The sequence below is a fragment of the Mercenaria mercenaria genome, chromosome 17 (genome assembly GCF_021730395.1).
Source record: "Mercenaria mercenaria strain notata chromosome 17, MADL_Memer_1, whole genome shotgun sequence".
In the NCBI taxonomy this organism is placed as follows: Eukaryota; Metazoa; Mollusca; class Bivalvia; order Venerida; family Veneridae; genus Mercenaria; species Mercenaria mercenaria.
Window position 1 is genome coordinate 1,926,746 of NC_069377.1, and position 72,089 is coordinate 1,998,834.

The following is a 72,089-nucleotide window of genomic DNA, read 5'->3' on the forward strand; positions in this document are numbered from 1 at the left end:
AAGGGGGCAAAATAACCCCTACAAAAGGAAGGGGTTTTTTAATCCAAATCCAGGCGCATAGCCCTAAGGAGTAATTTTTGCCCTTTCAGCCCCAAGCAGGCCTGGGAAATCAGCATCAAAAAATTGGGGGGGTTAACCCAAAGGGGTAGACTGTTTTAAAAACCCGTGGTTTTACAGAATTAAAAAACTTTTAAATGTGACCTACTGTTCCATCCCAAAAAAAGTTTTTACAGAAACTGGAAAAGGGATGCCTTTATATCAAATCAAATAAGGGCCAAGGGGCCCCTGGTTTCCGGGTTTGGAATATTTTAATGAAAAATAAGTGAAATCACTTTGGGTTCTCAGACGTACGGGTCCTTTTTAAAATTTATAAGGGGATGTTAAGGCAGTATCTCTGCCTTTTTTCCCTTTTTCCCCCCTAAACACACCATCACCGTCTTTTTCCCTATGCAGCAGCAACTCCACTTTTGAACAAATTTTAAAACAAATTATTAAAAACCCCGCTTTCAAAATTTAAGCAATCAAAATCCCTTTTTAAAAAGGGGCCAAAAGCCCCCCTTTTTTCCCCCCTTTCTAGGGGGGGAAAGGGACCTATAAAAAATAGTTTCCTTCAAGGGTCAGTTTCTAGGTCTCATGGCCCCCCACTGGCTGGAAACCATGGACAGCCAACGGGAGAACACAAATGGGCAAAAAATGGGGCAAATTTGGGTTGACGCGCCCTTTATGGGTTTCCCCCTTTTACATCCGAGAGGGGCATCCTTGATAAAAAATTTTAAATTTCTGGTGCTACCTGGGTCCATTGGGGCCGCATCCTAAAAATTTTCGCAGCCCAGCAAAATGAGGAACTCCATTTCCCTAAATTTAAAAAAAACATGGGTAAAAAAAAGGATCAGAATCATGAAATGTTTCAAAGGTGCTAGTCGCAGTCCCCAAAGGAAAATTTAAACCCAAACAAAATCATTTGGAAAAAATGGGGGGCCCCCCCAAACCCCCAAAAAAAATTAATTAATTATAAACAAAACATGAAGTTTCCTTTTGAATGCGCTGAACTCTTTTTTTTTTCTTTAAATTTTTTTTTTTAAATAAGGAAAAAATATAAAAAAAACCTTTAAATTGTTTTTTTATCTATGTTTTGTTTTTATTTCAATTTAAAAACCTGAAATTTTATTATTATAAAATTTTTAAAGCCTCAAGAAAACTAGATCCTAATATCTGAATTTAAAAAAACTGATAGACATTTTTTTAACATTTCGATAACATTTGATAGAACTGAAAGGGCTTTGTCAATTTTTCTTGAAATCAAGTTCCATTTTAAAAAAAAATTTTTTTAGTAGTCACATTTCATTTTTAATTTTTGTTTACTTTTTTTTTTATGTTAGACTGATAATTCATGATTTCTTTAATTTTTCAAGAATTTTTGAATTTAACCGCGGAAACTTCACTTCCGGTTTTTTCTGTAATTTCTAAATTTTTTAGCCCCAATTTTTTTACAGTATTTACATAAAAACTGAAAATAACAAATTTTTTCAAGGTTTTTTAAATTGGTTTTTTTCCATAAATTTTGTCCCTTTTTTAAAGTATACTGTAACAAATGCATAGGTTTTTTTTTAGATCGATTTTTGCTCAAAAATTTTGGGGGCGCCATATTTTGAAAAGTCTTTCGGGTCACTTATTCGGGAAAAAAAATATGTCCTTTTGCCCTCACCTGAAAAAAATAAACCGTTCTACCAACCTTAAATTGCAAGGTTTTAAAATTTCCTTTTATTCCCAAAACATCCATTTTTTTTAATATAGATAACTTTCAAATGGGGGCCCTTTTGGATTTTTTTCACTAAAGATTTTCAACTGCCCGGGTGTCTTTTTTAAAATGGGGGCATTCTGATAGATTTGCCCCCAGAGCTGGCTGTAACGGTCATATCTTTGGGCGGAAATTTTTAGACCGCGTTTTTTCATTGGTGTTAAAACCCTTTTTTTTGGCCCCCAAATTTTCTCTATAAATATAATTTTGGGCACTGGAAAAACCTTAACCTTCACGCCTACTAAAAAAATATATTTAAACTAGATACTCTTTTTTAAAATGCTAAAGCGACAATTAAACCCTAAGTGGTAATAACATCCCGATTATAGAAAAAAAAAAAAATTTTTAAAAACTGTTTACATCAAAATTAACTTATTATTTTGATCTATTTCTAAGGCTATGAAACATTTTTAAAATTATTTAAAAAATTCTAACAATCTATTTGCTCATTTTCAACCATGAACTTAAAACGTGTTGACTTTTTAATTTTTTTTTCCCCCCTGCCATTTTTGACTTTGCACCTACGGGGGGTTACAATCAAGAGGCAATTTTCAAGTGCGTGAAAAAATCATAAAATGCAGTCTAGAGCCATCGGGGCCTTTGGGGTTTCCCCTTCCCTTTTTTTTTTTTTCCCCCCTTTTGTTTCGCCCATTTAATTTTTCAAACCATCCCCCCCCACTTTTGACCCCTTTTCCCCCCCCAACCAATGGTAATATGAAAAAGTATTTAACAGTTTCTAATCATGCTTTTACAGAAATTAAAGGGATGCACCAGGGTCCCATGGACACACCTCCATCTTTTTAAAGGGGTGAAAGGCCCGTTAAGAATTCCCCAAGAAGGGTTTATTTTAAAAAGGGATGTCAAATTGTCAAAGCAACTAAAAAATACATTTAATTTTCTGCGTAAGGTTTCCCTAGGGAAAAAAAGAACCTTTCTAAATAAAACTTATAGGGAAAACTTTGGTCCAAAATGATGCCTCGTATTGTTTTTTGCGGTCGAAAAACCCCAAAATCGTTTAACCCACAAAAAAGTTTTTTTTGGGGCCCCTAACTCCAAACATAACCCGGGCCTACAACGTTTAAAATTTAAAGAAAGCTTGACCCCGGTGGTATTTTCCCATTTTTTTGAGAATCAGGTAGGTCAGTCAAAGTAAGGGCACAGTAACCCTTGGTAATAACAGTTTGGGTTTCAGATTAATAAAAGAGTGCAAAATCTACCAAACCTTCAAACTTTAGAACTATTCCCAGCCTTTTAAATCCCGTCGGCAGTTTCTGACCCAAACGCTTTTTTGGTTTTAAGGCCAAAAGGGCCTAGACATTTTCAAATTGGGGTTTTTTTCCTTTAACTTGAAAACTTTTTCCCCCTATTGGGGCCAAAATTTTATAATGATTTCTAAGGTATTTTTTGAAAAGGGGCTTCTCTGTAAGGTTGCATTTCATAATGGCATATACTTCTTCTTGGCATTTTACCTTTGCAAAACCTGATGGAAAACCCCTATTGTGGATCAAAACGGTCCTCGAATTTTTAATTTTATTCATTAAGATAGCATATTCCCCAAAATTTTTAAAGGACTTGTTTTTTTTTTAACATGCGGCCCTTTAAGGGTTACGTATTTTAAAAATCTAATGGGAAGATATTCATTAAGAAAAGCAGACGTTTTTTTCAGTCACAGACAAAAATTTAATTTGAAAATAAGAGCCCGTAACAGATATTCTTTTCAAAAGTTGTTTCGTGGTTAAATGTATTGCGTTTAAAAAATCATTTTTATTATTCGAAGTTTTTCAGTTGTTTTTTAGAAACACAAAATTTCCCCCGTAAAAAACTTTCTTTTCCTTTAAAAAAAAAAAAAATGTAAAAAAAGCTAGAAACAGGGCCCAAACGAAAAAAATTTTTACTAGTCCTTTTTTATTTAGAGGTCGGGGCCCGCGGCTTAAGGGAATTTTTTTACACATTATTTGGGTTTTTCCCGTATGGGACAAAAAGCGATGATATACCCGTAAAAGAAAAAATTTTAAAGTTCTTATCCGTAAAAGGGCTGCATGGGAAATTCTTAATATAAACCCTTTTCACGCTAAAATTTTTTTTAAAAAAGGGGCTGGTTTCCAAAATTCTCATTTGGGTAGAAAAAAAAACATTTTTCCCAAAGGGGATGTTCACTGAAAAATTTATTGAAATGAATAACGAAAAAGTACAGCCATTATCAGCCTGCACGTCCGTGCAAGGGTGATTTTTGGACTGCCCTGGTCGCAAATTAAAAAACACTCGCAAACCCCAGGGCTAAGGGTTAATAAATTCCCCTTTTTTTCTCCTGTAAAAGGAACAAACCCAAATTTTTTTGTAAATTTTTTTCGTTTTAGTCTTGGGCTTTTTTAAAGTGAATTAAAGGGGTTTTTAAAAAATGATTTAACAACTTTTAAGGGAAACAGTCTCCAAAAAAACATTTTGACCTAAAATAAAAAATGTACAAAAAATTTTTCACTGTAACTCCTTCGTCGACAGACTTAGGGAAATTTTTGAATAGAAAGAATTGAACAGATTTTGATATACCTTTTTCTAAAATGCCAAAAGAAAAATTTGGGAAAACCCCCGGGGACCCCCCAAAAGACCTTTTAAAAGAAAATTTAAAAAATGTTGTATGTGCATTTAATAAATAAAATCTTTTTTAAAAGGCAAACACTTTATTTTTTTTTTTAAAAAATGGAACCCTGCATTCAGGTTTAATTTTTTTTCTGACAGAGCACTCCGCTTTTGTCTTGAAAACGAATGACCCCGTCTGAATGGGCCCCCAATTGTGACTATTATTTTTTTTCTTCCTTCCAAAAAAACATATAAATTGTTCCAAATTATTTCTATTTCGGAAACCCTTTCATTCCGTTTTTTTTTGTTTTAACGCTTTTTCAAAAGGGGTTAATATGACATGTAGTGTTTTGAAATGGGAAAAGTGTGCGATGGTTTAAATTTTCCATGAAAAAAGGTTTAAACCAAAAAGGTAAAGGGGTTTTTTTATTTTCTTTACTTTTGTTCCCCCGTTTTTTTTCATTTACTTATGTTTCATAAAAATAAAATTTAAACGTTTTCATGTTCATCAAGATTTAAACCCCAATTACATGGTGCGGGAAAATGACCCCACATTTTAAAAAAAAGTAGCAAATTGGTTCCCTTATGGTTAGGGGAAGGTTTTGTCCCTATTTTGCATGGCCCCAACTTAGTTTAAATTTATTAAAGCGTCCAATTTTTAGGAAATGAAAAAAAGAAAAAAAAAAAACCTTTTTTTTTGTTTTATGCCAAATTAAAAATTTTTAATCGTAAACACCATAATTTTAAAATTTTCCCCTTGTTTGGGTGGGGCCCCCCCGTGAATCTGCATTTTTGTGTTCACTTTGGTGAAATATATTTTTGATTTTTACACTAAAAAAAAAACCAAAAATGGTTTTTGGGACGTTTTTTCTTATGTTTTCGCCCCAAATATAGGGTTTGTATTCGGAAAACCGGGGTTTTTCGTTCAAGTAATTAATTTAACAATTTGGGGTTCCAAAAGCTGTCCCCCTTGTGAATAATTACTTGGGTAAAAAACACCACTCAAAAAATGGAAAAGGACACAATACTTTTTTACTATTTTTTTTTTAACATTCACAACATAGGGGAAGTGTAAGGGGATTAAAAATTTCCGAACCCTTTGACAGTAACGTTTTTTTTTTAAAATAAACAATTTTGGGGCCACATTTAAAAAACCCGTCAGTTTTGACCCCCCTTTTTGTCATTAATTTTTGGGTCAAAAACGGAAATTTTTGATCTGTGTTATCTGGTTACTGGTTTTTCGAAAAAAAAATAAATTTTTGGGAAAAAAGCATTCAAGTAATCCCGGGTTTAAGACAAACAAAAAATTTGGAAAAAGGTTTTTAAAGGCATTGAAACCCACGAATTTCAACAATGAAAAAAAAAAAGAGATTTTTATACACAGGAAATTATTTCTTTTTTTCATGAGAAAGGAAAATTTTAAATGTAGTTGGGTTTACAGATGTATGTTAGAAAAAAGAAAATTAGGGCCCACAGGGGACTGGAATTTAAAAAGCCTAATTAAAAAAGATTTATATGTAAGTACGAAATTCCCCGTGGAGGGCCCCCAAGCGGCCCCTGTTTTATTCCCGTTCTAGGACCTTTTTTCTTGAAATTTTTCATTTTTCAGATAGTTTAAAAAAAAAACATAGGTAATAAGTTCATTTTATGGCCAAACTTCCCAAATTTTAAAAAAAAAATTACCCTTGAAAAAAAATTTTAAAAACACATTTTACAGCTATTAATTACTGAAAAATTTTTTTTTTTTGTTCAGTTACTTTTGGTACAAATTTAACTTGATTGATTTTTTATAACAATCAACATCATGTATGGAAATTCGAGAGTCTATCATTTATATGTTTCGACCCTTTTTAATTTAAATGATTTTATTAAAAACCCCATACAAAAAACAACGATGAAATGAAAATACATTGGGAGCGTTTTCCCTTTTTTTTGATTTTTATTCCAAAAGTTTTTTAAAAAATTTTTTAAGAGTTTTTTCTGGGTTTTTTTATTCGTTTTTTATTGCTTTAAAAGGGGAGACGCAGCCCCACCGGTAAAATTTTTCCCAATTGAAAAAATTAACATGATTTTTTTTAATTTTCTTACAAAAGACAAAAAATCCCCCTCTTTTAAAAGGAAATTTTCTTTTTATCCCGTCAATAAAATGTAAAAGAGAAAAGTAAAAAAAAAGCATTTTTTTATAAACTACTTGGGGTGGAAAAACAATATAAAATAAAAATTTTCAAAACAAAATAAAATTTAAAAAAAAAATCATTAAAAATCTGATTTACAACTTTTTTCCCGGTTTTACCAACCCACCAAACATATTGATTTTAAATTTTTCGGTTTTTTTTTTTTATTTTTTATGTATTTATTTTTTTTCCCCCAAAATTTTTGATTTTTTTTTCTAAATCAGGTACGTTCGGAAAAATTTTAATTATTGGAATTTTTTAAAAAAAATTTCCCTTTACAACTCCAATTTGAGTTTTTTATTTTTTTTCATTTTCGTCAAAACCCCTTTGGAAAAAGGCAAAATAATTTCACCCCCATTTTGGCATTAATACCCAAACCCAAGCTTTTAAACAAAGTCTGGGCTATGAATTAAAGGAATACAATTAAAGAAAATTAAAGCGACGGTTGAAAGGAAAAGGGAAAACTGTGACCCCCAACCTTTGAACCCTTTTCTCTTTTTTGTATTTTTAAAAACCCGAGAAAAAAACCCCTGGAAGGGTTTTTCCCTTTTACTTCCTGCTACAATGCTGGACTGAATACTTATAAACGTCGTATGACTACATAATGTTTAAACCCCTTTAAACAACTTTTTATCGTTTTTTGCACATGATAACAGTTTTTGAAATCCCTGAAAAAAACAGTATATATTCAGTCCTAAAGAATCATTTAGATACCTATCTTTTCAGAGGTTTTTAAAAAATTTTTAAACGGAGTTTTCGGGACGAAACAAAAAAACCTTTTCCGTCTTTTCTGGACATTAAAAAGCCCCAAGTTCCAAACCTTGTTTCGACGGGGAAAAATTTAGTTGAGGGAACTTTTTACCGGGAAACATTTTCCTCCTGAATTCATTTTTCCTCAAAACCGTTTAATCAGGATATGTTTGTTTTGAGTTTTCAGTTTTTGTCCCAAAATTTCAAATTTTTTCATCAGTAATTCGACAAAAATATAAAAAAAATATCTCTGGCGAAGGGGTGGGGGTTTCGTTTTAAATTTCTCAGTGACAACAATCCCATTTATGGTTTTTGGCCCACAAACCATTTCCCAAATTAAAGATTTATGCAAAAATGCTTAACCCCCACCCTTAAAACGCTAGAGGGGGTTTTTCATGCCATGGTTTCCCTCGTAACCCCTTTACAAATTCTTACACTTCACCGTGAAACCTTTTTGGGGGTTTTCCCCATTACCGCTATTAAATACAAAGGGCCCAAAATTTATATCTGGATTGAGAATTAAAGACCCCTGAGATGGGAAAATTTATTCCCACATATAATTTTCCAGCGTATCTAACCCTTCAATGTCAAAGTATACAAGATGAACGGCCCCCTTTTACCCTCTTCAGAAAGAGCAAGGTAAAAAACCTTCGGAGGGCCCTAAAAATGTGGATTTGGCGCAATTTTGCATATGGATATCCCTTGGGTTTTAAAACATCCCAAAAGGGGGGCCCTTTTTAAAGTGTTACGAATGGAAATGGAATTGTATTTGATATATGGTATTATAAGGTTGTTTGTTCAAGGTTGTAATTAGTTTGTGAGTCTCGATAAAGAGTTCATTACTTGTGACAACTAGACTAGAAAACCTACACGATGCGTTTATACCAGTTGCAACATCTGAATGATTGTACAATTTCATACAAATTAGTAAGGTTCTAAGAATGTACCACGGTAGTATTTCCAGGTAGGTTGACATCATTTCCTGAGAGATTTTTATCAACTTTTAAAAATTAGATAATCTAATGACGGCTGATAGTTACAATTTTGTGTATCTCTACTCGTAGTGAGTTAACTTGAAAAGCGGAATCACAATAGCTGTAATCCTGTTTTAACTGTTTGTTTGTTCTTTGCTGGATACATAAAATCATTGTAATTAATATTTGTGGCGACGTTATATAATAACTTTTCTAATTGTGAAAAAGTGTCAAGTGTTACTTGACCGATCGTTTCCCTGTGTCACTTTGACCTGAATCAACGTTGATACGGATGATTTAAATATACTTAACCTGGAGTCATTTATCCTAAAATATCAAAAAGTTTGGGTTTTTGATTTCAGTGAACACATGTATTCGATATAATTCGTTTGTTTGTATTCGAAACAAAAACAACATCGTGCTACATGATAATCTTTTTATGTTAATTGAGATACCAAGTATCTTGGCAATACCATTTTTTCGATGTCTAAATAATATTTTTTCACGAACTGTCTTCCTTTTTTCAAGACGGAGGACTTACCTGTTTGGACTGTAAAGATATGTCCCACCTGTATCTATGTGATACCGTAACAACATGTTCCAATGGACAGGTATGTATACTGGCAGATGTATAATGCGCGATGAATAAGTTTACAAGGTAAACTACAAGGGCCTTTTTTGAATATATGGTATTTATGGCGTGTTTCACTGTAAGGTATGCATTGCAGTGTGCAGCAGGGTGCAATGGTTCACTTGGTTTATACGTTCTTCATGGGCATATATATCTATATCAAACTTCGTAGAAATTCCAATGTCGGAAAGCATGTCGGTCATCTTGGTATATACTTTATTCATTATTTAGGCAGGCACTTGTCCTCTTCAAAGAGATAAACATATTTCTGAATCCTAAAAGTAAAGTATATATTGAAGAATGCAACAGAGAGGTATTTTATAACGTATTTCATACATTTTTTCGCAGTTGTGTTAAAGAATTATATTGAAGAACGCAAAAGATTTTTGGAACACAAACGTCCTCTTTCATATCAACCTTCACAGGTAGAATAATGTTTAAAGAACGCAAGAGTTCTCCCAATATACGTTTATCATTTTAATTTACGTATCGGCAGGAATTTTATCTGTTTATATGATCTTGATATCGAAGACTTCATGTAGAGTCATTTGACATGCCACCATTCCTATGGTCTGAAAACATTAATTGGATAAACTTACATTTAATTATCTTTTCTTGTAGGTCTGTTATGTGGAAACGTACAAAACCAATGGCGATCAAGTGAAATACAACAGTGGATGTGTGGACTCTCACGTATTTATGACTCGTATAATTCTAACTGCTGACAAAATCTTAATTGGAAATATTAGCATATACATTTCACAGAAACACTAAGGATAACATAAACCATAAATTGAAGTAATTCTAATCAGTAAAGTTAAATATCATTAATATGCATATTTTCGGTAATTAACTATTTTTTTAGTATAACTGAATATGCAAAAGTTTTCGAAAATTGATACAGTTTCAGTCTTGAATCTTCAAAGTAAGACTAATAGTGATAAATAGTGAGCGTTTCTGTAGACACTGAGCAAAATAGATTCATTTTCCTATGACGAAGAACCGTTAACAAATTTTCTTATTACGCACTGTAAAAGAATATTAGACATATGAGCTGAAATAGAAACAGGTGACAGGATGTATTCTGATTAAATGTGTGCAAACACCTTTCTTACATTTGTTTCAAATCTAAGTACTAAGTACATATGTATGTAGTTATTATATATTTTTGGGGTTGTATACAGCAATGTGACAGTTGGAAACAACAAAAAAGTAAAAGATCCGCCGAGTGTGTAAAATGCTGCTCGTCACAACTATGTAATGCCAATGGGTGCGGAAGTCAGGGTAGGTAGAGGCTTGTATTCATAAACTATATTTTCTCGAAACAGTATTACGATAGGAGTTTTGTTTGAAAACAATGGAAATGATCGAAGCTTTCGAGTGTCATGGGGGATTTTTTACCTTGCTGTCGTGTGTATACAGTAAATGACAAGCTGAGAACCCGCTATTGCCTCAGTCACAAAACCGTACTATGTCCGTACGGTTTAAAAAATCGTACCAGTCCACAAATTTCAGAATCCTTACGGTCTGTGCACAACCGTAGAGTCTGGTACAGCGCCTACGGGCCTCGTACGATCTTTAGACGATGCAGTCGTAGTATATTCGTACAGACATCGCAGACAATTCGTGCGGAGGTCGCGAGGAGCCCGGTCGCACCTCGTACGGAACACGTACGTTTGTACAGCGCTCGCATGGCACACACACGTTCTCCACACGGTGCCCTTATTGTCCTACGAACATCGTACGTTGACCGTGCAAGTCTATTGCGATAGTCGTGCGATTATCGGCAAGCCTCTTAGTTTTCTAAATCTGCACGGACATTGTGCGATACCCGCATGAGCTCTTTCGGGGCCCGTACGGGTCTCGTACGGGGCTCTTGTGAGCTGCTCCCGACTTCGAAAATCTCTACGAGCTCGTAAAGAACTCGGGAGCTCGATGGAAGTTTCCACCGAGTTTCCGAGTCCTGTACGACTTCAAAAGAAAACGTACGACGCTCGAACGAGTCAACGATGTCCGTACGGACGCCGTACGAGTTTGCCAAAATTCGACTGATAACCTACTCGTTCGGAGCTCGTAGAGTTTTTGTGACATCGCAATTTGACATAAAAGACTTTTTTTGAAAATGAAAGTTGTTTGCTTTCGGTGGTATGGCACGGTATAGTTCTGTACTATGTGTTTCAGCATGGATTACAGACACAAGTCATTGAAAGTTAGATTGACATCCAATCAGCTTACATCATTGAAAAATATAGGAAAGACACTAGCAGCAGAAAATTATTTAAATCATAAGCGATTACTTGTTTTTCAGTTTGGTCCTGGAGTCTATGCATGGTTCGTTATATGTGTCATTTTTCCAGTTTTTCAGTTTTTTTAAATGAATGTGGACAATGCATTGTCACAGATGTTTAAGGATTGGTTATGTTTGTCGCGAAAGGCGATTTTTGTTTGTTTATTACGATTAAAGACATTCATGGGAGCAGTCCTTTTATGTTCTGTTTATTGACACTGATGGGAGCAGGCATCTCCCATTGGAGCATACAATGATATGTTTGTTATATAAACTCATTATTTCATGCTTTTCTTGCTTTTTGTCAAATATTCGTGCATTTTTGGCGCCAAATAGTCTACTATTTAAGTCTTGCTATAACACAAATTGTCAGTTCTTATTCTGGATTAATTTAGTTTATTCAACGATAAATGTGTTCTGATGGAAAATGAATAAAAAATGGAATCTTAGTTTATTGTGTTTTATAAAACTATCTCGATGTGGTTGAGACTTAAAACTAAAAGTTTGATGGGAAATTTATTATAAAAGCACTAAGTCTCTGCTACATTGATTTGGCGCCGGAATCCGGGAAGGAAACATGGAAAAACGTGAGTAAAACCTTTAAATAAACGATCTTTGGTGAAAGTGAAAAACAAAGTCATTTCGGTGTCAACTACATTCATAACATACGCTGGTAAATGAAATATAATTGTATCGAAATTTTCGTTTAGTGGTAAAAGAGTTCATACTATGTCGGGAGTTAAATATATGAAAAGTGTACGAACTAAGTTTTCAAATAAGTTGTTGAATGAAATTCAAAATAGCTTACGTTTACTGGATAGTGATATGAGTGACATATTACCAGAGGAATCCGTACAACTTCGGCATCGTGTAATGGAAACTAAACTCAACATTAATTCTTATAATGAGAAGCTATCTAGACAGTCTGAGAAATTAGCTCAGACTATCGAAGATCCTGAAGATGAATTTATATCAATTATGATAGAAGAAGATTCTAGTCTATTGGATAAAGCTTGTTCCGTGTATCATAAGCTTCAGCTTTTTGAGGACAGATTAAAACAACTTGAAGAAACGCAAAATACAGCAGTAAAGGAGGAGCACGTTTCGCCATTAACTTTGGTCACAGAGGAAAGAGAAAAATGTTTGCAGCCCAGATGGATTTACTGAAGGAGTTAGTCCAGAATAACTCAAAAAAGAAACAGTGAAATTGCCTAAGATTGACATACCGTCTTTCAATGGCAATAAGTTATATTGGATTGAATTCTGGGATTCTTTTGAGAGTGCCGTGCATAATAATGACCGACTTTCAGAAGTTGACAAATTCAACTATTTGAAAAGTAAACTTACTGGAGAAGCAAAGCATGCAATAACTGGCCTTTCATTGTCCAAGAAGAATTATGAAATTGCTATACAGACATTGCATAAAAGATTTGGCGATCGACAGGAGACAATAGACCTGCACTATAAGGCACTAATAGATATATTTCCAGTTAGAAATTCTGTGGAGTGTTTGCGACAGTTCATGGATAAAACAGAAAAACATCTTCGTTGTCTAGAAGTTCTCAATCAAGATACAAATCAAGAAGTTTTTGTTTCAGTGCTCAGAAGAAAGCTACCAAATGACGTACTCCTTCAAATGGAAATTATGAAGGGAGTAGTTAAAAAATGGTCTGTAATTACATTTCGTGAACTACTTCGACAATACATTGTAGCAAAAGAAAAGGCCGAAATTACAGATAAAGCAAAATCAAAGTTTGAGAACAGAAATTCAGTTCGTCCGAATTCAAATCCAAGATACAGCATGAAAGGGTTCTCAAAGCCTTCAATACATAGTGCCTCATCAAGTTCATTGATTACAAGTGAAATGCAAGAAAAAACAAAAGTTATGTCTGCGAAGTGTAGATATTGTGACAGAAATCATTGGAGTGACGAGTGCACGAAGTACCCAACAATTGAAGATAGAAAGAAACGTATCAAAGGCAGTTGTTACAGGTGTTTAAAGGAAGGACATATCTCCAGTCAGTGCAAATCATCAAAAACGTGTGTCTATTGTAGTCAAGTAGACGTGCACCATAGAAGTTTATGTGAAAAGAAATTTAAAGAAAAGAAAAATAAAGAAGGTGCAAATTTTTCTGGAGAACCTGAAATTAAAGAAAAGAAAAATAAAGAGGGTGCAAATTTTTCTGGAGAACCTGAAATTCTATCGGAAAAGAGTGATACCGGAAACGTGCAGGAAGAAATAGGACTTCTTTCTTGCAATGAGTCTGTAATGATGCAAACAGCCAAATGCATCGTTAAGAATCCTGATGAAGACAAAAGTGAGGAAATTAGACTGATTCTTGCCTCAGGCTCGCACAGAACATATATCACGAGGGATTTGGCCCGTCGTCTCAGACTAAAAGAAGAAGAAGAGCAGGAAATCCAATTGGTAACCTTTGGAAGCGAAAAAGAAAAATCAATAAAAACAAGATCAACAAGATTGAAAGTGAAACTCAAGAATGGAAAGTACATAACTTTGGTTGCAAATATAGTACCAAATATCACTGGAACAATTACCCGCAGACAAGTAAAACTAGATTCCACGTATGTTTTGGCCGACAAACCAGTGCAAGTTATGCTGTATGCAACGTGCCCTGATGATACTACTGGTAACACATTCATGACCACAGTACCATCAATAACACAGTTTACAAGTTCCTATCACTTTACGGTGTTTTCATCCTCCGTACAATTTACTCATTATCTAATTATTACTTCAAGGACAGAGTATATATCTGGACTGAGAATCAACGGCCATGAGTTGAGAAACTTATTCCAAACATATAATGTTTCACACGCGAATTTAACATTCACTGTCAATGTATACAATATGACAGTCGGTGTGTACCATCTACAGCACGTGCAAGGTAAACCTTTCGGAGCCATACAGTATGGGTTTAGTAGCCGACACAGCTATGCGTATGGATATTTCTTAGGCATGAACACTTTCAAAGGTAAGTTCTTAAACTTATTAAGATTAGGTATGGAATTTTGTTCGGTACGGTATAGTAAGGTTATTCAGAATTATTGTAATTGTTTTGTTTGTCCCGGTAAAGAGTTCGTTACTCGAGACAACAGCACTAGAAAATCTGCATGATGATGTTTATACTGGTTGCCATCTTTGAATGATTGTAAAACTTCATACCGATGAGAACAGGTTATAAGATATGTCGAAGTTATAAGGTTCTAAGAATGTAGTATTTCGAAATAAAGTGCGCAACGTTTTCTCGGTAAAACAAAGCTTCACAATGAGCGAGATTATATAGAAAAAGAGAATTACTTTTACATTTGTGAAACAATGCAAAAGTATTTATCAACTTTTAAAATAAAATAATCTTATGACGGCTGATATTTAACATTTAGTGTCACCGGGGTTGACCTCTCGACTCTGCGTACTGAGTTAACATGAAAAGTGAAATTACAATATCTGTCAATTCTATTTGAACTGTCTTTTGTTCTTTGACCTCTGCATATATCCAACATGGCTGCAGTGTACAAACTGTACACTATGATCTATGTAAAATCATTATAGTTAATATTTTGTGGTACTTTTATATAATAACGCTTCCTTAGATGTTTAGTCATATTTGACACATCGTTATTACCTTGAATCAACGTGTCTGAAAAGTAATTAGAACTGTTCAAGGGGTAGTTATTTGACCCTTTATATCAGTGGAAATCTAGCTGCAAATAAAGAGTCTGAAATGTATGGATCAAACATTTTATGCATTTGACGAACGGAACCCAGAGCTGTCATTTTTCAACTTTGTGTGATTAGTGATTTGTAGGAAGTTCCATACAGAGAAGCCAATGACCGAAATTCTCAGTCATACTGCTTCTTCTCTTACTCTTAGAATTAAAAATGTCGGACGTTCAGATTCATACATTGTTATCATACAGAGCATATTTTGGTTTTAAAACAGAATATATCATTAATTAATCATAGTTCAAATAATCGAATAAGAGACAAAAATATCTGTCAAATACACACAATTAGGTTGATTTCTGGTATACATATCCAATAGCTCTTTTATGTCTGACACTTGGTTCACTGGAAGATATTTCTACGTACGCTTTCAACAACAAGAAAAAACATGTGAATGAATAAGGCTATTTTATAACAATAAATGACAGAATCTTTATGTGACTACATAACATAGTGCTACTTACACAATGCAACAAGCATTTCAAAAATTGCTAAGCTAAGCTAAACTTTTAATAAAATCCAATGTTAGGGCGGAAAATCTGTCACCTATTGCGCAGGCAATAACCCAAACACTTTATATGATTGGTATTAAGACTTATCAAAGATCCCTAATAATAAAAGAATTCGTGTTTATAACAATACTGAAAATGGTCTTGCAGCGAACGAATCACTTACCTCTGAATTTTCCAATTACAGGCTGCGGAATGCTTAACGCCCCCCGTAATGGTAAATTGTCAACTGTTAATCAAACTACATACCTGTCAACAGCGATGTTCAGCTGCAATACTGGGTTTGAAATGCTTGGATCGAACATTTCTGTTTGCCAGGCAAATGGTTTATGGAGCAACCAGCCTCCCACTTGCGCAATGAGAGGTATGTAGAGAATTAAGTAACTAATTACTAATAAGATCATGCGGAATAATATTTAGTGTTCTGATTTATAAACAGTGTTATACAATTGTCAATATACAGAACATGGATTATTTTCATTCACTGATTACAGATTCAAAAATGGCAGAACGAATAACAAATATTTCAGTTTCAATTATTTTGGCCGATATTTACAATAATTGACGTGAAGCGAACCACTATTCTACGACTGTTAAGTACTTACAGTAGTCGGTCAGAAAAAGAGATCGTTTTATGATTTATGAAAACCTTTAAACGTACGTCTGTATCTTTTTCATATTTATTCTTTCTTGTGTAATAATGCAGTTGACTTTTCAGATTGTGGAAGTTTGCTGGATCCCGCAAATGGTCAGGTGGACATTTCAAATGGTACTTTGGTCGGAAGTCAAGCTGTATATAGCTGCATGTCTGGATATGCTCTTCATGGAGAACAGACGAGAAAGTGTCAAGTACATGGGGCATGGAATGGTTTGCAGCCAATCTGTCAGCCGTTAGGTAAGGGTATAAAATGATAACACTTGGGGTCGGGACGACTGAACATGTAATTCTGTTGGACGGTGTGCATAAATAATGAAATCTTTAAAGGCGATCATATATGCTGTATCTCCAGTCTGACCAGTTAGCTAATTCAGCAAAAAATTTGGCACCAAAGATGTTCTAGAATTGACCGTTGAGTTCTTCAGTGAGTTAATATCCTCGTTGATATTGATGATCTAAATAAATTAAACATTTATCCTAAAGTATCAAAAATTAAATATATTCAAGGAACATAATTATGTATTAGATATAATTTATTAGTTTGTAAAATATAGCATCAATTGCGATACCATGTATCTTGGGAATATCTTTTTTCACGAACCGTCTTCCTTTTTCAAGGTGGAGGACTTACCTGTTTAGGCTGTAAAGATATGTCCCATCTGTATCTATGTGATACCGTAACAGCATGTTCAAACGGACAGGTATGTATAACAAGGACCTATATGGACTTTATGGTGTGTTTTACTGTGTGACAAGCATTGCAGTGTGCAATGGTTCACTTGGTTTATACGTTCTTCATGAGCATGTATATCTAGATCACAACTTCGTAGAAATCCTTATTTCTGGGGCGAGGTGGTCATCTTGGTATATACTTTATTCATAATCTAAGTAGACACTTTTCATCTTTAAGGAGAGAAACGTATTTCTGAAATCTTAAAGTAAAATATGTATCAAATAATACAACAAAGAGATATTTAATAAAGTTTTTGATGTAATTTGTCGCGTTGTGTTGCATAAAGAATTATATTGGAACACAAAAGTCCTCTTTTATATTATTCTTCACAGGTAGAATAAGGTTTACAAAACGCATCAGTTCTCTCAATATACCTTTATCATTTCAATTTACATATTTATTATTATCGGCAGGAATTTTATCTGTTTATATGATCTTGATATCGAAGAGGTTTGTATGTCTTCATGCAGAGTCACTTGACATGCAACATTTCATATGGTTTTAAAACATTAAGTGGATAAACTTGCCCCTAATTATGTTTTTCTTGTAGGTATGTTATGTGGAAACGTACAAAACCAATGGTGGTCAAGTGAAATACAACAGTGGATGTGTGGACTCTCACGTATTTATGAATCTCATCATTCTAATTGCTGACAAAATTTTAATTGCAAATATTAGCATGTACATTTTACAGAAACGCTGACACAAACCTGAAATTGTACAAATACAAATACATGGCATTTATATAGCGCAAAAATTATAAAATATTCTATTGCGCTTTACAATTACATAACACACATTTAAAATATATACATACAAAATATGAACAGGATTCTAGAACTTAGATTTAGAGATTTGGACATGTATAAGTACTATTTTACACCTCTTCTGATATTTTGTATTTTAACAAGACTACACTCATTGTTCATGAAACTGCCTAAATAAATGTGTTTTCAGTTCTGATCTAAATCTGGCTTCAGACTGAATGTTTTTCAGATAGCTAGGTAGGTCGTTCCACCATTTGGGACTGACGACTGCCATAGATCTGTCTGCTAATTTTGTTCGCCGTCTAGGGGTGTTAAAGTTAGTGTCACTTTGTGAGCGAAGTCTGTATCGTTGTCGAGTAGGAACAAACATTTCCCTCAGATATACTGGAGCTGTACCATTGATGACAAGGAAGACTATTACTAAGACTTTGAACATGACTCTAGCCTTAACTGGAAGCCAGTGTAGTTCTTTCAGAAGTTCGGCACTTGGTTGTTCATAGGAAGCATTTTTGACTACTCTAGCGGCATGATTTTGGACTCGTTGTAGTTTATTGATTTGGTAGACTGGAATTTCTGTAAATAAACTGTTGCAGAAGTCAATGTGAGAACGAACCAATCCATGCAATAATGATTCAGTTGACTTTGTGTGAGATGTTTCGTATATAGCCTAAGGTTTCGTAACTGCACTGAGCTATTGACATTTTTTCTGAATGTGATGGTCAAGTTGAGTGTATTGGTCATAGTTACACCCAGGTGCGGACATGACTGACGCATTTTACGTCACACCCACCAACGTTTACACTTGTGATGTTCAATTTCGCTAACTGTTGTCTGGTTCCATACATAATTATTTCAGTTTTAGACTGATTCATTTTCAGCTTGAAGGTTGTCATCCATTTTATGATTTCATTGAGACAACTGTCGAGTTTTTGAAAAACATTTGTCTCATTTTGAGAATTTCCCGCTTGAATTTTTAACGCAATCTTGTGGTCGTCCGCGTATCCATAGAGATCAGCTGGATATTTCTGCACCACTCGGTTGAGAGCTGATGTATACAGGGTAAAGATCACAGGTCCGGCACAAGAACCCTGCGGGACACCAAACCTCAGTGGCTCCGTGTCAGATGCTGCCTGTTCGACTAAAACTTTCATAGTTCTGTTCGTGAGATAAGATTATATCCATTTCAAGGGAGTGCTATGTATACCAAATTTATCTTGAAGGATTTGAATCAGTATCGGGATATCGATGGTATCGAACGCTGCACTCAAGGATTGTTATTTGATTTTCATCTATGGTTTCCAAAAGATCATTATACATTTTGACCATTGCTGTTTCAACCCCATGATATTTTCTATAGGCACTTTGGTAAGCTGGGAGGAGATTGTTAGCTTCAATATGCTTATTGATTTGGTTTTAATGCAGCCTTTTCAAGAATTTTGAAGAGGAATGTTAAATTGACACTGGGCGATAGTTTTGCAGTTCAAGTGGGAGACCTTTCTTCTTCAACAAAGGTTTTATCACAGCACTTTTCCATTCCTCAGGGAACACACCAGATAGCAGTGATCAATTTACAATCTCTGTCACAACGGGAGCAAGTTGTGAAAAATGCTCCTTTAATTTCTTAGTTGGTAGCACATCAAGTTCACAAGTTGTAGATTTTGATGCATATACAAGTTTCAAAATATCGTTTTCGGAAAGTGGTTTGAACGTAGTAAATGTATTCATAATCACAGGTGGATTTGAGTAGGAAGAATTACCATTGCTGGGTGTTTCAGTTGATATGTTGTCAAGATCGTTTCTCAACTTGATTACTTTATCAGCAAAGTAGTATCGTAGAAAGTCATTTGCCAAAGATACTGCACTTGTGTGTAATGGGAGCGGATTGTCCTTCGACCTTTCCAGTAAATCGGATGTTACAGCATATAGCTTTTTGATGTTTCCTTCTGCTTCTCCAATCTTGCTCTGGTAGTACTCATCCTTGGCTCTAGAAAGTTCTGGAGTCGTATTCATAAAGCATCTTAAGTATAGGTTTTGACTTAAGTTTAAGATTTTACTTAAGTTTGTGGTGATTTCAACTTAAGTCTAAGTAAAAACTTAAGTTCTAGTCATAAAACAGCTAAAACTTAAGATACGTAAGAATTTACTTAAGTCAGAAAATAAAATAGCGTGTTGAGTACGATTAAAGTGTTGTTTTCAGATAAAAGTACTTTAAACATAATTGTGCATGTTCTATCTGTCTGAAATTAATGTTATTTTTTTAATGTTTTCGACCACAATAAAAAACAAGAATTACTTATTCAGTTGTTTTATGAATAACAAATATACTTAAGTAAAATAAATTTCTAACCTAAGTAATACTTAAGTAAATAATCAATTTCTTATACTTATACTTAAGATGCTTTATGAATACGGCCCCTGCACTATATATATTTCTTACACCACTATATACTTTCTTTGACAGGTCAGATTTGTCATTCATAAAGATTTTCTCTATTGATCGTTTGTACTGTTTCAGCTGTTTAGGTATCCTGAGTACCAAGGAACTGTCGGTCTACAGAGAATAGTTCTTTCCTTTAGATGGGCATGTTTCTGAACAACGTCTGACGTGATTCTAGTGAACTCAGACACAAGATCATTGACATTGGACGAGTTCACTACAATGTTATTTAATTGACTGAATTCTGCTTGTAATATGTCACTGGACACAGATTTCCAGTTGCGAGATTTGATTTCTTTCCTGATCAAGGGAGGCCGACACTGTTTAATGTTACAGCTAACAAAGCAGTGGTCGGAGATGTAATAGTCTGGCAAAGATTCTGAGACATTCACACGTTTGTCTTCTAGCTTTGTGATCATCAGGGCAAGAATATGACCGCCAGAATGAGTAGGAGCATTGACATGTTGAACCAGTCCAAAAGATCTCAAACACTGCTGAAATTGTTTTGTGTAGCAGTCTGACTTATTATCAGTGTGGATGTTTAAGTCACCTAACAGCACCAGAGACTCATATCGTGTCGTTATTTGTTAAAAAAACTCAGTGAATTCTGTCATAAACATAGCCTGAGTTACTGGGTGTCTCTCCGAATATGGCAAAGGTGTAGAGGATGAATGATTGACAACATACTTTCCATTCAGCATATCCAAAGGACTGAAAGGTTTTTTGCTGGGCATCTGGACACTTTGAGATTGTTTCTGTATAATAGGGCAAGTCCTCCACCTTTACGGTCAGGTCTCGGGACATCATCAAAGCAGTAACTATCCTGAGACAATTCCCCTCTGAAAACGTCATCACCATCCGGCTGTAGCCAAGTTTCAGTGATCACACAGAGGTCTATACCCTCCTCTAATATGTGCTGGAGAAGGTCAGCAGACTTTCCTCGCACAGACCTTGTGTTCACAGTTGAAAGTTTCAGTTGTTTCATTCTTTGAGCATTCAATACAAATGAATGATCTAGTTTAATTTAGATCAAATTTGAACGTTCCTGTTGTTTCTTTCTGTGTGCATTTGATATAAATGTATGATCTAGTTTAATTTGGGTCGAATTTGTCAAGTGAATATTAGCTTTAGATTTTATCCTCGGGCGACCAGCTCGTTTACTTCTGTATTTCAAAAGATTATACTTTTTCAATATAAATAATGTTTCTTTATTCGGTATTGTATACCTCCTAGGCACATTTCTATAATCCAGTAATTGGTTTCTACTGTATTGTCTACCTGTACACGGATTAGCCATAATTTCGAGTGAGATGTTGTTCACCAAAACTGAATAAAATTATTGAAACGTTACTCCAATATTTATCAAATTCAAGTAGTTTTTATCAGTAAGGTTAAATATCATTAATATGCATTTTTTTGGTATTTCACAATTTCTTAGTATAACTGAATATGCAAAAGTTTTGAAAATTAAAACAGTTTCAGTTTTGAATATTTAAAGTAAAACTAATAGTGATAAATAGTGAGCGTTCCAATGTACACTGAGCAAAAGGGATTCATTTTCCTATGGCAAAGAATCATTAACGATTTTTCTTATTACGCATTGTGAAAGAATATTGGACATGTGAGCTGAAATAGAATCAAGTTACAGGATAAATTCTGATGAAATGTGTGCAAACACCTTTTTTAAACGTAGTTCTTACATTTGTTTCAAATCTGAATACATATGTATGTAGTAATTATATATGTTTGGGTCTATATACAGCAATGTGCCGGTTGGAAACAACAAAGAAGTAAAAGATCTGCCGAGTGTGTACACTGCTGTTCGTCGCAACTGTGTAATGCCAATGGGTGTGGAAGTCAGGGTAGGTAGAGTCTTGTCTTCATTAACTTTATTTCCGGCCTGTCTTGACGTCCGTATAACGATAGGATTTTTGCTTGGAAACAACGGAAAAGACCGAAGCTTTATAGTGCCATGGAGGACTTTTTCACTCACCTTGCTGTGGTGTGTTTATAGCAAATTTAAAGTCAAGAACCTGGATATAAATCGCAATTTGACTTAAGAAACTTTATATAAATAAAAGTTGTTTGCTTTCGATTTTATGTTTCGACATGGAGTACAATTACAAGCCATTCCAATTTAATGCCACTTACTAATTATATGTATCTAAAGGCACATGCGTAACAGTGCATGGAAGCTACAAGATTGGGTTAGCGTGTTTTAGGAAATTAAGACAGAGTTCGAATTTCAACCATTAAGCACTTTCGTGGATAAATGATAGACAATATTAGTTTTCATGACTTGTTGAAACAAATGAACACAGAAATTATGGGAAACAATAAAATTCATTGAAACATAAATATATTTAGATTTGCATAAACGATTTCGCAGTAATAAGCAGTATTGTACGTTTGCAATTCATTTCAGGGCTACCCTCTCCAGATTTACGCGGACCTCTGTGTTATGACTGTTCTTACGTTTCCAACATGGAGGAGTGTAAAACAGTGAAACTGTGCGCCCAAGATGAGGTTAGACACATAGATGATTCGCACTGTTCGCATTAACTTAACTTTCTTTCTGTTTTATTTACATTTGTTTTGTTGTATCATGCACATTAATTCATTTTTACTGTTATTTCTATCAGGGAACCTTACTCCTTCTTCCATTTTATGAACAACTTAGTGCTCTAACTTCAGACAAGTTGTCTATATGTTTTACTTTTCTGATATCTTGGAGATTTCTTTCATTAAGGTTTCTTATCTAATTTGTTGAAAATAGGTTAACTGTAAGTGTTCAACATGTTTGTGTCCGTTTTTTATTGCATGTTACGTATGCTGTCTTACCGATCCCCACCCGCCACTTTCATGCCCCCATCCTATCCCAGTCCTTTTTGAACCCCACTGTATCACCCTCTCCCTCTCTCTCTCCCTCTCTCTCTCTCTCTCTCTCTCTCTCTCTGTGCGTTGATGTCTGTGCGCGGGCGTTCTCTCTCTCTCTCTCTCTCCTTTACCTTTACCTTTTATTTTGAAAAATAACGAAGTAAACATTCAATTTCATTGTAATTTTATGCATCGTAAAATGATTTATTTTTACAAATAATAATGGAATGGTTAACATAATATTCATATTCACAACTGCAGATAAAACGCTTTCTGATGAGAGTTGTTGTACAATGACGTTATATACATACTCATTTTAGATGGCTAGTACAATTGTATATTTAACTTTAAAGGTGTGTAGCATTGAGAAGTATGACTGGGGTGGTGTGTATGATCATTACACAGCGAAATGCCACAGCATGCAGGTATGGTATCCAAAGTAATTTGTAAAAGATCTACGTATGTAAAAAAAGTCAAAATGTAGATAATTAAATTAGGCTTATTTTTATGTTTATCACAAAACAGTACACCCATACATTTACTGTGGTAACCAGCCAGTCGCGAAAATGTCTGCTCTGTTTCTGTATTCAGTATTATGAGCATACTTTATCGAAGAAAGTAAATAGCTCTGTAAAGTATATTTTATATTTAAAAGTGTATTCCCCACAAGAGGTCATTCAACCAGTATGTCTCATCAGCACGGACATCACGCTCAATGCCTGTGTGTCAAAACTGCTGCAGCTCCGACCTTTGCAATACCAAATGCAACATGACGTCACAGGGAGTTGCTATTGTTGGTACGTCCATTTTACCTATTACATACAACTACTTTTAGGGATAACTGTAACACGTGATAACTGTAAGTGTGATTTGAGCTAACATCTTGTAGGACTTAATCTACACACTCATATAACCAGTATATGGTGATTCTTTTTTTTGTTTGAAGGAAAATTTCCTTTCTTATTCTGAAACTATTTTAAGTTCAGTATACACTAAAACTGCTTATTTGTTACTGTCCATGTAAGTAATCAGAAATAAATTTGTAACATAAGACAACACCAGCCCCCACCCCCACCACACTTCTTTCGTAAGTTAAAAAATGCAATGTATTTGTTGACCAAACGTTTTACGCAATAAAATGTTTCAGGGATAAAATGATACCTTTGAGACAGTTTTGTAAAGAACTAAATGCAACTGAAACAAATGAAATATTATAAAAAATGACGATGAAAAATACCTTTAATAATTGTAATCTTCTCAACTGAATCACTTTGGAAACACATAAATCATTCAGTTGAGATTTACTCTATATATCTTCACATCAGCACAAAAAAAATAGCATGTGTATGTGTGTGTTCGGCTTTAACGTATTTTACAATAATATTTCAGTCATATAAACGACGGTGTCTACTTGTAGCAGTGAGCACAATGCCCAACTTTATAGTGCTGCCTCACTGGAATATCACGCCGTAGACACGTGGCATGATACCCTACTCAGTCACATAATACTGACCCCGGGCTAACCAGTCCTAGCACTATCCTCTTAATGCTGAACGCCAAGCGAGGAAGCTACTAGTACCACTTTTTACGTATTTGGTATGACGCGGCCGAGGATCGAACCCATGACCTCCCGCACTGGAAGCGGGGGCTCTACCACCAGGCTACCGAGCGTAAACTGCATTTCTAAAAAAACACTTTATTATCCAAGGAAAAGGTAGTACACAGTTCCAAAGCTGATATTGTAAATAAAAGATGTTTTCATTATTTGAGAAAATAGATATTGACTATTGATACTTTTACATTTTCTTATTACAGGCTGAATGTAGCATCTGGCTCCTGAACAGTCGTTTTTTGTTTTGTTGTTGTTGTTTTTTTTTTTTGGTGATGGTTAAACAATAAATTCCAGTACAACTAAACGTGTTTTTTGTTTTTTTACATTCCCTCTTAGTGGTATATATTCGGCTTTACCATGTGCGTCGGGTTTTGCTGATACATTGTATTCCAAAACGATGCAGCTGGTTAATAATCAACATTCATGAATAATATTTTAATCATTCTGAGCCTACAATTCACCTTTTACTGAAAATGAAACAGCTACAGCTGTCATATTTATGAGGTTTTAATCATTTGAAATATCAACACAATATTACTATGCGCCAAAGGACCTTCTTGCGGATTCTATTTGTCGGGTGCAGTTATGGAAACAATAGCTCTATAGTATCCCAATCTGATTAAAAAAAACAACAGTAAAATTTATAGTCTACTCTAATAGATGAGCCTTTCAATGAGTTAGTTGTAGATCAAATCAACACCACAGTTCTTCCTATATTATTTTACTTCTCATTTATGGGGCTTATTAAACGTAAAAACACATCTGCTTCTTAAACGTATAAGCTGTCTTTTACCGGGTGAAAGTCAAATGTACTACATGTATTTCTTAAGTCGGTATGCCTTATCTCTTTCGGGTGCTAATCGTTAACCAAAGTGGTCAATTTAGGGAAAGTGAGGAATGTCAATAGATGCAAAATATACTTAACGATTCATTGTTGTAAAAACTCTGTGAGCTAATGTTTTAACCTTAATGTTTTGAATTGAAGTATAGCTGGATTAAAGAGATATCTTAATTTTGTTTTATTATATTAGTGTTATAATATTCTCTGCTATCATTACAATAATTACAGTTCAAAAATTATATCTTAGACCTTTTTAATATTTAATATCCGCACTTGAGATTATTAAAACCAGGACAGTAGATTTTGCATGTTTATGTAGTTTTGATTCATAATTTGAAATTCGTCCTAAATAGACTTTGTATGTTTGCGAATTCGTGACTTGTATGTTTGCTGTGTTTATATACATAATCTAGTTTAGTCGCAACTTACGCAAATTAGTCGTGAACTTTTTTTAAATCATAAAGTGAACCGTCGTGAACAGTACCAAAGTTATAATCAAATCACCGCCTATAGTTAAACCTTCGTGACCACAACAAATCTAAAATTCTAAAATATGACTAGCAATCATGCTTAATACATCACAATGATATCATGTCGACATATCACGTGGAACTGGTATTTAGCGCAACGTATGCATCTAGAAATAGCCGTTTAAATCAATAGCATTCTTAAGATGCAATTCCATATGGTACAACTGTCTTGTCTATTTTACACACATACTGAGTTGGCTGTATGTTTTAAAGTATAATTCGCGATCATTTTCACCCAAATTGAACTCTTCTGCATAACGTATTACCACTTCCGGTCCGGGGGTGAATAAACAAAGGAGCATGGAGACCTCCCGTTTGGCCCCTAAAAAGGCATAAAAACAGTTTCCCATATTTGATTAATTTTCAAAAAAAGACTATTAGATTCAAAAATAACATGCAATATCGTGTTTGAACACATTATATGCGCCCTCGTAAAAATTTAGTTCAAGTAAAAACCTCCCTTTATGTGTAAAATGTTTTTAAACACGGTTTGCTATGAATTATTTTTTAATTTTAAAGTACGTTAAAAGGTTTTTGTTCCTCAGTTTACCTAATAGAGATTAAGTGTGATTACCCTGAGGGTTTTTAATAAAACTGAAAAGTCGAATGAAGAATTGGTTTTAAAAATCAAATTTATTTTTTTCTCGTTTTAAATTCAACGATCAAGTTTTTCCCCTTCCAGTTTTCTCAAGAAAACAGTAAAATGTTGTCTGAAATGATATAATATATGGGGAGAAAAGCAATTTCCATTCCCTTAAAATTTGAGTACGAAAGCCCAAAAGGTTGAAAATTTTAATTTTTTAAAACATAAAATGAGCGTCCAAATAAAATGGATTGAAAACATTCCTTCTACTAAAAAAACCAAGACCCAAAAAATTTGAAAAATTTGAGGTAAAATTATAAAAAAGAAGGATATCCAAAACACGAAAATTTTATTTCAAACTAAAAATTTTGAAAGCCCAATAAAACAGTAATTTTGAGCTTTTAATATTTGCGCTTATAATGTTGGAACGAGATTCTGTTAAGGTATAGTTAAGTAGGTTTAAATTGGGGATTGTTTTTTTAAAAACAATGAAAAAAACAGGCAAATGTTTTTTTTCAGGGTTTCCCCAGGATATATTTTAAATAGTTTTTAAATTGCCCTATTTAAAATTAATAAAATTTTTACTTTTTATGAAAAAAGTCTGTGAAAATAAAATTTAAAAAGATATTTTTTTTTTTGAAAATTTAAAAAAAGTGTTTTTAGATAAATGGAGAGTTTTTTTACAGACGTTCTTTTTTGAGAAAATAAATAAAAAAGGAAATTTTTGATGGAAAATGTGTCGAATTTTTCCAGCACGTTGCAATTGAGCAGTTAACATTATATGACAAGGGATTAATTTTAAACTTTGTTTACTAAAATATGGGCTTTTTAAGGGGGATAGGGTTTTGGGCTTTTTTAAATTTTTTATAAAGATATTTTTCTTACATGATAAGGGCTTTTAAATTTTTTCATTTTATCATTTTATTATGGGGCAATTTTTTGTTTTTTTATTTCAACGTTTTCACAAGTTCTTAGATTCTTCTGGTTGTAGTTTTGAAACGGATTTCCCGTGGGAAAAATGTTCCCGAAGGTAAAGGGTTTTCTTTTTTCTTTTTTCTCCGTTTTTTTCATTAATCTATATCCAATTTTTCTTTAAATTTAATGTTCCCCAGAAATCCAATTTTATGGAACGGAACATAATTAGTCTATTGGTCATATTTTTAAGACTCAATTGTCAAAATTTTTCGCTGTTCGAGATTAATAAGAAATGAAAAATAAAATTTTTGTTTGTATAAGTTACTAAAATAACAAAAAAATAGATTTACTAAACCTTTTAAAGTTTTGATTTGTTATTCGACAATGTCAAATAGGCAATAAGGTATGTCTATAAAAAAAAATTGGCAGGCAAATTTTTCCCCAAATAAGAAAGAAAACTGTTCAAGCGACGATAAACAGGATTTTGATTTTTGTTATAGGGGATTGCATTTTTTAAAAAGCTTTTTGAATAAAAGACAATATAAACCGGATAATGAACAAAACAAAGATGTTTAAAAGCAAGCAGAAAAATTATGATAGAAAATTTTTTTTAGCCCTTGAATTTTTATGTACGGGGGAGAGTTTTTTAAAAAACTAATAGCTTCCCATCAGTTTTATGTAATATATGTAATATTGTAAAAAAACAATAAAATTATGTAAATAAAATATTTTTTAAACCAAACGCTTTAAAAGGTATTGACCCCCAAAAATGTAGGGAAAAAAACAAAACAGTTTTTTAGATATAAGTTTATTTTTCCGGTTTTTAAAACTTAGAAACGACAGTTTAAATAGTAGGGAAAACCCACAAAAGGGTTAGTTGCTTTATATTTTTCATTCAAATTGAAAAGGCGTTTGAAAAACAGGGTGCATTTTTACAGTAAAAACCTGTCTAAAAAGGGCCCACCTGTTCTTAAGACCAAATAATTTTTTCCCCATTTTTAACATTTACGGGAAATTTTTCGCCGGGGAAAATTACCCCCAAAATAAAGGCATTTTGGGTGCTTTTCAAAGGGGTGGTTTTAAAGACGGTTTTTGACGGTATACAGCTTTGCAAATTCCTCCGCGGGAGGCGGGAAACCCTTTTTATATTAAAACAATTAACACCATGAATAGAAATTTAAGAGTTATCATTCTTATGTTTCGGCAGATATTAATATAAATGTTCGTATTCTGAAACACAAAAAAGGAAGCTAAAAGTGAATTTGAAGGTTTTTGTTTAAATATAATTTTCTTTTTACTTTTTTCAGAGACTTCTGCTGATGTTTCTTATTTTTTGAGAGCTTCGTATGTACGGTCGCACCCGAAAAGGGAAAAATCAAAATTTAAAAAGATTTAATTTGAAAGACCCATTTTTTAAATTTTCATTTCCCTTTAATATTCACACAAAAAAGTAACAAATTTATGAGGGGAAAAATTTTTAAAAAATTTAAGCAGTATTTTTTTTTTTAAAACAATCATAGAAAGGGGAAAAAACTTAAAGGAAAAAGTAAAAATCACAAAATAGACGGACATATTAAAAAAAGCATTAAAATTTCTTTTTTATTCCCACACTCATTTTTTCCTTTTCAATTTTGTATCGTAATTACCCTGCTAGGGAAAGGGGGTCAGAGGGTTTAATTATTTTTTTAAAAATTTTTTAAATGTTGTTTTAATTTTTTTATTCAGGTACGTTTGGGAAGAATTTTTACATTGGAATTTTGAAAACGTTTTTAACTCCGATCCTCAGTTTTCTTTCTCATTGGGAAAAATTTACCTTGAACAGCAGCTATTTTATTCCCCACTTTTTGGGGTATTAATACTAACCCGAACCCCTTCAATCAAATTTCTAGAAATAAAGTAAAAGGCGACAAAATTTCGAAATTTAAAACACGCGGTTGAAAGGAAGGGTTTATACATGTGACAACGACGTCGTGTAACACTTGTTGAAATTTAAAATCCCCATACGGTACCTGGGAGGGGTTTCCCTTTGCATTTCCCGCTCCCAATTTTGGGTCGACTAGTTTTACTTTTAAAAGCGTCGTACACTTTTTTGATCATTTTGTTTAAAGGGCAATTTTTTTACCTTTTTGCCCAGAAAACCAATAGTTTGGAAAAAAATGTTAACAACTTTATTTATTCAGTCTCTATAAATATTTAGAACAATCTTTTTTTTTTTTTAAGACTTTTTGATGTTTTGAGGGGAGTTGCGAAACGAAACAAACCTTCCCCGTTTTTTTGGGGAAATTTTGAAGCTGCAAGGCCCCAAAAATAACATGTTCTATTGGGGAAAACTTTTTAATAGACCCAACTTCCCCCGTTTAAACTTTTCGCTCATGAAAAATTGCCCCCCAAAAAAACCCCCAAAATTCGGTTTTTTTTTCGAGTGTTGTTCCGTTAAAAATTGAAAAATTTTTAAAACCCGAAATTTAGAAAAGTAGAAAGAAATATTTTGTCGGAGGCTGGGGTTTTTCATGAACTAATCAGGGAAAAACGATCCCCGTAAGGTTTGGGCCAAAAAAACCAGTCCCAATTTTTGCGTTTGCAGTTTTATGGGTTACAATAATGATTATTTTGGGCACTTTTCATGTTTTTGTACCATAAATAAAAACAGTTTGAAATTTCCCTATAACTTTAGGGGGTTTTTTCACCCTCCGAAAATTTACTCTTTATTTAATTTTTATTTTCAAGGACAGGTTAAAAATTTTGGGAAATGAGAAATAAACCCGGCCATGTTTTTAAAAAAATTTTCCCCCAAAACCTTCGGGGTCTCACAGGGCGAATTTAAACCCCCATGCAATGATCCTTATGGCATTGGGGGTTTTCCCATCACAACAGTGAAAGGAAACCCTTTTTTGGGGGGTTTACAGTACGGTTTTTCTCGCGAAAGGGTTAGGAAATTTTGGTTTGGGCATAAAACACTTTCGGGAAGTCAGTTACGTAAATAAGAGTAGAAAATGGAAAGTAGTTTGAAAATTTTAAATTTACCCCGGGGAGTAGGGGAAAGGGGGGGGTTTAAAAATTTCAGGGATTAGTAAGAAAAAATTCATACAAAAATTTCTAGCATTAAAATAACCACGTTTTTTGGGGAAATAGTTTTAATTGGCATTTTTTGGGAGTAATTTGATATTTGGAAAGTCTATTTTTTTTGCATTTTAAAGGCTATTGGCCCGATTTTTGTAGTATTTGACTACATAAAAATTTTTAAAAGTCCATTTAAACCTTTTTTCATGACTTTTTAAAAAAATCAACTTTATAAAAACCCGTAAAGATTTTTTAAAAAGTCCCCTTTTTATTTTAATTTTGAAGTCCAATGCTTCCGAAGGTCTTTTCAATAGCCTAATATGCGCAAACTTACCCCCTTTTAAATTTAAATTTTGTTCCACTGCGGCGAAACAAATCATTCCCTGAACATTTTCAAATTTAGATTGCGGAATGCTAAATCCCCCCCGTAATGGGTAAATAAAAAATGTCAAATGAAATGGAATTTACATCCCTGTAAATTGCAATTTTCAGTTGTTTTTTATAGGGTTTGAACTGTTTGGATTTTAAGGGTTTGTATGGGCACCCCACCCTCCCCCCTGTGAAAATAAGTATGTAGGGAATTTAAAGGGAATTTTATAATCCCTGTAAGAGAAATTTTTCCAATTACGATGCGGAATGCACATCCCCCCCGAAAGGGTAAAGTGTCAACTGTTAATGGAAATAAAAAACCTGTAAAAGCGATTTTCCCGCTGAAATATCGGGTTTGAATTTGGATGAACTTTTTCCTTTTTCCCAGGCGACGGGTTAGGGAGCAGCCAGCCTCCCATTGTGAAATTGATAGGTTTTGTAGGAAAATTAAGTTTTTAATTTGCGGTTATTTTTAGGATTTTAAATAATAATTTTTAAGGTGAAAGATTTTTGATTTAAAAAAAAGTAATTTAAAATTTTTTCCAATATACAAAAACATAAATTTAAATTTTCATTCAAAAGTTTAAAAAAAGGCAGAAAGAAAAAACTTATTTTTCCCATTTTAAATTTTTTTGGGCCCGATTTTTAAAATTTTTTTGACGTGAAGCAAACCCCAATTTTTTTAAAGGCTGAAATTTACTTACAGTAATCGGTCAAAAAAAGGGAGACTTTTTTTGATTTAAAAAAAACCTTTCAACGCCTGTTTTTTTTTCATTTTTATTCTTTCTTGTTTTAATAAGGGCATTTAAATTTTTCAAAATTGTGGAAGTTTGCTGGATCCCGCAAATGGTAAGGTGGATTTTTCAAAGGGTACTTTGGTGGATCAAACTGTATATAGGGTGCATGTTGGATATGCCCCCTTTAAAGGAGAACAGACGGAAAATGTCAAAATACATGGGGGTTTGGGAAAGGGGTTTTCAGCCCCATCTGTCAGCCGTTAGGTAAGGGTTTTAAAAAGAAACACTGGGGGTCGGGACGGGTTTAAATGAACTGTTTGGGGGGGGTGCCCTAAATAAGGAAAAACTTTAAAAAAAGATCTTATGCGTATCTCCAGGCTGACCAATTTGCTAATTTAGCAAAAATCGAAAACCAAAATGTTCTAGAATTTACCGTTGAGTTCTTCGTGAGTTTAAAATTCCCCGTTATATTGTGATCTAAAAAATTTAAAAAAAAATTCCCCAAAAGTATAAAAATTTAAATTTTATTCAAAGGAAAAAAAATTATGTATTTGTTTTTAATTTTGTAGTTTTTAAAAAATAGCATCAAGCCCCCCTTCCCTTTTTATTTGGGAATTTTTTTCCCCGAACCGCCTTCCTTTTTTAAGGTGGGGACTTACCTTTTTTAGGCTGTAAAAATATGTCCCATCTGGATTATGGATAACCCTTAACAAACTGTTCAAACGGGCCGGATGGGTTTTAAAAAGGCCATATGGTTTATGGGGTTTTTTGTTTGGGAAAACATTGGGGTGTGCAAGGGGTTATTGGGTTTTTTCTTTTTCATGGCCTGGTACTTAAAAATCACAACTTCGTTGAAAAACCTTATTTCCCCCGGGCGGGGTTTGGGAAATTTTGGATATACTTTTTTCATTTTCCAAGTAGGGCACTTTTAAACTTAAGGGAGGAAAGTTTTTTTGAAACTTAAAGTAAAAAAATGTATCAAAAAATTCAACAAAAAGATATTAATAAAGTTTTTTATGTAATTTGTGGGGTTGTGTTTTCCCTAAAGAATTGAATTATATTTGGGAAAACAAAAAAACCCCTTTTTTATTATTCTTCCCGGGTAGAATAAGGTTTTTCAAAAACCCCGCAGTTCTCTCAAATTTTCCTTTTTTTCATTTCAATTTAAAATATTTTTATTACGGCAGGAATTTTATTGTTTATATGATCTTGTATGGGAAAAGGTTTTTTGTCTTCATGCAGTCACTTGACATGCAACCCTTTCATATGGTTTTAAAAAATTAAAGGGGGAAAACTTTCCCCCAAAATTTTGGGGTTTTTTTGTAGGGATGTTATGTGGAAAAGTATAAAAGCCAAAGGTGGTCAAATGAAAAAAAACCCCGTGGATGGTGGGGCTCTCCCCCGTAAATTTTTGGGGTTATCGTTTTTTAATTTTGGGCAAAATTTTAATTGGAAAAAATTAGAAGTACATTTTACAGAAACGCTGACACAAAAACCCGAAATTGTTCAAATTCAAAAACAAATAAATGGCATTTTATAGCGAAAAAAATTTTAAAAAAAATTCATTTTCGCTTTACAATTTTAAAAACACACATTTTTAAAAATTTTTTGGTATTTTTTTATTTTTAAAAAGACTACCTCATTGTTCATGAAAAAGCCTAAAAAAATGTGTTTTTATTTTGAAACTAAAAACCCGGTCAGACTGAAGGGTTTTTTAGGGAGGGAGATCGTTCCACCATTTGGGGCCGACGCCCGCCAAGATCTGTTGCAATTTTGTTCGCCCTTAGGGAGTTAAAGTTAGGTCATTTGGGCGAAGTCTGTTTCGTTGTCGGTTGGGACAAAAAATTTCCCCAGATATTTGGAGCTGTACCCTTGAGGGAAAAAGGGAAAATTTTACTAAGACTTTGAACATGACTCTGCCCTTTTTGGACGCCCGTTATTTTTTCAAAAAGTTCCCGGCAGTTGTTCATAGGGGGCCCTTCTTTTACTATCTAGCGGCATGATTCTGGAATCGCGTAGTTTATTGATTTTTTTAAGGTTTGGGAATTTTTGTAAAAAAATGTTTCAGAATCAATGTGAGAATTTAAAAAAAACCCGGAAATAAAGTTCAGTTTTAATTTTTTGGGGAGATGGGTTTCCCTTTTGCCCTAAGGTTTGTCAAGCACAGAGCTTCGGGCCCTTTTTTTTGAATTTTGATGGGCAAAGTTGAGTTTTATTTGGGCAAGGGTTTTTTCCCCGGCCCCGGGCCTGATTAAACCCCCAATTTACGGGCCCCTCCCCCCAAAATTTTCATGTTTTTGGGGTTTAATTTCGCTAAATTTTTGTCTGGTTTTCCCTACATAAATTTTTAGTTTTTTGAATGATTCATTTTCAGCTTAAGGGTTTTCTCCATTTAATGGTTTTTTTTTAGAAAACCCGTTTGAGTTTTTGAAAAACAGTTGTCCCCATTTTTTGGGAATTTTTCCCCCTTTAATTTTTAATGCAAACTTGTGGTCGTCGGTATCCATAGATTAAGCTGGAAATTTTTTGGACCCCTCGGTTTTAGAGCTGATATATACAGGGTAAAAATCACAGGTCCGGCACCCGAAAACCCGCAGGACACCAAAAACCCCAGTGGCCCCCGTTTAGGGCTTACGGACGACTAAAAATTTTATTGTTCTGTTTTGTGAGGGGGGAAAAAAAAAATCCTTTCCCAAAGGGGGTGTACGTTACCAAAATTTATCCTTTAAGGATTTGAAACATATCGGGAAACGTTTGGGATGAAAGCTGCACTCAAGTCGATCATGACCACGATTGTTTTTTGATTTTTTTCTATGGTTTTCCAAAAAAAACATTATACATTTTGCCCCTTGCTTTTTCAAACCCCCCGATTTTTTGTAGGGAATTTGGGGAAGTGGGAGGAAATTGGGTTTGCTTTTAATAGCTTTTTGATTTGGTTTAGTGCATTTTTTCAAGGAATTTTTTGGGGAGAAAGGGTTTAAAAATTTACAGGGCGAATTTGTTTTGCAGGGTTCCAAAGCCCCCAGAACCTTTTTCTTCAAAAAAAGTTTTTAAAAGTACTTTTTTCCTTTCCCCAGGGAAACCCCCACCAGATAGCAGTATCAATTTACAATTTTTTGTCACAAAGGAAAAAAAGTTGTGAAAAAAGGGTCATTTTAATTTTTTTTTTAGTTTGGGAGCACATAAGTAAAAAAAGTTGTAGGGTTTTTAGCAATCCCAAATTTTAAAAAATCGTTTGGGGAAAATGGTTTTACGCAATAAATGATTCAAAAATCACCCGGGGGGGATTTGAGTTTGGGAAAAATTAACCCTTTTTGGGGTTTTCAGTTGATATTTTTGTCAAGTTTATTTCTCGTTTTTATTTTTCCCGCAAAAATAGTATGTAGAAAGTCATTTGCTAAAGATACTGAATTTTGTGAATGGGAAAGGGGGTTGTCACGAAACCCTTTTCCCCGTAAATCGGATTTTTTTACGCGATTGCTTTTTGAGTTTCTTCTGCTTTTCCTTTCTTTTTCCCGGTAGTCTCATCTTGGCCTAGAAAAAAATTCAGCCCAATTTTATTTAAATTTTACACCACTTATTTTTTTCTTGAAAAAGGGAAATTTGTCAAATTTTTTAAAGATTTTTTTAAATTTATTTTGTTTTTACGTTTAGGTTTTCCCGAGTACCAAGGAATGTCGGCTTTCAGAGATTTTGTTTTTTCCTTTTGGGGGGGGTGTTTCTGAACAATGTTGACGTGTTTTTAGTGATTCAGCACAAAATCATTGACATTTGGGCGAGTTCACTTCCCGGGTTTTTTTGATTTAGAAAATTTTGGTAAAAGTTCCGGGAAAAGATTTCCCGTTTCGAGATTTTATTTCTTTTTGATCAAGGGGGGGACACCTGTTCAAGTTAGGGTAACCATTAAATTTTTCTCTTCTAAAATAAACCCTTTCTTTAACCTTTTAAATTAAAATCAAAATATACCACCCAAAATTCACCCTTTACTTTAACCCAAAAACCCCCAAAAAATCCCCCAACACCCAAATTAAAAAAATTTTTTTACATCCCAAAAATTATTTTTAAAACATTACCTAAAACCCAAAAACCAAATTAATATTTTTTAAATTTTTCCCCGGAAATCAGTGAATTTTCATAACCAAACCCCGGGGTTTTTGGGGGTCTCCGAATATTTCCCCTTATATTTTACCAAAGATGTAGAGGATGAAATGATTTACAAAATACTTCCCCTTAAAACCCTATCCCAAAAAGGGTGAAAGGTTTTGCTGGGCAATTTTTGGCCCCCCGTTGGGTGGCTCTGTATTTAAAAGGGGAAATCCTCCACCTTTTTCGGTCGGGGTTTGGGACACCATCAAAGCAGAAACCCTCCCGAGACAATTTCCCCTGCAAAAGTCCTCACCATCCCGGGTGTAGCCCCGGTTTTAGTTATCCCGAGGTCTATACCCCCTTAAAAGCGCTGGAGAAGGTTTAGCGACTTTCCCCGCACAGGGCCCTTTTGTTAAAGGTTTAAAATTCGTTTTTTCTTTTTTTTGACATTCGGTAAAAAAAGAATGTTTTTAGTTTTAAATTTGGGTCAAAATTTGGGAAAGTTTTCCCGATGGTTTTTTTCTTTGGCCTTTATAAAATAATTTACTAGTTTAATTTGGGTTGAAAAATTTTTCAAGTGAAAACAGCTTTAGATTTTTTCTCGGGGACCCCGCCGTTTACCTTTTGGAAATTTTAAAAGATTTACTTTTTCCCAAAATAAATAAGTTTCTTTTTCGGTATTGTATACCTCCCAGGACATTTTTAAATCCCGGAAATTTGGCTTTCTGTTTGTTTGCCCGTACACGGTTAGCCATGTTTTTTGTGAGATGTTGTTTTACCAAAAATGAATTAAAAATTTTTTGAAACGTTCCCCCAAATTTATCAAATTTAAGGGGTTTTTTTCAGTAAAGGGAAAATTTTTTTAAATGCATTTTTTGGTTTTCACAATTTCTTATTTTTTAAAAGGGAAAATGGGGAAAAAAAAGGTTTTTTAAAACTTAAAACAGTTTTAGTTTTGAAATTTTTAAAATAAAAAAATAATCTAGTAGTGATAAATGTTTAGCGTTTCCCAAGGGACAGGGGCAAAAGGGAATTATTTTCCCTTTTGGCAAAAAAATCCTTAACGAGTTTCTTTTTAAACATTTTGAAAGAATATTTTGGGCATGTGGCTGAAAAAATTTGAAACAAGTTACAGGATAAAATTTGATGGAAAAGTGGCCAAAACACCTTCTGTAAACATAGTTCTTACATTTGTTTCAAATCTGAATACATATGTATGTAGTAATTATATATGTTTGGGTCTATATACAGCAATGTGTCGGTTGGAAACAACAAAGAAGTAAAAGATCTGCCGAGTGTGTACACTGCTGTTCGTCGCAACTGTGTAATGCCAATGGGTGTGGAAGTCAGGGTAGGTAGAGTCTTGTCTTCATTAACTTTATTTCCGGCCTGCCTTGACGTCCGTATAACGATAGGATTTTTGCTTGGAAACAACGGAAAAGACCGAAGCTTTATAGTGCTATATGCCATGGAGGACCTTTTCACTTACTTTGCTGTGGTGTGTTTATAGCAAATTTAAAGTCAAGAACCTAGATATAAATCGCAATTTGACTTAAGAAACTTTTTATAAATAAAAGATGTTTGCTTTCGACTTTATGTTTCGGCATGGAGTACAATTACAAGCCATTCCAATTTAATGCCACTTATTAATTATATGTATCTAAAGGCACATGCGTAACAGTGCATGGAAGATACAAGATTGGGTTAGCGTGTTATAGGAATTTAAGATAGAGTTCGAATTTTAACCATTAAGCAATTTCGTGGATAAATGATAGACAATATTAGTTTTCATGACTTGTTGAAACAAATAGACACAGAAATTATGGGAAACAATAAAATTCATTGAAACATAAATATATTTAGATTTGCATAAACGATTTCAATGAATTTTTGGTCAAAGTTGTACTCCTTCACCACACGAGAATAGGCAGTAGTGTACGTTTGCAATTCATTTCAGGGCTACCCTCTCCAGATTTACGCGGACCTCTGTGTTATGACTGTTCTTACGTTTCCAACATGGAGGAGTGTAAAACAGTGAAACTGTGTGCACAAGATGAGGTTAGACACATAGATGATTCGCACTGTTCGCATTAACTTAACTTAACTTTCTTCCTGTTTAATTTACATTTATTTTGTTGTATCATGCACATTAATTCATTTTTACTGTTATTTCTATCAGGGAACCTTACTCCTTCTTCCATTTTATGAACAACTTAGTGCTCTAACTTCAGACAAGTTGTCTATATGTTTTACTTTTCTGATATCTTGGGGATTTCTTGCATTAAGGTTTCTTATCTAATTTGTTGAAAATAGGTTAACTGTAAGTGTTCAACATGTTTGTGTCCGTTTTCTATTGCATGTTACGTATGCTGTCTTACCGATCCACACCCCCATCCCATCCCAGTCCTTTTGAACCCCACTGTATCTCTCTCTCTCTCTCTCTCTCTCTCTCTCTCTCTTTGTGCGTTGATGCCTGTGCGCGGGCGTTCTCGTTTGTACTGCTTTGGTTAAGCTGACCTTTACCTTTTATTTTGAAAAATAACGAAGTAAACATTCAATTTCATTGTAACTTTATGCATCGTAAAATGATTTATTTTTACAAATGATAATGGAATGGTTAACATAATATTCATATTCACAACTGCAGATAAAACGCTTTCTGATGAGAGTTGTTGTACAATGACGTTATATACATACTCATTTTAGATGGCTAGTACAATTGTATATTTAACTTTAAAGGTGTGTAGCATTGAGAAGTATGACTGGGGTGGTGTGTATGATCATTACACAGCGAAATGCCACAGCATGCAGGTATGGTATCCAAAGTAATTTGTAAAAGATCTACATATGTAAAAAAGTCAAAATGTAGATAATTAAATTAGGCTTATTTTTATAAGTTTATCACAAAACAGTACACCCATACATTTACTGTGGTAACCTGCCAGTCGCGAAAATGTCTGCTCTGTTCTGTATTCAGTATTATGAGCATACTTTATTGAAGAAAGTTAGTAGCTTCGTAAAGTATATTTTATATTTAAAAGTGTATTTCCCACAAGAGGTCATTCAACCAGTATGTCTCATCAGCACGGACATCACGCTCAACGCCCGTGTGTCAAAACTGCTGCAGCTCCGACCTTTGCAATACCAATTGCAACGTGACGTCACAGGGTGGCGCTGGAGTTGCTATTGTTGGTACGTCCATTTTATCTATTACATACAACTACTTTGAGGGATAACTGTAACACGTGATAACTGTAAGTGTGATTTGAGCTAACATCTTGTAGGACTTAATCTACACACTCATATAACCAGTATATGGTGATTCTTTTTTTTGTTTGAAGGAAAATTTCCTTTCTTATTCTGAAACTATTTTAAGTTCAGTATACACTAAAACTGCTTATTTGTTATTGTCCATGTACGCAATCAGAAATGAATTTGTAACATAAGACAACCTCCCCGCTTCTTTTGTAAGTTAAAAATGCATTTGTTCATCAAACGTTTTACGCATTAAATTGTTTGAAGGATAAAATGATACCTTATAGGCAATTTTGTAAACAACAAAATCCAACTGAAACAAACATACGAACAAATGAAATATCATAAAAAATGACAATGAAAGATACATTTAATTACTATAATCTTCTCAACTGAATCACTTTGGAAACACATAAATCATTCAGTTGAGATTTACTCTATATATCGTCACATCACCACAAAAAGTAGCATGTGTGTGTGTGTGTTCGGCTTTAACGTCTTTTTCAACAATATTTCAGTCATATAAACGACGGTGTCTTCTTGTAGCAGTGAGCACAATGCCCAACTTTATAGTGCTGCCTCACTGGAATATCACGCCGTAGACACGTGGCATGATATCCCACTCAGTCACATTATACTGACCCCTGGCTAACCAGTCCTAGCACTATCCTCTTAATGCTGAGCGACAAGCGAGGAAGCTACTAGTACCACTTTTTACGTCTTTGGTATGACGCGAGCGAGGATCGAACCCATGACCTCCAGCACTGGAAGAGGAGGGCTCTACCACTAGGCTACCGAGCGTAAACTGCATTTCTAAAAAAACACTTTATTGTCCAAGGAAAAAGTAGTACACAGTTCCAAAGCTGATATTGTAAATAAAAGATGTTTTCATTATTTGAGAAAATAGATATTGACTATTGATATTTTTACATTTTCTTATTACAGGCTGAATGTAGCATCTGGCTCCTGAACAGTCGTTGTTTTTTTTTTTTGGTAATGGTTAAACAATAAATTCCAGTACAACTAAACGTGTTTATTGTTTTCGTACATTCCCTCTTAGTGGTATATATTCGGCTTTACCATATGCGTCGGGTTTTGCCGATACATTGCATTCCAAAACGATGCATCTGGTTAATAATCAACATTCATGAATAATTTTTTAATCATTCTGAGCCTATAATTCACCTTTTACTGAAAAAGAATCAGCTACATGTCATATGTATGAGGTTTTAATCATTTAGATTATCAACACAATATTACTATGCGTCAAAAGACCTTCTTACGGATTTTATTTGTCCGATGCAGTTATGGAAACAATAGCTCCCTAGTATCCCGATTTTATTTTTTAAAAAGAAACAGCAAAATTTATAGTCTACTCTAATAGATGAGCCTTTCATGAGTTAGTTGTAGATCAAATCAACACCACTGTTCTTCCTATATTATTTTAGTTCTCATTTATGGGGCTTATTAAACGTAAAAAAACATCTGCTTATTAAACGTAAAAGCTGTCTTTTACCGGGTGGAAGTCAAATGCAATATTTCTTAAGTCGCTATGCCCTATCTCTTTCGGATTCTAATCGTTAAACAAAGTGGTCAATTTAGGGAAAGTGAGGAATGCCAACAGATGCAAAAGATACTTCACGATTCATTGCTGTAAAAACTCTGTGAGCTAATGTTTTAACCTTAATGTTTTGAAGTGAAGTATAGCTGGATTAAAGAGATATCTTAATTTTGTTTTATTTTATTAGTGTTATAATATTTTCTGCTATCATTACAATAATTACAGTTCAAAAATTATATCTTAGACCTTTTTAATATTACTAAAACCAGGACAGACAGTAGATTTTGCATGTTTATGTAGTTTTGATTCATAATTTGAAATTCATCCTAAATAGACTTTGTATGTTTGCGACTTCGTGACTTGTACGTTTGCTGTGTTTATATACATAATCTAGTTTAGTCGCAACATACGCAAATTAGTCACGAACTTTTTTAAAATCATAAAGCGAACCGTCGTGAACACTACCAAAGTTATAATCAAACCACCGCCTATAGTTAAACCTTCGTGACCACAACAAATCTAAAATTCTAATATGACTAGCAATCATGCTTAGTACATCATAACGATATCATGTCAACATCACGTCGAAGTGGTATTTAGCGCAATGCATGCATCTAGAAATAGCGCTTTAAACCAATAGCAATGCCACATGGCACAACTGTCTTGTCTGTTTTACAAACATACTGAGTTGTTTGTATGCTTTAAAGTATATTTCGCGATCATTTCCACCGAAATTGAACTCTTCCCGGAGTGTATAAACAAAGGAGCGTGACGATCAACCGTTTGGCGCCATGAATGAGCATAGAAACAGTTCTAACATATTTGATCTAATTTTTACAATAAAAGGCCTATAGGAATCGAAATAATCTACAGCAATATCGTGTTTGAACATTGTTATACTGCGCCCTCGTAAAATTATTACGTTCAACGTATAACGCCCATTGTATGTAAATAGTGTTAAAACACAGTTTGTTATGAATCATTTCTTAATTGAAGTACCGTTAAAAGTGTTTTCGTTTTCCCCAGTTATACCTACAATCAAGATGATTCCTGGTGATGACCTAACCCTGTACCGTTTTTAATAAAACTGAGAAATGTCATTAGACTAAGAAACCATAATGAAGAATTGGATTAAAATCGATTCTATTAACTTCCCCTTGTTTATTAAGATCAATGCTATACACAGTTATCTCCCTTCCACCGACTAACTCAAGAAACAAATCAATGATGTCTGTTTGTTTGTTTTTGGGTTTAACACCGTTTTGCAACAGTATTTCAGCCATGTAACGCGGACAGCTAACCTTACCAGTGTTCCTGGATTCTGTACTAGTACAAACCCGTTCTCCGCAAGTAACTGCCAGCTTCTCCTCATTAATCAAAGGTGGAGGACTAATGATTTCAAACACAATGTCGTTTATCAAATAGTCACGGAGAACACACGCCCCGCCGAGGATCGAACTCACGACCCCGCGATTCGTAAACTAACGCTCTTACCTACTGAGCTAAGCGGGCGGGCTTCAATGTTATCAGAAATAATATATATGAGTGATAGATGAACATAGTTCCATTATCTTTATAATTGAGAACGAAATGTCCCAAAAGGTTGTAAAATTTGAATGTTAAATATCTGAGAATACAATTCTCAAAAGAAAGATTTACCACAACATAATGTAACATACATGTATATTTGTAACTAAAGATTTGAAAGCCACAATATAAACAGTAATCATGAGCCTTTAATATTTTGCGCTGATAAGGTTTGAAAGAGGACTTCTGGTTAGAGGTCACTAGTCAAGTAGTTTTCAATCGTAGGCTTTAAACCATATAATTACAGGCAAAATGTCTTTTTCAGCGGATTTCCGTGGATCATAGGTTAAATACTATTTTATCGGCGTTAATTATAACATTTACTTACGAAATATTTTACTTACTGTGGAACAATGTATGGCCTTTATAAAATTAAAGGATGTTTTTTCTATAGTAAACTAAAAAAAAAGAGTTTATAAAATGAAAACGGACGAGTTTTCTTTAAGGTTTAGCAGTATATCACAAAACAGCAGATTTTTTTAGTAAATGAACAGCACCTTGACGCACAAATTATCTGTCCAATACATGCTTTACTGTTCTGTCCACAGTGTTGGATACTTAAAATATTCTTCATGAGTTGTCCCCCTTTAAATAAGAATGTCATTTGTAAAGAAATAAATGCAAACAACAGGCCCGTAGCTACACTGAGGCACAGGGAGGCCGGTGCCTCCCTGTTTTTCTGCAAAGATAATGAAAAAAAAAATGAGGCATCATCTTATAAAGCGTATCCGAGCTGAGGCACTATTATCTAATTTAATTTTATTTTGTTTCGACTATTTTCTCCCATTTGTTTTTAATATCACGAATAATTATTGCACTACATAGCATAGTTTTCGTATAAGATATTCGCCCATTAGTTTAACTTAACTCGGAGAGGACCGAAGCGTTACGATTAACATCACAACAACAATGGTTGACCATGCCACCGAATATTAATACTATATTCGAGCTCATTCTCTCACTGCCAGTCGGTTCATGCTCTTGCGAAAGAAGTTTGCTGACCTTTTGTATCAACGTATTTTTGCCCTTGTTAGGTTTAGCTGTAATAAAGGTTTATAAAATGGATGGATCAAACATTTGTACATTTGGCGAACAAAACCTGGAGCTGTCATTTTCCAACTTGTGTGTTAGGCCACACCAAATTGATTACTTGGTCAACGGATTTCCCTGCTCCATTTTTTTCCAGAATCAAAAACAAATATTTTTTTTTGAAAATCAGCTTCCGCTCGCTTCAGTTTTTGCAGACTGATTTCAAAATTTCAGGGCGGGCCTTTTTTCACTGTTAAGGGGCCTTTTTTCACTGTGAAGCAACAGGAATTCATAAAATTTGATACTTTTAATCATAAGTGTTCATTAAAACAGCAGATGAACATGTTTCAAGCTCTGTTTTGCACCAGTATGCAAAATTGACAGCCGATATGACAATTAGATTATGTAAATAAATATTGGAAAGGTCATTAGGAAGGTCATTATTTAAAACAGTGTCATCTTATAATACTTGGTGATAAGAACACAAGTTTTGCTGCGATCCTTAAAATTATACACATATACATATAAACAAGAACTGTGTAGCATTTAAATGATGAACAGGTGGTATAATTCAATTTGGATTACACATCCATTGTTACATCATTGTTCATTCTAAAATGTCCATCAAACTGATACATGCATTTGTTTCGAGTAAAGTAATCTGGCAACTTTAATACCTTTTGTACAGATGGGAAGAAGTTCTCTTACCCAGTCAATAGATCCTTGAGGGCATTTACCTTGCAACCAAAAATGGGTAAGTCTGTTTCTGCATTCTTTAAGGACACGTATAGTAAGGACTCCTAATAGGAGTAAATAGGATGTGCTACACAGAGCAGCCAAAGACGAGTTGATACATAGTGTTCCTCTCCTCATTCGCACAGGGTCATGTTCAGATTCATTTACTTTGTGTGCATAAGTAGTGAAAAAGAGGTCACTTTATGAGAGAATATCAGATTTTATCAGGTTTTATGAAAACCTTTAAACGTTTGTAACCTTTTTTATATTTGAGCCGTGCTATGAGAAAACCAACATAGTGGGTGTGCGACCAGCATCCGCGCAGTCTGGTCAGGATCCATGCTGTTCGCTAACAGTTTCTCCAATTCCAATAGCCTTTAAAAGCGAACAGCATGGAGCCTGACCAGACTGCGCGGATGCGCAGGCTGGTCTGGATCCATGCTGGTCGCAAACCCACTATGTTGGTTTTCTCATGGCACGGCTCATTTATTCTTTCCTGTGTAATACAGATTGTGGACATTTGGTAGAGCCCGCAAATGGTCAGGTGGACATTTCAAATGGTACTTTAGTCGGAAGTCAAGCTGTATATAGCTGCATGTCTGGATATGCTCTGCATGGAGAACAGACGAGAAAGTGCCTTGCAGATGGGTACTGGAATGGTTCGCAGCCGATCTGTCAACCGTCAGGTAATAGTATAAAGTGACGACACTTGGGGACGGAACAACTGAACAAGTATTTCTGTTAGACTTTGTGTTTAAACAATGAAATCTATAAACTCGTTCGCACATGCTGTATGTCCAGTATGGTCAGTTAGCTAATCCAAAGAGAATGTGGCACCATAGAATTTCAGGAATTGACTGTTGAGTTCTTCAGTGCGTTTATGTTTAACAGTGATTTACCCTAAAACATCACAAAGTTAAATACTTTCAATGAACAGATATGTATTCGATATAAAACAAAACAGCATCATACTAAATGATAATAATCTTTTTATGTTAATTGCGATACCATGTATTTTGGGAATACCATTTTTTCGATGTCTAAATAATCTTTTTTCCACGAACTGTCTTCCTTTTTCAAGGCGAAGGACTAACCTGTTTAGACTGTAAAGATATGTCCCATCTGTTTCTATGTGATACCGTAAGAGCATGTTCAGACGGGCAGGTATGTATTCTTTGCTGTCAATTAATTAATTGTAATTAACGCGTTTTCATATGTTATGTATGTATAAATTGAATGTATTGTAATATGTAAGGGTCATGCATGGTGTATAAAGTAGAAAGATATCGCAAATTAGAATGACCTTTTTAGAATATATGGACTTTACGGTGTGTTTCACTGTGAGGTATGCATTGCAGAGTGCAGCAGGGTGCAGTGGTTCACTTGAATTGGTACATACGTTATTCATGGGCATCTAAATTTATTTCAGAACGCAATTGTTATCTCGGTATATAATTTTGTTCATTCTTTAAGATGGCACTTGACCGCTTTTAAGAGAGTTTGTTTGCTTGTTTGTTTTGGGTTTAACGTCGTTTTTCAACAGTATTTCAGTCATGTAACGGCGGGCAGTTAACCTAACCGTGTTCCTGGATTCTGTACCAGTACAAACCTGTTCTCCGCAAGTAACTGCCAACTTCCCTACATGAATTATCAGAGGTGGAGGACTAATGATTTCAGACACAATGTCGTTTATCAAATAGTCACGGAGAACATACGCCCCGCCCGAGGATCGAACTCGCGACCCCGCGGTCCGTAGACCAACGCTCTTACCTACTGAGCTAAGCGGGCGGGCGCTTTTAAGAGAGAGTCGTATTTCTAAATTCAAAAAGTACAGTTTGTATTCAAGAATGCAACAAAGAGACATTCAATGGCGTATTTGGAGTATTTATTCAACAAAGAGACATTCAATGGCGTATTTGGAGTATTTATTCAAAAGAATAGTACAATAAGTACACAAGAACTCTTATATCTTTCTTTACAGGCAGAATATATTCAACGCAAGAGTTCTCCCGCTATACCTTTATCATCGGCAGTAATTTTATCTGTTTGTATTACCTTGTTATCTAAGCGGTTTGTATGTCTTCATGCAGAGTCATTTGAAACCATTCCTATGGTCTGAAAACAGTAACTGGACAAACTTGCATCTTATCATTTCTGCTTGTAGGTCTGTTATGTGGAAACGTACAAAACCAATGGTGGTCAAGTGAAATACAACAGTGGATGTGTAGACTCTCACGTATTTATGACTCTTATATCATTCTATTTGCTGACAAAATTTTAATTGGGAAGATTAGCTTATACATTTTACAGAAACGCTAAGGATGACATATACCAGAAATTAAAGTAGTTGTGAACATTACATTTACAATTACATTAATAAAAACAATTACATTACAATTAAAAAAAGTATTTGTAAAAAGTAAAGTAAAACATCAATAATATGCACTTTATTAGTATTTTACCATTTCTTAGTATAAGTTTTGAAAGTTGTTGATTCTTCAAAGTAAACCTAATAATGATAAATATATAGTGAGCGTTCCAATAGATATTGATAAAAAGGGATTCAGTTTCCTATGGCAATGTATCATTAACGAATTTCCTTATTATGCATTGTAAAAAAATCGACATGTGAGCTGAAATAGAGACAATGACAAGGCAAATTCTGATTTATTGTTGCGTTATCGAAGTTCTTACATTTGTATAAAATCTAGATATATGTGTATATAGTTATTATATATTTTTTTGGTCTGCGTATAGCAATGTGCCAGTTGGAAACAACAAAAAAGTAAACGATCCGCCGAGTGTGTACACTGCTGTACATCGCAACTGTGTAATGCTAATGGTTGTGGAAGTCAGGGTAGGTAGAGACTTGTCTTCGTTAACTATACTTCCGGTCCGTGACGACCTCGGTATAACGATAGGATTTTTGCTTGAAAACAACGGAAAAGATCGAAGTTTTCGATTGCCATGATGAACTGTTTTACCTTGCTGTGTATTAAGCAAATAAAAAGCAAAGAACCAGCAAATAAATCGCAATTTAACTTGACTTTTAGTAAATAAAAGTTGTTTGCTTTCAATGGTATGGCACGGTATAGTACTACACCATGTGTTTCGGCATGGATTACAGTCACGAGCAATTGAAAGTTAGATTGAAGTCAAAATCATTGTAAAAGAAAATCATCTAAATCATAAGAGGGTATAACTGCGTTAGCTTGTTATATGAAATTTAAGGTACAGTGGGAATTTCACCCATTAAACAATTTCGTGGGTAAACAATAGGCAATATTAGCTTTCATGATTTGTTGAAACAAATATTTGGACACAGAAATCGCTGGAAATAATACAATAAATCGTTTTTGCCAAGCCAAATATTCTTCTGTTTCAATGAATCTTTAGGCAAAGTTGTACTCCTTCACCAAACAAGAATAGACAGCACAATCATATAGAAATGTTTCCACAAGAAATCTGTAAGTATGCAATTATTTTCAGGCCTACCTCCTCAAGATTTACGCGGACCTCTGTGTTATGAATGTTCTTACGTTTCCAACATGGAGGAGTGTAAAACAGTGAAACTGTGTGCAAAAGATGAGGTTAGACACACAGATTATTCACAATGTTCGCATTAACTTAACTTTCTTTCTGTTTTATGTTAATATTTGTTGTAGAATGATAGTTATTTCATTTGTACTGTTATTTCTGTCAAGGAAATTTAGTCCTTCCATTTTATGAAAACTTAGTACTCTTACTTCTGACAAGTTTTCTATATGTTTTACTTAACATATTCCGATATTTTGTCAGTGGTACCGGAACATTTCTCAGCGAGGATTTCTTTCATTAAGAGTTCTGATCTAATTTGTTGAAAATAGGGTACGTGCCCAAAATGCGTTAAAACAACCAGAATCCTTTTAACAAATTACTGACCGTCCAAGGACGGTGCCTATATTGTTCGTGATTTACTATATGTAATGTATGTTGTCTTACTAATCCAAACCCGCCACTTTCATGCCTCCACCCTAGTCCCTTTTACTATGAGTGAGGTTAGATTCCCTTCATATATCAGTTTACCCGCCCGCTTAGCTCAGTAGGTAGAGCGTCGGTCTACGGATCGCGGGGTCGTGAGTTCGATCCTCGGGCGGGGCGTATGTTCTCCGTGACTATTTGATAAACGACACTGTGTCTGAAATCATTAGTCCTCCACCTCTGATTCATGTGGGGAAGTTGGCAGTTACTTGCAGAGAACAGGTTTGTACTGGTACAGGAACACTGGTTAGGTTAACTGCCCGCCGTTACATGACTGAAATACTGTTGAAAAACGGTGTTAAACCCAACACAAACAAACAAAATCATATATCAGTTTGAGCTTACAACTTGTGTTTGGCTAGTTGCTGTTCCTGTACGAAACCCCACTGTATCCTTTGTCTGTTCGTTTTATCTCTCTCGTGCTCATGCATGTACTGCTTTTAATTGAGAACCTTTTCTTTGGAACGTGGCATGTGCTATTGAATATTCATCCTTATTTTCCCCTAACCATCCCCACCCATATTTCTTTACCTCATCCCCTATTTTCACATATTTCATGGACATAAAATATACTTGTTGTTGAATATTTCATTTCAAACTATCCATCTGAAATATCTTTCTATTATACCTTCTGTTTGTAACTGGATGCGAAGTGTGGCTCGGGCTTTGCGCAGTGTTCTATCCTTCCAAGAAGCTTACCCTTATCTTTTATTTTGAAAGTAACGAAGTAACGCTCTATTTCATTGTAACTTTATATATCGTAAAATGATTTAGTTTTAAAATGAAAATGGAATGGATAACATAGTATACAGATTTACAGCCGCTAGTGAAACGCTTTCTGTTGAGGGTATATGGTATGCTCATTTTAAATGACTAGTATAATTGAATTGTATATTTCATTTTAAAGGTGTGTAGCATTGAGAAGTATGACTGGGGTGGTGTGTATGATCATTACACAGCGAAATGCCACAGCATGCAGGTATAGTATCCAAAGTAATTTGTAAGGGATCACAAAGATCTACATTTTTTTTAAATAAATATTTTATGTATGACAATCACATTAAGCTTCAGTTTATAATTTTAGCCCAAACGGTAGACCCGCACATTCAGTTATAGTAACCAGCCAGTCGCAAAAAGGTCTGTTCTGTTTCTGTATTCAGTATTATGAGCATACTTTATAAAAGAAAGTAAGTTTGACGAAAGTCATAAGTCAAAACCAAAGTAGAGTCTAAAATGCATCATCTCCACAAAGGTTTGTTTGCAAAAAATAAACTTCGTTAAACTTCTTTTATTTAACAGTGTATTTCCCACAAGAGGTCATTCAACCAGTATGTCTCATCAGCACGGACATCACGCTCAACGCCTGTGTGTCAAAACTGCTGCAGCTCTGACCTTTGCAATACCAAATGCAACATGACGTCGCAGGGTGGCACTGGAGTTGCTATTGTTGGTACGTCCATTTGATCATATTTACATGCACCTATTTTTTTTGAGCATCTTTATTAAATTCACCGTAACACAAAAGTGTGGCTTAAGCTAACATCTTGGAGGACTTCATTTATTGACAAATAGTCCCATAAAATGATTTTATTTCAAGGATTATTACCTTCCTTATTTTGAAACTTGTTTTGTTAAGTACCCACTAAAACTGCTTATTTATCATTGTACATGTTCGTAATAAGACATAAATTTGTAACATAACCCTTTTCCTCAAATTAGTAATCTTGCATTTGTGCATCAAACATTTAAGAGAATGAACTGTTTCAAGGGTAACACAATGTCCTAGACAAGATTTTTGAAGAAAAAGCTAATTGCAACTGAAGCAAACATATGAAGGTACTACTTTCAACAGATGAAATATTATAGGATGGTTATGAAGAATATAGATATAATTATTGTAATTCTCTTATTTGACTGATTTTTGAAACACATCAATCCTTTTTATCTTCACATTGGCGAAGTAAGTAGTGATCAAAGTAGTTTGTGCAATTTCAACGCTAGGCTGATTTTATGAATAAAAGACAGCGGCCGTGCTAGCATTAATTGAGAAAATAGATATTGATTATTGATAATATCAACATTTTCTTATTTCAGGCTGAATGCATCGGATTCCCGAACAGTCCTTGTTATTTAGGTGTTGGTCAAAAAAAAAGTTCAAGTACAAACTAAATGCGTTCATTGTTTTCTTTTGTTTGTTCTTAAAACTGTATTTGCCTTTGTAATAATAGTTATGTTTGAAGGCCCATTTCATGCCAAAAACGATGCGACTGGTGCCAGACTCAATCATTTTAGCCTATAATTTACCTACATATAGAAATAGAAAAAGCTATATGGCATATGTGTAAGAGTTTAATCATGTGAATCATCAACTACATATTTCTTGCACCGAATGCGAAAATACCTGCTATATTTTATACGGTTTCCACACTCTATATGAATGTATGTGAAGTCAATGCATGTTAGAATGTTTCTTGTTACAGGGTGGCAAACTAATGTGACTTTTCGGTATCATACACACTGGGAAAATCGCTCGATTCATGAAACATTTTCGTTTGTTATTTCATTGTTATTTGCTGGACTTAAATAAAATAAAAAAGAAATCGTACAAGATAGAAAAGGGAGTGTTTTCCTCAGCACAAAACGTCTACCACACTTTATCTATACGGTCTTCAAACACCTCGCTCAAATTCCAGTGTGTATGTCACTAAAACATTTGGTTCGTGAAAATCATTTGGGCGAAGTGTTTGAACGATGCATCAATAATTTAAGGCAGATGCTATGTGTTATAGAAAATACCTATTTTCCTGTCTGCGATGCTTATTATTTTATAAAAATCTGACATGTAGCAAGGAAATTATAAGTAGAATTGCTACCTGAACCGTGTGTAAGCCATCGGAAAGTCACATCGGTTGGCCATCTTTTTGTTAGCTCGTTGGGTAAAGTGTAAAAATGTGGTTACACAAAAACCTTTATGGTTGTGAAGTGTTGTGGGATTAAAAGAATATCGTAATTTTGTTCTAAAAGTAATTTAAGCAATTTATTTTATTTCCTGCTCCCATTCAGATAATTATTGTTCAAAAATAATAGTTTAGACCTTTCTAAAGTCCAAACTTAAGATTTTATTGAAACAAACTGTAATCAAATCCACTAAACGCCAAAATACGCGTAGAAAAACAGTAATGATTAAGAAAGTTCTAAAGAAATTCTTTATTCTTGTAATGTTAAAAATACATTAAGATTTCAAATAGCTGCATATTGCCCAGTTTGATACAACTGGGATAAATCAAGTACATCATATTTTAATGACCATGTACTTGAAATACTTTAATAATGTCTTGTATAAACTTGCGTTTACAAAAATGAACTCCTTGCCATATCTTTTATCTATTATTAAAACTTGGCAATGTCTAAATATTGGATAGGCCTAACAACTATCAAATCAAATAAGTACTTAAGATTTTTAAAAAAGTGTCTATAATGAATAAATATCTTTAGCTAACAAGTTGTAAGAACTCAAGAACCTTCCATGCACGTGGTACACACACTTTGTTAATTAATTTTATGCTGTAATACACCATGTAAGACAGTGATCCGGTCTCCTAAAGACGTTGTTTTCAGGTGCAAATCTTGGATAACAGCCAACTTTTGCCACACAGTTTCTTGTGCTAGCATCGAATGTCCATATTGTATTCTTGAACAAACATGTTGCCGATTCTTCTTCGGCTATCTCGGCACATAATTTATCAACTGAAACAAGAGAAACAATGTGAAAGAAATTCATGTTACTATATTTACATTCTCAATATTCATTCCATTGAAAATTATGACGTTTATTTTGCGAATATTTAACAAAGTTTCTATATAAGTACCGTTGCTGTTATCCTCATCTTCTCCAGCTTCTGCAAGTGATAATGCTGCAACTGTTATACATACAACCCAGAAAATTACTGCTGATACCCTCATCCTGTTGTTTTTTCCTTCTGAAAATAGAAAAGACGACAGTTATATTAATAGTCTAGGAAACGCTGTTTGAAATATTTACAGTCCGAGAAAAACGGCTTTTCTCGATGAAGCGATACACAGCCGGTGCATACCAATTTGCCAAAATGCACCTATCTAAATGAACTTATTTACGTATTTTTTACTAGTTGTAGGTGGATACGGGAAATATCCGGCTCCCGGATAACTGTCCATGCGGTAACGAGGCTTTGCCACAGAAACAATTGCTCGAGAGTTAGATATTTCCATCCGCACTTATCACCAGTGAAAGAATCTTTTTCTCATATGACCCCCATGTGTTTGGAGGTCAGAACAAAAGTGTCAAAATTCAAGATCATAACGACTTTGAGTCTGAAAATTATCAATAATTAAAGAATGCTTTGGTCTACAGTCGCCAAACTTTATATGATACATTGTAATTGCCTGTGACCTGTAAATGACGCTTACGGTTATGGTAGTTGAAAGGTCAAATCGAAACTAAAAATGGTTTTCGGTAAATAACTAAAGAACGCTTTGGCTTACAGTAGTGCATCTTTGTAGGCTGATTGTCTGTGGTCAGTTAATGACACAAAGAAAGGGAACAGAGATCTCGATACCAAACGGTTTTCGCTCAATAATGTAAGGCCGCTTTGGTTTTCAACATTCATAGTCTGGTGGCATGATGTCCAGTTGTTTGTCGAAGTAATATTGGGTCAAATGTTTAGGACACTGCTTTCCGACAGGCCATTATTGGAAGTGAGGACACTTGTTTTAAAAACAGATCTTGTTCATTTATCATTGTCGCTGTTCGGAATCACTCCTGATCGCGTAAGAATCAATCGGAAATTCTTCAACACAGATCAAGTAGTAATAAAATAGCACAATATCATTAAATATAGTTATGCGCTACGAAGTATTCTAATACATAAAGAAAAGGTGCCAACAAAGTAATTATTTTTTCCAATATTTTAAATTATTGTGACGTCATGGGTTTGAGCCTGACGTGTGAGGCCGCCCTATGCTAATGACGTTGCGGGAGTAAAACCGGTATAAGGGGAAACAAAAAAATCACATTAATGTTACATTTAGGATCAATATATTTTTACTCTTGAACCAAAGATTTTGAAATTTTACAGTTCTACGCTTATTGTGGAATTATTTTGGAACATGGTGAAAGATATTTCTGTTAAATCATCATTGTCAAATTCATGACATGCATTACTTTAAAAGCAAACTATTACCTCTTTCTGAATTTCAGGCTACATAAGCTCTCTCGTAGTGCAACAATCACCAAAATCAACGTTAATTATCCAAACTTATACTTGCGACTATATATATATTGCACATTATTAAAAAATAAAATTTAAAATATAAAATAATAAAGAGATCTGCTTACCTCAACTTATTGAAGACAGGTACTAAAATGATGTTAAATTGCCGTTGTTCTATTCTGACAGAAATAAATCCAAAATGAGGCTATAAATGACATATTGGCGGAACAGGCTTTACTGGAACCGTGATCTGTGTCAACAGGTGGCATGCCGCCACTAGCTACCTACTGATATATAAATATGTCGCAGAATGTCAGAAAAATATGTTAAAATGTAGTGAATACATGTACTTTAAATCGATTATATACAAGCCTGGAAGGTAAATGATCAGTTTTTCATACCTTTGTAATTTATGTGTTATTGTTATAAGTGGAAAACTAATGATGCTTGTATAAAATGGCATCAGCTTACATTCACCTTATGTTGTTTCATACATATTGTTTTTATATACGTTCATTTATGTACAGTTTGTTTGAGCGACTCCTCCAGAGTGTTTATTTATAGTCTATTTATAGCATGCAGCAATTGCCAATATGAGCGACTCGCCCATAAGTTTGTATTTGCGTTTATTTGTAGTAGCCACCATTTGCCCCTTTGAGCGACTCATCCAGACGTTTGTTTTATGTTTATACATGGTCGGTATCTTTTGCCCCTATTAGAGACTTATCCATTAGTTAGCATTTATTTTTATTTTTATTTGTAGTCGCTACATTATGCCCTTATGAGCGACTCCTCAAGAAGTATGTATTTATGCTTATTCCTAGTCGCCACCATTTTCTTCTATAAGCGACTCCTCTTTAAGTTTGTATATATGTTTATTTGTAGTCGCCACAATTAATTTGTATTTACGCTTATTTTTAGTCGCTACCATTTGCTCCTATGAGCGACTCGCCCCTATTTGTATTTACACTTATTTATAGCCCAAACCATTTGCTCTTTTAAATGGCTCTTCCAGAAACTTATATTAGTCATTTTGATTAGGATAGTGCAGAACTAAGAAGATGCACCAGTCTCAGAAGCTAATCCTGTCTCTTTAACAAGAACGCTATAATTAAATCACCCTACACTGGACCTCGATTTTAATGTCTCATCCGAAAGACATCCAGTAACTTTAATCGGACGAACGGGAGAACAAGCTTTTCTTAGCCTAGACCATTACATTTGCCCACTCTTAGACTATAAGATATATGCCAGTCATTTTATACGCCATTCAGAATGTGCATACTATAAACTTTGGAACAGCAAGTAAATGTCATTGCGGGAATTTATGTGTAACATATCTGTTACTTTCAACATTTGTCACGCAACGTATTTGTTTAATACTTTTACGAATTGTCGTTATTTTTGTTTCAAGCTTCTCTGAGTACGACTACTTGATATATGGAAGTCTTTAAAAATTGTTTTTCTGACCTATTGCCAAACCAATAGCGTACAGCGATTTTACAATGAATTAAACTTGTAAATCTACATTGCAGTCGGAATTACAAAACATAAAAGCTGGTTTTAGATTTGTCAAAGCTTCAAAATGCATGTGAAGTAGAAAAGTTCAATGAAAGTAAAGAAGTACATAGTTTTTCACATATGTTTCAATATAGAAGACAATAAAGCATAAATTTCTTATAGGAGTCAGGCTCCATGTAATAGTACTTTTAACTCCTTAAATAAATCTTAAACAGAATCAACAAAAAAAAAAATTTAAAAAAAAAAAGTGTTGCCAAATTGTTGCTTTCATTGTCCACGTGTCATTTTTAGCAGTATGGGCGTTTCAACTGTTGCTTATGCCATATTTCATTTATATGCAACATCTGTTGCTACGGTCACGTCATTGTTAATGTTACAAGCGTGGTCACTTCTCCCAAGCATCAAAAGGTAGCAACAAGGTAAACGTTTGTTGTATTTTAATTATGTATTATTTTGTGAATATCTAACTTTTCGTGCAATAGCTTTATATTGCGTGGCAATATTAATATATTCTTTCACTAAAAGGAACAATAAATTTTGAGGGGACTTCATCTTTAATCCAAACGCATGTGCATGAGTTATTTTTATCTAAAATGTGACGAAATTCATGTTTTCACATTAGGTTCGAAGAAGCTGGCGTCCAAAATGAAATTCCATCTCGTCATTCTTGCTGTACTCCTGGCACACAATATTGTACACGGAGACGAAGATGATACAGACACTGTACCCACAACAGAACAACCTGAATGTATGTTAAATTTTAAAATCATCAAACCATCGATATTACATTGCTTAGATTCTCTTTATGGACTATTTGATATACAGTACAGCTATTTCTCGCATTTCTAACTTTACTGGATACCTAAACTGATGGAGATTCTTTGTCTCATGTAAAATAAGCTCTTTTTGTAATATACTAGTATTTAGAATTGAAAGAGGCACTTCTTCTAGTGACAGTGACTTTTATCTCGTGCAAAATTAGCATTTTATGTAATGTTTAATGATATATCGAAAGAGGTACGTAAGTCTCTCGTATATTTCTACTGGCAGTAACTTTTATCTCATATAAACTTAGCATTTTATGTAATATTTAATAATATACCGGAAGAGGTACGTCTCTCGTATATTTCTACTGACAGAAACTTTTATCTCATGTAAAATTAGATTTTATTTAATATCTGATATATTGAAAGGAGTACTTCTCTCAGATAGTTCTACTTACAGTAACTTTTATCTCATGCAAAATTAGCATTTTATGTAATGTTTAATTATATATCGAAAGCGGTACGTACACCTCTCGTATATTTCTACTGACAGTGACTTTTATCTCATGCAAACTTATCATTTTGTGTAATATTTAATGATATATCAAAATAGGTACATCTCTCGTATATTTCCAGTTACTTTTATCACATGCAAAATTAGCATTTTATGTAATATTTAAGGATATATCAAAAGAGGTACGTCTCTCGTATGCATATACTGACAGTAACTTATATCTCATGCAAAATTAGCATTTTAGGTAACCTTTGATATATTGAAAGAAGTACTTCTCTAATACATTTCTGGTGTAAGGGCTTTCATCTCATGTAAAATAAGCATTTTGTGTAACTTTTAATACATTGGAAGAATACACGTGTACTGGTGGTAACTTTTATCTCATGCAGAATAAGCACTGCCGGAGGCCTAATTTTTTATTAATATCTGATGCATTTAAAAAGGTACTCAACAGTCAGTTTAATTCTAAAATATAACAGATCTGTATACATTATGAATAAGTTCTATCACTTTTCAAGGGTTTAAAAAAAATGACGTAAACAAATAATTAAAACTTCCGTTCAGTAGTTTGAATACATAGCGAAAATAAACTTACTATTTATATTTTTATACCACAGACAATTTTTCCGATGTATACACCATATATTGTTTGGCGCTTTTGTTTTAATATCCTACGTGTACGTTTACGAAATTGTCACACAACGCGTACCTATACCATCATTACACTTTAGTAATTTTTTATATATTCTCAGTGGACACGTACTGCCTAGAACCTCCGCCAACTCTGGATGGACCTTGCAATGAGAGAAAGATTTGGACTTTTGACAACGACCAGAGACAATGTGTCCAGATAAGTGGATGTTTTGAAGACGCGGGGCCCGAATACAACATGTTCATGTCTAAAGAGAACTGTCAAAGATGGTGTGCTTAAATGAACTGCTGTTCATCAAAATGAAGTGTTTTGCTTTGTTACTAGTCATCACAGCAAGAAACACTGGCTAAACAGAAATATTCTTTAAACTGATGAAAAGGTTTTATTCGTCTTTGTTACCATTCCATTGTAAAGCAAATTTCTAAACATGATTATCGACAAAAAACTTTCGAGTTCCTTTTTTTTGCATGGAAATGCAAATGCGTGTGTGGTTTGATTCCATTCCATTTGCTTGGGGCTCAATGTATCGGTGGAGATCTTTCAGGTCGACCTTCTGAACAAAAATCAAAACTCTCTTCCTATATATACAGTATCCGTGGGAGGAATCTCTAAAATATCGACAAGTTGCTTTTTTATTCAATTTATGCGATATGCGAATAATACAACTGTTACTGTCAATTGTAAAAAGCAGGCATCGTTCACTTATATACGAGTGGTGCTCTAATATAATACTACTTTTGATATTTGAATGTAAATGTCAGTTGAAAATAGCAGGCGTCGTTCAGTTATGCATGTATAATTATGAGGAAATAAGATTGTAAATATATTCTAATGGTCGTGTTACGACAATTGTAATGCAGTGATTCTCGCCACTGTAACCCTTACCCTGCTAAATTTTCATAATGAACTTGTCCATCTATGATTTTGGACAGTACCATTAACTATTAAAAGGGGTACATTCCAAAGAGATACTGACTGAATGGCGAACAGTGCAGATCACGATCAGACTGCATGCATGATAAGGGGCATTGTTACATTTCAAAGTGCTTGTATATAGTTGGAAAGTACATTTATCAAGATACAATAAGCTATTTTTTTAAAATTCGTCTCACAACTAATGAGAATGCCCAACATGCCGTGAGTGATTATGTTATTCAATTACATCTAAACTTTGAACGTAGAAATCAAAGCACGACCATCTCTAAAGAAAGGAAGGAAAAGACTGGCAGATCATTTCCCCGTTTCCTGGCAATGGGTATTCTCCCTTCTATTTAAACCGGCAATGTACGTCAGGTTTGTAAGACCAACATTGTGTTGTTTTTTTTCAAATTTCGACCCTGATTCATTCATGAGGCTTTTTAGGTTTGATTCTAATTAACGTAAAGACAAATGAGGGGTATTTTCTTGCTCAGCTTGTTACACAATGAATGTTTTGGTTCATATACATAGTTAGGAAAATATGGATAATACTGACTGGTTCCTAGTAAATTAAAGTTCTTCTATCTGATAAGAAAATGTCTGCTATTGAATGTTTATTTTTCAACTATTTTTGAAAGAAAACTACCAAATTGTTTGGCTTCAACACTCCATAATGAAGTTAAGTCAAAGTTATAGCTTATGCGTGGTGTATAATTCCTCGAAAAAAATCTCAAATTGTTGGTGTTCAACGTAATGGTGTTCTCTTCTTCTCCCTCACCATGGCAATTAGTTAGAACTGGATTTTTTCTGTTCCATGAGGCCAAAATGTATTTAAATGAAGATTTCAGACTAGACTGAATTCGTTCATGTTCCACTGGTCTTTATATCAGTACAGTAGGTCTACTGAGACATATAAGAAATTATCTTGTAAGAGGGCATGCGCATTAAAATCAAAATATCCGGTAAAACATCATGGCAACCAATAGCACTGTAAATCCGTCTATAGATACATGTACGTTATATTCCCTTCTTAACAGAACTATATTTCAATGATTTCTAAATAAATATATGAGAAAAATGCAATAATTTAAGCCTCATTATTTTTATAAACAAGCTTAAGATTTCCGTGAGAGCAATCTTAATCCCGTTGGAAGAGCAAGAGATTACCCTAATTGATCTTAATTTACCTTCATAAAAATCTCAAAACGATATGATAAATATTTTCGTTGCGAACACTCAAATATCTGTATTATGTTTAAATGTCTGTATTATTTGAGAAGGATATATGAATTGTTAAGATATTTTTTGGTCTGATACTTCAACATACTTTTACATAATGCATCAGTACAGGCCAAATAAAGTATAATTGGTGTATCTTCTAAGGGCTGTCTCTCACGTCTTTTAAAAAGAGTTGTTATGGGCATAACTGGCACTGAGACTTTAAATGTTTTATTTATGCCATTGGTTGGTCAGTTATGATAATTGAGTTTATGTAATGTGTATGTCTGGACTTGGCGTCTTCTTGAATATTTTTCTTGCAGTCATACAACGACTATATCTGCTTGAAGCTGTGAGCTCAACGTCCAACTATAGTGCGACCACACTGGAATAACACACATGGCATGATACCCAATTAATCTTTTCATATAGACACTGAGCTGACCAGTCCTAGCTTTTTCAACACCATTTTTCTTAAGCATGACCCTGTTGAAGATCGTACCCGACCTCTTGTGTGTAAGACAGACGCTCTACAACTAACACCCCCCCCCCCCCCTCCCCCACCCCCGGTCATCAGAAGTTTCTGTACAATTTGATAGAAATATTTATATATTACATAAGATATCGGAAAAGTTACTTCTTTAAAACTTCTTATAGGGAATTTAGTCTGACTTGCTGCGTGTATCTTTAATATTTTTATCAAAATTTGACTTATGGCGTAGTTAAATCGACAAAAGAAATACGATCCAACTGCAACCATTCTTGTCAAACTAGTTGCGAGTGCAGGACTAAATAGTGTTCAGTGCGGGGTGATACTGCACAAGTTTTAGCCTGCTGGCGGCAAGTGATTCTGCCTTTCCGACCAGTGCAAACCAAGATCAGCCTGCACATCCGTGGAGGCTTATCATGATCTGCATTGTTCGCTATTCAGTCAGTAATTTTTGAATAATAATTGATATGGCCTAAATTGAATGACTGATCTGTCCATTTTAGAAATTTAGCAGGCTAAGGGTTAAAGCTGATACTGTTCTAAGCAATATCAGCCTAGTCTGGACGCCGGTAAGGTAACTATGACACTAGACGCGGAACTGACTCGCAAGAAGTTGATCTATCCATTCCTGCTACAGAAGGGATTTTCGTAACCTTTCTGCGTTGACTAATAATGGAGTTTGTTCATACTTTGTACATGAAGACAGTGCCATGTTAGAAACAGAAATACGAAAAAATCGAGGCTCACCATGCTTGTTTCGGAGTAATCTGCCCTTGAATATGCAAATTTGAAGAAAAATCCAGTTTTAAGGACAGATAACTCCTGAACAGTGACCTATGATTTTTTTTTGCATATTTCTGTTTCTAACATGAAACTGTGTTCATATACAAAGTTTGAACAGATCCTATTGCTGGGAAATTTTTCCCCCATCTCTCATACAAAAAACTACAGCAAGTGTCTTTAAACTTTACGGTTACGACTTAATGTTGACTCACTATTGTTATATTCTCTGGTCAATCGGAATCATGAAGTACATTAATTTTAACTGTAAAAGAGGCCGGTACGCTTTTAAAATCGGTGCAAGGAGGCGTGTTGCACATTTAATTACCTCTCAAGAATAACTCAATCAATCCGAGTCTGCTACTATGTCATAGATTTTATTAACTATCACTACAGCAGTCTTTAAGTGTCGTGTGGCGGCAGTATTGTTATATTTCCTGGTCCTTTGGGATCATGGAATACATTCATTTTTTTTCTATAATAAACTTCCGCTTAAACCAGTGTTAGGGGGCGTGATGGGTGTTATATATGCCATTACCTCTCATGAACAGACTCAATCAAACCGAGTCTGCTATTAAGTAAATTGTTCGCGTTCTATGCTTCCAAAGGATCTTTTCACAAATACGTTAATTACTTTTTAAAGCTGTCAGTGAAAGTAATATTTCCTACTGGCTAGCTGGCTAAAAATTTAAACGTTCTCCAATTATAAAAAAATGACTATCATAGAGAAATGAAAGTGAATATAAAACACGAGTCTTTTCTTCTGTTTAATTTTTCTTCAAAAGACAATCGATTACACAACCGTTTGCTTTAAACATTGTAATCAACTAATGCCGTATTCTGATGCCTCTTTTGTTTCGTAAAGCAAAAGAAGAGCTCTTTTAAATGCAACTGTTACTAACCATGTTGTGAAGTTTTGCTTAATGACTTGTCCGAAAATATGACTAGTCCGAAAATATAACTAACTCGAAAATATCACAAGCTCGAAATCACAACTCCACATTGTTAGTAACAGTTTAAAATTTGTAAAGCAAACAAAAATGTCACATTATATTAAAAAAATGTATTGTGTGTCTCAGCCCCGAAAAGTAAATAAATAAAATACCACCGAAATCGGCTGAAACAGCACAGTACCTTAAAAATTAACACATATACATTGAATAGTACAAATATGTAAAATTAAATAAATTAATTAGCATATAAATAAATAGACATGAAACATAAACGAAACAAAATGCGTAGTTGAATGCATCAATATTAATACTTTTGACGTTGCCTGCAAGATTTCTAATGTTCCAGACAATACATGCACGGGTTTCTATAATGCTCATCGCCTCTTTTGATTCTGAAAAATATGTCCGCAAGGACAATGTATCTCTCCAAGGCATTCCGCTTGACAAACTTTCGTAACTCCGTCGACGAGAGTACAAAATTTTCTTCTCAGATTGCCTCCCTTGGTAGTGCTCTGCACGTGAACACCGGCAGAAGAAGAGGATATTTGTTTGTATACAGCCGAGGGTCTGCCGAGGGTAGTTCCTCTTCAGCAGGAGGAGAGAACTCTATCCTCTGTAACATGGACGTGAACAGCAGGAACAACCGAGACATTGCGAAATCCTCACCGGGACAACGCCTCTTCCCAACTGAGAACGGAATTAACCTGAAATAAAAAGTATGAGTGTAACATTTTGTCATCTGTGCATGCTAGCTGCCGGTAAAATTAGTATTTTTTTATTATGAATTGAAATACAGCTAGTATACTGAAGCTCTTAAACGACTGGCGGTAAGTGATCACAACTGATCATCTTGAGCAATTCGCTCAATAGGGAGAGCAATTCGCCCGCCCACTAAGCTCAATAGGGACAGCAATTCGCCCGCCCACTTAGCTCAATAGGGACAGCAATTCGCCCTCCCACTTAGCTCAATAGGGACAGCAATTCGCCCGCCCACTAAGCTCAATAGGGACAGCAATTCGCCCGCCCACTTAGCTCAAAAGGGAGAGGTCAGATCTTCGGGTCACGAATTCATGAGAAGGCAAATATTCCCTGTGACGATTTGATAACTGAAATCTTTCATCCTCCATCTCAAATTCATGTGGGAAAGTTGGCAGTTACTTGCGGAGAAAAGGTTTGTTCTGGTACAGAATTCATAAACACTGGTTATCGTTACATAACTGATATACTGTTGAAAAACGGCGTTAAACCGAAAACAAACATACAAACAAACAAAAGCATCTTGAGAACCTTTGCTAAACTAATCAGACATGATCTTGTATAAAAGCATATAACACTTACGTTCGTCTTAATTTATGGTCTGCGGGCAAAAGTTGGTCATTTTCTGTCAAAAATCTCTCCGGTCTGAACACCCAAGGATCGCCCCATACAATCTCGTCATGGTGAATGCCCCAAATGTTGGGAAATATCTAAAACAGTTAGGAATAAACATTGTCACTTTTGATCTAGAGATGCCAATAATTTCACATAGCTTTTAAAATCCAGAAATTGCAAATCTCGAGTGCGACAGCTTTTAAAGTTTTCATTCTTTATGCTTTAATAATGTTCCAAGGATGGCATTTGTTACACTAGATAACCGCGCAGTTCAAAGTGTCGTTCTTTATGGCAATCTTGAGTGACTGTATAGAAAGGAAATGCTGTAAATTGTTACTATTGTTATAATAAACTGTGTGTATAGTTTGCCTCATTACTTCAAAATATTTGAAAGACAAATGCCACATCTGTCAAAACACTGATTATGGAAATTAAAACTTTGTAGGCCTATGTTAATTATAGAGAATCTACTTACCCCTGAATCTTTCTCAATTAAATATCCGTCAAGGACAACGTCTTTGTTACTCTTATGTGGTATAGCTAATGGTGTTTGACTCACATATCGCAACATCTCGAGTAGGACTGCTTCCGTGTATGGCATCTTGTTCCGGTGAGAGGAGCATGGGATTGATGTCGTTCCAATGACGTCATCAATTTCTGTGTGAACACGTGATTGAACATTCTGGTAATGGCACATCAACAAAATAAGCATGCGTATGCTTTTCATCATCTCCGACATTCCTGCAAAGCGATAAGTGATTCGTAAGTGCTGGGCTTTATAAAAAAGCATAGGGTCACCAGGGTAAACTTGAAGGACTCAATCTAATCACCTCGGCCTTTATGCTACGCAATAGACGGAATATACGGAAGTACCCGATGTTTCACGATTGTTGATGGTCATGCCGAGAAGCAATACTTTTCACGTTACAAACTAGACAGTTTTACTTTTAGGTGAATGTAAGTAAAATTCTAAGTCATGTTTTATATCTCCTTACCAAAAGACAAAACCATATTAGATATTTGTATTTCCACATATAAACTTTTCTGTAGTTATGCTAAAATTGATCTTCTTTTTTAATACTTCTGGATGTTGTTTTTTTGGGTTTTTTTTTTTGCAAATGAAATGTATCATCTGTCTGTCATCGCATAATAATGTATTTTGTTTGAATTCTTATTATTTATATACTATAAATGAAGAATTAATTTTTGAAAACGAATGAACGTTGTTTTACAAGATGTCCTCTTGGCGTTCCATATTTCGGACTATTTACAAAGATCACAGGACGTTTGTGTTTTTTCTGTTGTTAATGAACAAAATAGTTGTATTATGCAATAAACCTGACACGATTCATGAGCATAGCATCATACACAATTCATAATCTAAAAATGGTATGGCAAGATGACAAAAAAGTTCCAACTGGATATTACTTTCACTGCCTAAACAGATTGTTATAACGGGAGAGACTGCATGTATTGAGTCAAATAGTGTTTGAAATAGTTTTGTTCCCGTATACATATACCTTTAAACTTGAAAACAAGAGATAACTCGATTCCGATATTTTTAATTCACGCTCAATAGATATGATAAGAATAAATGAAATATCCGGTTAACATGTCCATCAAACAAGAAGGACGATTTTTAAGCCCTATCCAAATAATGAAATATCCGGCTTTCGAACTCTTCAATGTATCAAACAAAAAAATGTCGTTTATTACATTCTAGTAGGCATTAAAGGAATCCTATATATTTGCATTAAAGGAGAGTATTAAAAATGGTTATCAGAGGGGTTTTGGGGTACTTCTTATCTAACAAGGACCGCCGAAATTAAAACAATAAATTTCGTGTCGTCTCGGTTTTCCTTTTATAGATGTTATATTTCTACCTCTTTGTTTGATTAAACTTTATATCCCCTAAAAATTTTCGTGCCCGGGAACTCTAATCTATATATCACTCATAACTGTCATCAACAGTACGTGTAGTTTTTGCCTGTATAGTAATTACTAGACTTTTTAGGTTTCTTATCGGGTTCCTTCGTTTTATCCCGTGAGTTTTTCCGGCTTACTTCGGCTTAATTCGGACAGAGTCGTTGTACAAATTAATTACCCACGAACATGTAAAGAATGTACCTAAAAAGATATCTTGTCCTTTTTACCTTTAGCCTGCTTGCGGCAAATGATTCTGCCTTTGCGACCAGGACAGACCAAGATGGTCTGTTCGCTATTCAGTCAGTAAATTTTCAGTTAACACCCCTTTGAATAATAAATGGTATTGCCCGAATTGATTGATGGACCAGTCCATTTTAGAAACTGAGCAGGCTAAGAATTAAACTATAACATCTAACAAAAATAATTATTTACCTGCAGCTACAGTATCATACATGAGGCCCTTGATGTAATCGTCAGTGAGCCAGCTTTCACCTTTAGTCTGCATCTCTTCTTGCTGTATCTTCAAACAAACGTCAACCAACCCTCGGACCCGACCTTCCTTGTACGTGCTCTGTTTGAACAAGTAAAATAACACAGATATCATATTATGCAAAATATAGGATCCGAAATATTTGGCGATTTGTATTTTTGTTTCCTGTGAAATCTATCTTAAAAATATCCAAGAACGATACAACGTTCGAAAAAAAAAAACGTGCAATATTTAATCGCAAATCTATGTTGGCTTCGTCAAACGTGAATTTCATGTGAAATTTTATAAAGCAGTTATGTTTACCGACATCTTACTGATACTGAGTTAAATTTCGTCATAAAAAATTTACATTCAAAGTCTTTTAAATTTTTTTTTTGTTCTAAAAATATTTTATTAAATAATTTAAACAACGTACTTAATTGTGTGCAAATCTAACCCAACTCATTCGTACTAAATAATTGAAAGATCGCACTTACTTTCTGGGTATCGAAGTATCTCCTAGCAACGCCATCCCTTGCTTTGATTGTATCTCTGAAAATATTTCTATATTTGCCTGGTAGGAATCTAAGAAATGGCAACACTCTCAACGGTGCGTCTATACTTGGTTCAAGGAGGGTGTACAAATGGTCGATCAGTTCCCATAGCAATTTTGAGTCAGGATCGTCTACTGGCAAAGTCTCTCCAATGAGCTGAAAACAAATTGAACATAGATATTTTTTATTTTTTACCGTCAGAAAAAAACAACAACATGCCAACCGATAAACATCTGCTGGTTCCGCAAGTTTTCCTTACTCATTGTGGCGGCATGACAATTTCCATAAATAATATATCTAAGGAAATTCACCTTTGTTTGAAACACACTGACAATGCCATTGGTACCTGATTTTAAAAAGAATCATAAAAATAAAGTAAATCTGCCATATACAGTCACCTGTTTTTTAAACCTTAAACATCTTATTTGAGTTTTGTATTATTTGAAGACTTTTTAGCCTCGTTTCCACTTAACTTACCATTATTGAATGCAAGTCAGTAAAATATTCCTTTATAAGATCATGCAGGTTTTTGTCATCTGTTGATCTTCGGCTACATTTTTCTACAAAGTTTTCTATTGCAACTCGTGAACACTTTTGAAAAACCTCGTCATTCATTTGGTAACGTAAAACATTTTTCCTGAGAATATTTCGTAATGACATCGTCTTTTCACTCAAATCAGCAAACCCTACATGTCGTCTGCCTTTGAACACGTGACTAGTTACATTTACAGACCTGTCATTCAAATGATTGCTTAAATTTTGACTAGAAAACGCTTTCCGTAAAAGATCCGCGTCAGAAATCACGACAACAGGTTTTCCAAAAAGTTTAATTTGAAACAAATTTCCATGAATTTTACTCCATTTAGTGCACATCTTTTCAATTTGACTAGAATCCATTTGATGACTATTTCCAATAATAGGGAGCCCTTTTGGTCCCGGAAGTGTAAGATTCTTTGGCCTATAGCAAGCAACCCTAGGCCCTACTTTATTCATCAACTGAACCGTTCCCGACAATATAGAAATAACGTTGGAAACCATTTCCGCTAACTAAAAAAGAAAAATCAGAGCAAAACTACAACTTTTTTCTCAGCGGTAGTTTATGTATGGTCAACCTTTATATGTTTGATGCTGATGTTTATAACATTTGTTTATATACCTTCTTAGTGACGCCCAGTTTGTCTGTTATAAAATATTCAGTACGGTTCATTAGATCGATTCACGTAGGTTACACTTAAATGGGCTGTCTATTGATTCGTATCCACCCTCAGATTTTCTTGATAAAATTACTTTTGAATAAGTCATGAACGAATATCCATTCACTTATTTGACATTGATATTTACTATTATTAGAACTTCAAAGGGAAAAAAGAATAGTAAAATTTAAATTGCAAAATCACGCCATTTGTAAAACAAATATGCGGTCTAAACAGCTTATAAGATAATCAAAGTTTGTCAAAGGCAGACATGAAAAAAGAAAGATAATTACTTTAAACAGAACATTGTGATATTTTAACCACAAAATAAAAAGGAGTGATCAAGCATAAAGCGTTATCATATTTGCAACTGTAGTATATCATGACCTATCAATATTAATTAGTTACGCCAACATCAAACGTTGATACGGGCCTAAATTAACTCACTTTGGGATTGAAAACCGTGAGCAAATTTTCGCCCACGCACGGTTTCTAACAACTGATGTCTGATGTAGTAAGTGCGTTACAATTACGTAATAAAAAGATGCCACTTGACGTAACATAATACCTAAATGTTACTTCCGGTTATTACCAATGCTGTCACGAAGTTATACGGTAACGCTCATCATGCCTTTGTTTAAAATGTGGCTGCCACGTTTCCGTTATGAACATATAATACATTAATTTCTTATTAAATCTTATATCTGATAAATTACTTTCTTCAATGTTTGTCAAAGGTCTGAATATTGCTGAATATACTAGAATATTTTATTGAATCTATTGTTTTTATTACCTCCCTTTATGGCTCTAACTATAACAGTACATGTACAATATTAAAAGTAGTGCTTTTCTAACCATGGAAGTATGCAGAGCATCTATTTGAAAAGCTGTTTCATCTGTTTTTAAGATAACATATTCAAGCATTATGGACCTTTAAGCTGGAAAAAATATGGCCGACTACTTTTATAGGGTATTATTAAATAAGCCGTTTAATATGCAGTTTCATTTCAAATCTATTGAGCAATATTTATGAGTTAAAATATATTTCGGTTGTGAAAGGGTCAAAATCTATGTGCATTCTTAATTTGTGGTTTGACCGGGCGAAATGTAATACGTCCTATCAAAAAAGACACATTTCGAAATATCAGCAGACCATTCCTAAAGAGCGACTCCTTCGATAAATATAGGGGCCTATGTATTACCCCTGACAAAAAGTAACATCGTTCTGAAAATTAAAAATTAAAAATCTTTACATTTTTTTAAACCGAATCACGCGACCATGCGACACCCACGTATATTTTGTATTGCATTTGAGCGTAACGAAATATAACAAAGCCAAATAAAGCATAACATTTGTCATAACTATAAATAAATCATTGAAAAATAAGCAAATATCATGCAGATCGGTTCACTGTGTCAAAGGAGTGCTCCAACATGTTCTTAGTGCACTATTGTAATACTGGAGTGAAAATATTAAATCTATTTTTCGAAGGCACGGAACTACAAAATGGGTATAATTTGGTGAAAACCTTTGAAAAAGACACGAGATTTAAAGAAAAGTTATTTGCTTAAACGCGTTACATCATATACCTTTCTCTCGTGAACACAAGACCCAACATTTTAACCCGTGACTCCGCCACTCCGCCACTCTCTGATGATCACTCGGTGAAAAATACTTTGATCTTGCAGCGAAACAAACAATACTCTTTTATTTATATAACTATTATACAAAATATGTGTGTCCGACCTGCTTGATTGTAAAATTTTATTTTTTCAAAGCTTTTGTATAGACACAGGATTTTCGCCTTAAATTTCAAGCTCGATTATTCTTAAAACTGATTCCAACAAGTTTTTAGTGTTAGTCGGTGAATGAGAAGTCGAGATCTCACGCCACTAAATTACAAAAACGGGCTTATTTGTAAAACGTATCATAGTTTAAATTTCTTCTTTAACCAGTTTGTAAAGGTATGTAATATGTTTGATTTCCGTGATGTTTCACAGTAATTCATAAGATACATGTCACAGCTTTTAAAAGCACAACTTAAATATCAGGAAAAAAGTCATATTTCTAAAATTTGCAAGATTCTAGTACTTTAAAATGATTTATCTTCCAAAGATATACACCAACAATCCACCAATAGGTGGAGACAGTGGTTTTGAAAATGACGGGAAAAGAATTTAGTAACGTGATAATGATATGAAAATGATAATATTATCAGTCTATTGCGGAATTATCATATTTCGGTATTACTTGGATGTTATAGAAGGTTTTTCAATATATTATAACAATTATTCATGTACAAAAAACAACTACGTAAAAATCGCAGTATAATTATCGGGTCATATCCATTCTAATGTGACTAAGGAGATAATTCGTTGCTAATATAGCATTAAGCTATACTTATATTTGTATAATTATAACATTTGGTACCACTGTCCAGTTCTTAGTTTCTACTAGCATGTACGTTTTAGCGTTTGAAGTAGACAAATTGCGCCTTTTTGCAAATAACTCAGTTCGTATCTATCGCATTGTCGGTATGTCTGGTCGAACTGTCGTGCGTCGACCACAAAGCGCGACAGACGACATACGACATGGCCCTAACAGGATTCCGTACTTGCTAAACGTTAGATTGATTTTTTAAAATAGTAACTGACTTATTTGTTAACTACATGCTGATTTTTGTTATTAGTTTGAAAATAGAAACTAGTGTGGAGAAGAACTGGTTTGTTTGCTTCTCTTCAATATCGAGTTCGTTTGTTTTATTGGTTCAACAAAATTTCTGTTAATTAATTGAATACAGTCTTTTTCTTTCCAGTACCAGCACTTTTTTGTTCTCCGCAGCAAGTAAATAACAACTTCTACACATGAATCTGAGTTTTTTTTTATACAAGTTGTTTACACCGGTCTTGAAGAAAAAGAGACAAATACTGAATTTGAAGGGGCACGTGTAGCCAGATAAAAATCAGTTTCGTATATGAGCCGCGCCATGAGAAAAAAAAGAAAACCAACATAGTGGGTTTGCGACCAGCATGGATCCAGACCAGCCTGCGCATCCGCGCAGTCTGGTCAGGATCCATGATGTTCGCTAACAAATTCTTTAATTGCAGTAGGCTTTGAAAGCGAACAGCAAGGATCCTGACCAGACTGCGCGGATGCGCAGGCTGGTCTGGATCCATGCTGGTCGCAAACCCACTATGTTGGTTTTCTCATGGCGCGGCTCATATGAAGAAACAAAACAAAAAGCAAGAAAAAATAACAAAAACAATAATGGTGTACTTATAAGTAGTTAGAGAGACAGCGATCCAGCATACTCTTAATTTAATAGGTCATGAATTCTGTCATGTGTTCTTTTGAAGACAGTTCTATTTCATGTCCTTAATAGATCACAACAATATTATTTTCATTAGAAATTATATCCCCATTATGACGTAAATATAGTTTAGCCATTTACACGATCGAATGACCACTAAACGAGACCACTAAACAATACAAAAAGAAAAAGATATAGATTTTGTATGTTGGTGGTTCAAAATATCAAAACCGGCTTGTTGTGGTTAAACTTATTTAATCAGCATTTGAGCCGTGCCATGAGAAAACCAACATAGTGGCTTTGCGACCAGCATGGATCCAGACCAGCCTGCGCATCCGCGCAGTCTGATCAGGATCCATGCTGTTCGCTAATGGTTTCTCTAATTGCTATAGGCTTTGAAAGCGAACAGCATGGACCTTGACCAGACTGCACGGATACGCAGGCTGGTCTGGATCCATGCTGGTCGCAAAGCCACTATGTTGGTTTTCTCATGGCGCGGCTCATTTAACTTGAAGCTTCTTCACATGAATGAGATGTGTTTACGTTATGAGTTTTGCTTTTCGCCCGGTCTTCAAGGAAAATTAACCTTTAGCCTGCTGGCGGCAATTGATTCTGCCTTTGCGACTAGTGCAGACAAGATCAGTCTGTACGGACTGGTACCGTATACTTGAAAAACAAACCAGTCCATTTTAGAAATTTAGCAGGCTAAATATTAAAGCAGCAAAATAACCTACATACAATTTACCAAGTAAAATCGGGATAATTTTCTAGCTAGGTGTATCTTCAACAAATCATTACGTCGCAATACAAAGAAAAAAAGGAAATAAAATATATATCGTCTTATCCTGCGAGTCAATCGCAAAAAAAATAGCTGAAACATGGCTATCATCTTTAAAACATTATGATTATATATAAGGCAAATTAATGTAAAAACCATCTAAAATGTATATTCTATTTCTGTAATCTGATCACGAACAAGTTGGCCAGTGGACCACAAAGTTGGACCATAAAGTTTGAACTTACCTGTCTGCTAAAAACGTTGCTAAGAAACAGACGAATGTAATCAATGTTCAGGTTTTTATTTTCATTGAGAAGCCCAAAAATAAATCCATCTATTTCTTTCAAAATTACGTTTCTTGAATGGACGATTTCATAATGTAAACAGTTTTTCAAAATTTCTTTTTGCCTTTCACCAACGTCTGTGAAATCCCCAAACGAAAATCCTTTATTTTGAAATACGTAATACTGGAAAAACGGGCTAGACCGTCCGTTCGCATGTCCGTTCAGCTCAAGTAACTTTTCTACGGATTCAAACGTATTTAACACAAAAATGTTCTTTCTTAGCAGCTTGAATTTGGTGATCGAACCGTAGTCCTGACTCAGTTTGTGAAAATATAAATGTAATCGACCACTTTTCGCTACCTTAAACGGAAGAGCTAGAGCTGCGTTGCCGTTCCTGATCCGTTCACTACATGTTTTCGGTTTCTGATATATTTCCGACACATTAGAGTTGGACACAACACAAGTCACAGAATACACATCCTTTTTAAATCCAGAAAAAGATGAGCTTATAGGTTTGCATAACGTCCTCGCTATTCTTAGGCAAGATCTCATGTTGCAGTCAGAGATATTATTCTAATTTTAAGCAGTCAAAGAGCTAATGTTTTTAAACTGTCATCATACACACAAACGCTCACTTTTATTTAAATTTTAACAACTTCAAATAGATCGAATATACCAAAATACCCTCTTAAAATACACTTGTATGATCAAGTGTCACTTTACATTAAATGTAATTTAAAGATATTCTTTTTTAAAAATATTTGCTTTGGAAATAAAATCGAATAAGAGATAAGTAGCTATATTTTCATGCGATAAGGTAACTTTAAAATTTATACGTTCATTTGGAATTACTCGGTTGTTATTATTTAAGCGTCTCCAAGAGACACGCTCCTTAAAACAACGACTTAAAAACACTCAATTGTTATCAGGTTCGAAGCCGTAAATTATGAAATGAAATCACATTAAGTTAACCCCATATTCCAGTTTTCGTGGTTTATATAATATTACAAGTGAAATGATATAAATTTTATTAAATACTTCACGTAGATAAAGTGTCAATAAGCTATTTAAATCCAATTTCAATAAGCCGTAACGTAGTTTTAATCCCATAAAATACATAAGAGATCATCGGTCCAAATTGTATTACATTTATTTTAGTTTATTTTTTTTCGTCTAGTCAAATAAGTGATAGTTGCTTGCGTATTTTGGACAATGCACACCGTTTTTTTTTCTAAAATCTTTTTTGTTCGGTGTTTCTGACAGTCATGATTTAGCGTGACCTTTTTTATTCATAAAATTTCAAGTGT

General features: G+C 34.3%; 4 protein-coding genes and 1 long non-coding RNA gene across 8 annotated transcripts in view; 3 read left to right on the top strand and 2 right to left on the bottom strand.

Annotated features, from left to right (window-relative positions):
- The first annotated feature begins 8,773 nt into the window (after positions 1-8,773).
- LOC123536829 (uncharacterized) lies at positions 8,774-39,898 on the top strand. 2 transcript variants are annotated; one of them, XM_053528594.1, is made up of 8 exons: positions 16,168-16,340; positions 16,722-16,804; positions 17,387-17,458; positions 36,902-37,001; positions 37,608-37,708; positions 38,390-38,461; positions 38,692-38,842; positions 39,851-39,898. In XM_053528594.1, exons 1-8 carry the CDS (start codon positions 16,250-16,252, stop codon positions 39,853-39,855), a joined length of 675 nt encoding a protein of 224 aa, XP_053384569.1. In that variant the 5' UTR covers positions 16,168-16,249; the 3' UTR covers positions 39,856-39,898. The 2 variants fall into 2 exon arrangements, with proteins under 2 accessions (XP_053384570.1, XP_053384569.1); XM_053528595.1 differs by lacking the exons at positions 16,168-16,340; positions 16,722-16,804 and adding an exon at positions 8,774-8,884.
- Positions 39,899-43,446: 3,548 nt separating this feature from the next.
- Positions 43,447-49,936, top strand: LOC128550182 (CUB and sushi domain-containing protein 3-like). Its single transcript, XM_053528652.1, has 9 exons — positions 43,447-43,836; positions 44,327-44,503; positions 44,899-44,981; positions 45,982-46,053; positions 46,575-46,674; positions 47,307-47,407; positions 48,745-48,816; positions 49,137-49,287; positions 49,932-49,936. The coding sequence occupies exons 1-9, from the start codon at positions 43,833-43,835 to the stop codon at positions 49,934-49,936; spliced, it is 765 nt and encodes a 254-aa protein (XP_053384627.1). The 5' UTR covers positions 43,447-43,832.
- A 1,461-nt stretch (positions 49,937-51,397) lies between these two features.
- Positions 51,398-53,459, bottom strand: LOC123537038 (uncharacterized). Its single transcript, XR_006683452.2, has 3 exons — positions 53,212-53,459; positions 51,707-51,817; positions 51,398-51,584 (listed from the first exon to the last, which is right to left on the bottom strand). It is a non-coding gene; the product is annotated as an uncharacterized LOC123537038 (long non-coding RNA).
- Positions 53,460-54,937: 1,478 nt separating this feature from the next.
- Positions 54,938-56,864, top strand: LOC123537037 (uncharacterized). The gene is made up of 2 exons (XM_045320577.2): positions 54,938-55,355; positions 56,638-56,864. The coding sequence occupies exons 1-2, from the start codon at positions 55,175-55,177 to the stop codon at positions 56,814-56,816; spliced, it is 360 nt and encodes a 119-aa protein (XP_045176512.2). The 5' UTR covers positions 54,938-55,174; the 3' UTR covers positions 56,817-56,864.
- A 3,833-nt stretch (positions 56,865-60,697) lies between these two features.
- The window catches only part of LOC123536180 (cytochrome P450 2J4-like), an 18,083-nt gene continuing 6,691 nt past the window's right edge, over positions 60,698-72,089 (bottom strand). Inside the window, exons 1-7 of one of the 3 annotated variants that reach the window (XM_053528730.1) lie at positions 70,744-71,928; positions 65,694-66,263; positions 65,160-65,372; positions 64,626-64,764; positions 62,743-63,008; positions 62,235-62,362; positions 60,698-61,600 (exon numbers count right to left, since the gene is read on the bottom strand). In XM_053528730.1, the coding sequence (XP_053384705.1) occupies positions 61,384-61,600; positions 62,235-62,362; positions 62,743-63,008; positions 64,626-64,764; positions 65,160-65,372; positions 65,694-66,263; positions 70,744-71,334 (2,124 nt within the window). In that variant the 5' untranslated portion in view covers positions 71,335-71,928 and the 3' untranslated portion in view covers positions 60,698-61,383. Of the gene's footprint in view, positions 61,601-62,234; positions 62,363-62,742; positions 63,009-64,625; positions 64,765-65,159; positions 65,373-65,693; positions 66,264-70,743; positions 71,929-72,089 lie in introns of those variants that run through there. The other 2 variants (XM_045318776.2, XM_045319124.2) reach the window with 2 other exon arrangements.

What these genes read in the sequence shown, in the direction of transcription:
- LOC123536829 (XM_053528594.1), top strand. Translation starts at nt 16,250, where the DNA reads ATGTCTGGATATGCTCTTCATGGAGAACAGACGAGAAAGTGTCAAGTA. An exon ending in GTGGATGTGTGGACTCTCAC is followed by an intron (nt 17,459 to 36,901) that starts GTATTTATGAAT and finishes GTCTATATACAG; the next exon opens with CAATGTGTCGGTTGGAAACA. An exon ending in CAATGGGTGTGGAAGTCAGG is followed by an intron (nt 37,002 to 37,607) that starts GTAGGTAGAGTC and finishes AATTCATTTCAG; the next exon opens with GGCTACCCTCTCCAGATTTA.
- LOC128550182 (XM_053528652.1), top strand. An exon ending in GTGGATGTGTAGACTCTCAC is followed by an intron (nt 46,054 to 46,574) that starts GTATTTATGACT and finishes GTCTGCGTATAG; the next exon opens with CAATGTGCCAGTTGGAAACA. An exon ending in TAATGGTTGTGGAAGTCAGG is followed by an intron (nt 46,675 to 47,306) that starts GTAGGTAGAGAC and finishes AATTATTTTCAG; the next exon opens with GCCTACCTCCTCAAGATTTA.
- LOC123537037 (XM_045320577.2), top strand. Translation starts at nt 55,175, where the DNA reads ATGTGCATGAGTTATTTTTATCTAAAATGTGACGAAATTCATGTTTTC. An exon ending in CACAACAGAACAACCTGAAT is followed by an intron (nt 55,356 to 56,637) that starts GTATGTTAAATT and finishes ATATATTCTCAG; the next exon opens with TGGACACGTACTGCCTAGAA.